This window comes from Chaetodon auriga, chromosome 8 (assembly GCF_051107435.1).
Source record: "Chaetodon auriga isolate fChaAug3 chromosome 8, fChaAug3.hap1, whole genome shotgun sequence".
NCBI classification, from domain to species: domain Eukaryota; kingdom Metazoa; phylum Chordata; class Actinopteri; order Chaetodontiformes; family Chaetodontidae; genus Chaetodon; species Chaetodon auriga.
Genome location: NC_135081.1, coordinates 24842738 through 24914826, shown reverse-complemented (window position 1 = coordinate 24914826; position 72089 = coordinate 24842738). Strand labels below are relative to the sequence as shown.

General features: G+C 44.9%; 2 protein-coding genes across 9 annotated transcripts in view; one reads left to right on the top strand and one right to left on the bottom strand.

Moving 5' to 3' along the window:
- LOC143324380 (trypsinogen-like protein 3) overlaps positions 1-2845 on the top strand; it is a 3412-nt gene extending 567 nt beyond the window's left edge. The window contains exons 3-5 of the mRNA XM_076736771.1: positions 469-722; positions 2407-2543; positions 2678-2845. Coding sequence (XP_076592886.1) covers positions 469-722; positions 2407-2543; positions 2678-2845 — 559 coding nt within the window. The remainder of the gene's footprint in view (positions 1-468; positions 723-2406; positions 2544-2677) is intronic.
- A 14582-nt stretch (positions 2846-17427) lies between these two features.
- bcam (basal cell adhesion molecule (Lutheran blood group)) lies at positions 17428-66917 on the bottom strand. 8 transcript variants are annotated; one of them, XM_076736821.1, is made up of 17 exons: positions 66610-66807; positions 34268-34401; positions 33950-34166; positions 32028-32101; positions 31805-31901; positions 31499-31681; positions 30026-30147; positions 29773-29914; positions 29110-29225; positions 27711-27852; positions 26616-26740; positions 25743-25884; positions 24648-24668; positions 24005-24037; positions 22357-22498; positions 21422-21521; positions 17428-19590 (listed from the first exon to the last, which is right to left on the bottom strand). In XM_076736821.1, exons 1-17 carry the CDS (start codon positions 66671-66673, stop codon positions 19588-19590), a joined length of 1857 nt encoding a protein of 618 aa, XP_076592936.1. In that variant the 5' UTR covers positions 66674-66807; the 3' UTR covers positions 17428-19587. The 8 variants fall into 8 exon arrangements, with proteins under 8 accessions (XP_076592936.1, XP_076592941.1, XP_076592937.1 ...); XM_076736826.1 differs by having other exon boundaries at positions 34268-34398; XM_076736822.1 differs by lacking the exon at positions 24648-24668 and having other exon boundaries at positions 24005-24057; positions 25739-25884; positions 34268-34398; positions 66610-66915.
- Between the last annotated feature and the right edge of the window lie 5172 nt (positions 66918-72089).

Below are 72089 nucleotides of genomic sequence, written 5' to 3'. Positions count from 1 at the left end.
AGCCTCTTCAGCTTGACCTTCAATCTTCAGCTCCTCCACTGTCATTTTGCCTGACAAAATTAAAAGCAGAAAGTTTTGTAATTATATTTATTGAACCCCACACGAGTGATTCATGAATAGGTCAGACATTTTTGTCAGCTGTTTTTTCACCATTTAAACGTCTTAGATAAATTATGTCACGAGAATATGTCAGAATTGGACGAGCCGATCAGCGAAGCATGTAGAGATGTGTCTGAGTATTTAACTTGGTAATAATGCTGTTCCTGGGTGTAAGGAAGGCCTGGCATTGTTGCCAGAACTGCTGCAAATTGAACTTGTGTTCCTCCTTAATTAAACCACATTCATTAACCCGCTGTGCACGTCTGATTAAGGCTTACTGTTCCTCGGTCATGGGCCTCTTTCTGCCTAAGGCCTGAAAGGTCTGCCTGAGATTAATATATTACCGTCCCTCTTCCCCTGTCCTTGCAGATCTGACAGCACCATTGCATCTCTTGGGGAACATGACGTTACTGTGGAGGAGGGCACAGAGCAGCACATCCATGTTGCTGATGTAATCCATCACAGTCCGTACCGCTCACCCCTCCACAGCCTCTCGATGGTCCGCCTGGCCTCACCCGCCCGCTTCACCGAGTACGTGCAGCCCATCCCTCTGCCCAATCGCTGCCCGCAGCCCGGAGAGACCTGCTATGTCAGCGGCTGGGGATCCACCATCCCAAATCAATGTAAGTGGATTTAAAGGTGCTACTCTGGCTTTTGCACCTCATTAACTTGTCACCACAGTAGAGTTTAGTATAATTGCCGCAAAGCCAGTCTTCCATAATCCAGTCCACAAGTATTCCCTGTCCGACAAGACTTTGACTCCAGTTTTTCCACGAATATCTGTTCTAACTAGAGCTTTTATTAAATTTTCTTAGATTTCGTGATTCATAATCGAAATGCGTTATGTGTAAGAATATTGCAGCAGGCAAAGTTGGTGGACTACTGGGTAGTTTATGGTACTTTATGATATTACATCAAAATTTATTAGATAATTCTATTAATAATAATCAATAATCTAAATCTGCAATGGAACTAATACAATAAGCAAAAAAGTACAATATTTCCCTCTAATATGTAGTCGAGTAAAGTATAAAGTAGCATACAATGGAAATAAAGTACAAGTACCTCAAAATTGTATTTAAGAACAGTATTTGAATAAATGTACTTACGTTACTTTCTACCGCTGGTGGGGTCTCATTTCTCCCAGTGCAACAGAAATGCAAATGTCACCGGTTCAGCAAGGACAGTTCCCTCAGTGGAAAATGTTCCCATGAAAATTGTACACGGTTAATTATGTGGGTCATCTATTCAGCTCCACTGTATCAGGCACTGATTCTGAAAAGAGGTGTTAAATGCTTTATTTTTTTAAATGTTGTGAGCAATAAATTAAATGCCATTAATCTAATTTGGGTGAAATGACCCTTTAAATAGCCGGGAGGAGAGAGGCACCCGTGTATTTGAGGGAAAAATTGTTCATCACTGCGAAGCATGAAGTCCCACAACACAATAATCACACACAACCACATCATGTCTAACCTTAGCTGCTAACAGGACAGGCTACGATGATGTGGGTACCTGCACTGCTGCGCTTATTCATGGGAGCTGTAGCTTACTTTACTGCTAACTCATGCTAACGTATAGCACAAAATACTGCCATGAACAGACAGGATTACAAAACTGGAAAACTCAAATCAGCTACCAGTGTGTCACATTATAAGAAAACCCAAATCTTTTGATTTAGAACACAAACAAATGCAATTTCTTTTCAAGTACTACACAACTTTATTCCTGTTCAAGTGAAATAATGCAGGGTTCAAGTAGCACCAGCCACTTTACAGCAGGGAACATTTATCGGACATTTATGGCTGGGTAAAGATAAAGAAATACAGAATGTGCTGCTATTATTTAACATTTTCACCAGGACTCAAGGGAATGCTGGATTCTGATCAGCAGATGGATATAACCCTGCTAAAATGCTCATTAATATTCTGGTCATTGCAGCTCTAACAAGGCATGAGCGCTCTGTTTTATTAATGGCTAAAAATGGCTTTCTTTAATCAGAGCAGCTTCTAATTGGCTGTCAAAATGCCAGGTCAGTGATCAACATGAATTAAAAGAGGTAGACCTTGAAAACAGTACTTACCCAAGGTTTAGACTTCATGCTCCGCTGCAAGAAGTGGTAATGCACAGAAAAGGGATGCAATCCATAGACCAGCTGTGGGGAAGGAAGGAAGGAAGCATTTGGTCAAAAAATGAGTGGCAGATTGATGAGCGATGGTACAGAATATATCAAAAAAGACTAAATTGTACTTATGTTACACGTGCTTAGATTGAATGTATCAGAGTAACCCACCTCCTTTGACACAGATGCGCCTCCTCATTATCTGAAGTGCATAACGGTGCCTGTTGTGGATGACCAGACTTGTCTGAATACGTCCCCTGACACTGTGATCTGGAGCCCGGGCATGGTCTGCGCAGGTCAAGCAAACACGGATAACTGCTTGGTGAGCGTGGTCACAACCCAAAGACGCTGTGAATCAGACCTCTGGATTCGTCATGTCTGCATCTGTTCTGGTGCTTAATCTGACCTGTCATCTGTCTCTCTGTCCTCATCCTCCCTTCCTGTCTCCCACTGTAGGATGACATTGGGAGTGTGATGGTGTGTGATGGCAGGCTGCAGGGCCTGGATTGGTTCGCAAATGGCTGCATGAACCCGGCCTATCCCACCGTCTACACCAAGCTGTGCGAGTACAATGACTGGATCAGCAACGTGATGGCCGAATACAGACCCACTGCGTTGCCATAGGTGACTACATGAGGCAGCAGAGAGACATTCATTCACATTGCAAACGCTGCCTCTGGCCACTTTACTGGGAAGTAAAACTCACAGTTTAAGGGTCTGCCCTTTCAGCCAGTTAAGTAAGACAAAGTACTGTTGCATTTCATAGGTGAGATTCAATGAGTTATGGACATTATGCAGCAGACTCAGCTGCATTTCTATCTGCATCAAAGCTCAAAAATGTAGATTTCTACAACAACAAAAAATAAAATGTCACGTGTTTCCAGAAATCATGTTTTCTTAATGAATTTTCGTACACCTTTCCCTCATTTGCCTCAGAAAGCCATTTCCACAGCTGGCTAATAGCTGCTGCTAATTAGCACAGATTTTTTTTTTTTTTCCACAGTAGATGATTATTTCACACACGCTGCTGTGTATGTGACTACGATGATGAATTAGATATGACAGCAACTGTTTGTTTTGCTCTCCATGTTGACATTAAAAGCGTTTAATCTGCCTCAAAGGAGAGTGAATGTCAGACTTGCATTCATCAGGTGGCCAGAAACTGCAGTCCAAATAAATTATGATGTTGCTCCATTTACTGGATAGGCAACCGTCTAAGTCCACCATATCAATTTGTTAGGATAATACTAATGTCAAGGTTGTGCTTACAGCTTGTTCTGCTGCCTTTAAGTGGCCAAAAAAAATCAGGTTCGATCGTTTGAAATGTCATTTTTAAGTAACATGGTCCAGATTTGTCAGTAACAGCAAACTAGCCTTTTTGATTAGAGGGGTAGCTGGCATTTTGCAAATAATGGACGGGTCACTTTTGAATAAAACACTTCATTTCTGTTCATGTCTCACAGTGAAATCAAATGATTCTGCAGCCAGCAAATGCTCCCACGACAAAGGGTGAGCAGCATTAATGTGAAGCACCACTAGATGGGAGTAAAGCCCAATAATAAGGAAACACCTTTCACCAAAGTCCCACACAGAGAGGACAGAAAGAGAAGACAGACATCAGGACAATGTGGAATCTTGCATTCTATATTTGTGTGAACTCTGATCTGAGATCTGAGCGCTGCCATGACACCAGCGTGTTCGCAAGAATATGTTATAGCAATAAACGCATGGATCTAATATAACCAGGACACACTGAGTACAAAGGAACAGGAGAACACACGGGGGAGAGTTACAGGCAGGCACACACACAAAGCACAGACACACACACACACACACACACACACACACACACACACACACACACACACACACACACACACACACACACACACACACGAAAAGTGACTGACAGCTGTGTCCATAATCACCCAGGCAGCTGAACATAGGGGCCACTCCGCCATCTGTTCTCAGCGTTTCTCTCCCGCTCCTCACCCCATCTCCTCCCACCTCAGCGGGAGAGAGAAGGCAAACTGAGGGGCTGACTTTGGTAGCTGGGATGTCACTTTAGAAAGCAGTGTGATATTAATTGTTGTGGGTTTTAAGAGCCGCTGTTTGTGTTGTGTTTTTCTCTCATTTTGGATGGCCATTGTTTATAATTCTGGGGCATTTAACTGACAGCAATTTAATGTAATTGCTGCTGTGTCGGTAATTACTAGCTTATTGTAATAGATATGATACTTATTCCCTCAGACAGGATACCAGAACAACACGCCTGAAATCTTGTGGGATTTCCCCTCAGATACCTTCTTGGTCTCTTTGTATACTGAATCCCAAATGATCTGCAGTTTGTTGTGGCTTGTTGTATGTGGTCTACCTCCCTCCAAAGAGGGCGTGGCTCCTGGTTTTACCAGGCTGCTTTGGAGATCCAAAGCATCTCCATAATAAATCCCACCTGAACTCCCTGGTAATTGAAACAGGTTATCTCATGTGCTTCTGCAAACAGCACAGCCCATTTCTTCCCTGTAATTTCTAGCTGGAATTCAACCTTTCATTTCCTCTGCAAATAAAGTGAGTCAGAGCCATTCGCTAAGGTTAAACAGAGATATATGATGTTAACAGTCTACAGTCAGGCTAGTGGCTCTGTGGGACACTTGTGCTTTGTGCTCAATGCTAATGCTCACAGCGACTTTAGCAGATAATGTTTAGGTCGTAGTTCAGCATGCTAACAATTGCTAATTAGCCACAAAGTACAAATCTAAGTAGAAAATTGGAACTAGAAGAAAAGTTAAGGGATCATCAAAGTTATTAAAATTCATCCTGAGCAGAACATGATTGGCCCACTGCACCAGGCTCCAGTGGTTGCTGAAACAGTTCAATCAAAATCACAATTGTCAATGTGATGGTGCTGGAGGAAAAGTCAGGGGATCATTAGATTGTTTAAAAATTGTGAATCACTGCATAAACGTGTTCAAAAACCTTCAATCTGATGGGTCCAGCAGCATGTGAGATTAGCTGGGGACAGATACACTCATGGATAAACAGCATAGGTGTGTGTTTTCTGCAGCAAGACAGATGAAATCAAAATGACACCTTGTTTTTTGGGGGCCTGTAGAGGTCAGAAGCACCTTCCTAAGCTCCCACTCAGAATTTAATGGACCGGCACAATCAGGAGTTGTAAAGATAAGATGACCTTGGTAGTCAGAGGGATGTTTATGCCCTGGAATAACTTCGAGACACAAGTCTGACTCCCACCGATCTACTTTTCTTCTCATCCAGATTGCAGGTCGACTGTGGAAATCCTGTCAGCCCAATTAAATACAATACGTTTACCTTTATTAATGGTTAACCTTCGCTCCTTTCCTTCCTACCTCACTCCCTGCTTCCAACGTACTGTAAATTATTTCCCAATTTCTAAACGTCCTCCCTTCCTCCTCCCCCCTCTTCTGGCTTTCATAACTAAGGCATGCACGCACGGCCCAAACTGAAAACAAATATCATCCTAAATTGCCCAAACACTGTGGCATAAACTGATTAATGAGGGAATTAAAATGAACGATGATCCATAGGGGGAAATCTTTTTCCTGGGGTGTGACAGTGCTTATCAGCGGTTGGTACAATATCTGTGGAGTAAACGCGAGGCATCGCCCTCCTTTCTCCCTGCTCCCTCCATTGCTGTGTTTCTCTGGCAAACTGTCGCCATCACTCATCGCCGGCTTACATTCCCAGCATTCCCCTGTGGCACCTGGCTCATGAGAGAGGAAAAGTGACGAACACGCACTCAAACGCACAAACAAAGAAAAAAGTGCACACCGCACACACACACTGTCACGCTCATCCCTCCATCATACACTTTTTCTTCCTAAAAACTGACAGGTCTGTTCACAAAGATGTAAATTAATGTGGAAAACTGGCTTACATTAGCACAAGTCTGCGCACGTATGTGTGTCTGTGTGTGTGTGTGTGTGTGTGTGTGTGTGTGTGTGTGTGTTTCTGTTCACTGGGCTAATGGCTCACTGAGAATAGCACAGGCCAAGTCAATCATGCCGGATCTCTCCCCGTCGTCCCATTGAGACCTGTGGCTCATCAGGGGAGATAATTAGCCTGAAGAGCTTTAATGATACTAGCCTAATAGCTACAAGAGCTCACTGAGAGGTGGCAACGTGTGCGTGTGTGCATTTGTTCATGTATGTGGGATGTGGTGTGTGGGGCTGCAGGGCGAGTGAGTGAGTGATTAAATCATGTTTTGTTGAGATATGTGTTTATCAGTGTGTGTGTGTGTGTGTGTGGATGGTGATAATGTAAAAACTGATGGAATAATGATTCCCCCCACCCCAACAGACACACACACACACACACACACACACACACACACACACACACACACACACACACACACACACACTCCCTCATTTAGTTTTACCCTACTTTTCTCCCCCTCTCTCCATCATAGTTAGTGCTACAGTAGATCAGCGAGTTCGCTCACACCCGCAGCACAATCCAACCCTGACACACGCACACACACACCCACACACACATGCATGCCACAACCTCTGAGACTAGGTGTGCATTTGAGAGACAGGAAGAGATGGAGGTGGAGGATGCATTATGCATTCATATTGGAAATTGCTGTGCATTTAAATGAGAATGCGCACTTTTGTGGACACAAGCTGTTCAGTAAATGCAGTTATAGAGTGCATTGCAGTGCCATGACTGTATACATATAGGGGGGTGGACACAATAATGGGAACACTGAACGCTTCACTCAGTGCGGTAACACAAAAATGACCATAAAGCCACATCGACCCTTCTGTGACACAGTTTGAACGTAAAAAAGAACATTATGAAGTTCATTCAATCCACAGATGGTGTTTTTCATATATATGTAAATATGAGTTTTGTGTTTATCAAAATCATGCATACCTTTATTGAGTGTCTGCATATTCACGGAGCTACACCTGAATAACTTCAATTGCCTATAAAGTAAAGGCAGTACAACAGAACACAAACATATTATGGGAGAATTAAGAGAGTGCTGTACAAAGCCACAGCCCAGACAGACAGACAAACAAACAAACAATCAAACTCTAGAACGTGCCGTGAAGATCTGACTGACAGAGAGTGAGAGCTAGGATTTATATTGATACAGATTTCTCTTCGAAAAACAGTAAGGGGAGATGCAATTTTCCTAAAATAATCAAAGTTATCCTGCAGGGAAAATGTGAGCTGGACTGTACCTGATACGTCATTTAGCCGATGCTGCACTGAAGGTGTTTCAGACACTTTGGAGTTAGAAGGCAATAAGCATGAGACAAGCTGTCTGTAAGGCATCAGGTGGCACGATTGCACCACCAGTTTAGAGACAAAATAAAAACTTTCCTTTAAAACTTGCAAAGTTTATTTTTGTCAGTTCACACCTTGATTTTTTTTTGCAATCAATCAGCGAATGAAGTCTTGGAAGTGAAGGTGTGTTTGAGCCACAAAAACTCCTCCACAGAGAGGGGAGAGGGAACACACACACACACACACACACACACACACACAGACACACACACACACACACACACACACACACACACACACACTCAAAATCAAAATCAAGCCCTCCTCATCCACAGACACACACACACACACGTACATTTCACTAATGGTTTTCTGAAAAAGCAGCCATAGCTACAAAGAGGTAGACCCCACAGGGAATCCATTTGCCTTCCCAGCAATCATCATACACTCCTCTAAAAACACCACGGGCCAGCACTGTTGCCATGGATACATGCCGCTTCATCCCTCCGTCTTTACTCTTTCATTTTTCCAGTGTATCTTTCTCTGGAAGGCCTGTAATCCCAACGGGTTGCTTAACACTCCTGCTACATACCGTAACATGTTGTTTCCTGCGTGCGGGCATGTCTTTAACTGTTTGAGAAGATGTGTACGTTTGTGTGCGAGGCATGCAGTGAGAAAGCTTCACCTGGGGGCACACTTTAGTTCAGGGAGGCAGACAAATAGCAGCCAATGATCCTACACAAATAGATACACAGTGCGTAATGCGGCTAACAGCTGCTCATCGCAGTGAGCAGGCGGTATGGAATGTACGATGTATGCATTCTCAATACACACACACACACACAGACGTTAAGTCTGTAACACACATACACACATTCCCGAGCAGCAAGAGATGTCCCATTGCTAACACCAGGTAAGCCTGACAAACCCCCCTGAGATAAGCCGGGACTCTGTGATAGGTGTGTCACACAGGGGGAGAGCAGTCGCCTCATGTATCAGCGCAGACCTGGAAACTCCCCGCCTGCAGGAAAATGTCATCCACAGAATACTGAAAATGCCACAGACAGTGTTACTTTTAACAAAAGCGATGTTGGGTGAACGGCTGGCTGATCATAGTTTATTTCATCTCAGTGGTCCTCTTGTAGCAAGAGTTTTCCTGCTTCACGCCTGAGAAACGCACAATAAATCATGTGGCAAGATTCCCTCTGTGCACTGAGCGATTGATTTTATAACCAAAAAAAAAAAAAAAAAAACCTGATAAACCCTGATGACATACAGGTATCCACCTTTAAAAGTGCCAGAGGTTTTTGAGGGTTTGAATGTCAGCATTAATGCCAGTTTTTATTCCTGAGACTTATAATTAAATGTGAAGAACCAACACAACTTGTCAGTGCAGTAATAGTCTGGGAATTTGGAGGTTTTTGGTGAGTAAATAACTTATAATAACATGCAATTACAGAAGCTGAGGAGGAGGAGAGCAGTTTTCACTTATTTAAACTGGGGAAGTATCTGATTTTGGATTGAAGTTTTCTTAAATGTAATTCCTCCAAGACAAAATTCAGACTTGTTTTTTATTATACTCAAAAGATGTACATTACGGTTAACAAACATGGACATCCTTAACAGAGTGATGGGGATTTTGCTGCTTCTTGTTGTCAAAAATACAATAAAAAAAAAAAAAGCTGCTCGTTAAAAAACTTAGAATGAAGTGGAAAAAGAGCACATCGCGTCTAAGAACTAAAATCATGATTCTAGTTGATAATCAGGACTTTATAAGCTGATAATTTGCGTACAGTAGCACATCTACACTGCTTAAGATGCCTTTTTCTGTGGATTTTCTTTTTTTTAGTAACAACCAGACCTGTGCAGCAGTGATGGCCGTCACTGCTATCAGCCAACTTTTTCTATGTATATTAAACAAACTGCTGCCACGAGGGTCAATGCATCATTTCCTGCGCAGCAAAGGATTTCTACTTGGAAAACGGGTCCTTGCCCCCTGCGGGCTGAACCAGCAAATGTAAAATCTTTTATGAGCTCAGCATAGATTGAATCAATATTGCGCTACGTCTTTCACCAATAGAGCAAATGAAGCAAAACTAACAGCGACTTACAAGGGCAGTGTCACGGATTATTATTTCGAAATATATATTTTTTTACATTTCGAGACACAGACAGCACATCCAAGTCGAATCACAGTTGGACAAATGTCCCGTGATATGACCCCTGACCTCCCTCTTACTGTAGCATAACAGCTAACCTTTGAAACATGAGACCTAACCCCGGCTCTGACCCTGTGTGGCAAAGGTCGACTTCACAAATGCAATTTTCCAAACTATTCTGCACCACGAAGCACAAACACAGACATAACACACACACACACACACACACACACACACACACATAATGCAGGAAGGGAGGGAGAGAGAACACATGCAATTAGTAAGGAATGTTAGCCCCTCTTACTCCACCCATGCCGCCCCTTACCCTGCAGCATGTGGCTCAGAGACGAAGCACGCCCTCACACAGCTTTTCATACAGTACAGGTCGTGACCGGGGGACCAGAAATCTTTCTTATGATTCTCTGAATGTATTTAAGGCGGCTTTGTACAGCGGGACAGAGGTCAAGGTTGCAGCAAGTGAGCACAGAGAGGAAATGTATGTGTATGTATGGACCTAACCGGGTGGTAAGAGACAAACGTGGCCTGGCAGTGCAAAGAAGAGCAAGATAGTAAATAATTTACTCTAACACACACACACACACACACACACACACACACACACACACACACACACAGTAGTTGAGCATCTGCAAAACATCTTGTACAAATTCTCTCTCTTGCACACACATACCTTTTTTCTTCCTCTGTGTGTGTGTGCGAGAGGTGATGCAGAGCTATGTGCTCTGATCCGGCATCAAATAAAGTGGACAGGTCGGATAAGCTGATAAGGACGCAGCTGAGAGAAATGCTCCCTCCTCGCACGCAGAAAGAGGCGACGCAGGAGGAAAACCTTGACACAGGTAGACCCACTGGCGCAGCAGCTGTCAGCGACTAAACGCTGTGTCGTGTTTTCTATTAGCGCGCAGAGCAGCTTGATAAGACCCCTCTGGCTCCATAATAAGTGGAGCTCTCTCATCACTAGATAGCTTGTAGTTTTCTTTTTCCATTAAGGTAAAGGAAGTAGCAGAGGTCACAAGAGTGAATGAGGGCTATAGAATAGAAGCCGAGGTCAAAAGGGGAGATTGGAAATGGAACAGGAGTAAAAATGAGGAATAGAAGGCGGCCTACGGGTGCATCACCCTTGTTTAGCAAAACAAGCGATACACATGAGATCCTGTTTGTCCCAACAGCAGGAGGGCTGAGGGTGAGCGAAAGCAGAAAAGGAGGACGGGATATAATAGCGAAGGCTCCATTTGTAAGTCAGTGGAGCATATGATAGTAATTATCAGGTGTACTCTTGGGAAGTTGCTCTCACTGTCACTGCCATTACTGCTACAACACACAAGGGAAGCAAACACACTTCACAGTGTGTGCGAGCATATGCGATGGAAGTCAAAAGCAGAGACAGACGAGAGTGAAGAGGCGCCGTAAGACAGCGTACTGCTGGATGACGTTAACGCAGTCTTGGCTCTGTTTGTGTGTTTCGCCTCGGGCAGGTGTGTATGTGTTTTATAGTGTTTTCTACAGTGAGAGTTGGGCAACAAGGTCAAGTGCAAAGGAATGCGCTACCCTTTCATTACGCTACACAAACCCAACATGCTGCTAGGGATGCATGCCATTTCAAGAGCCTTGGTTTAACACACACACACACACAAGTGCACACTCGACATAGAAGGGATGTGTGTGTGTGTGTGTGTGTGTGTGTGTGTGTGTGTGTGTGTGCGCGTTAAGTCTCTGTGTGTGGTGATACTGCGTGTCTGAGTGTGCATCATCACGAGAAACATAAGCGTTTGCGTGTGTGTGTGTTTTATCCTCCGGGCAGCTGCTGTGCTGTAATGCTAGCCAATGGGAGGAGCCTGTTGCATGTACAGAAGTTCTCCAAGGAGCAGCACTCACCAGCTGCTCTTCAGCTCCTCCGGGCTCTTCTCCCTCTTTCCTCTGCTTTTAACGCTGACTTTCTTCTCAGATCCTCTCTCTCTCTCTCTCTCTCTCTCTCTCTCTCTCTCTCTCTCTCTTTTGGGCCCCAGGAGATTCTTTTGCCTTCAGCTGTAAAACCAGCATTCATGGCGTGTGACTGCGAACAAACACAAATACATCCACAGCATGCAGTATTCGATCACCATCCAGAAGGCAGACGAAGGAGCCCTTGTAGCAGTTCAGCAGAGGATTTTCCAGTATGGTTAATCTGATTGATGGTCGTCTGCGTCACAAGTATGACCAATCCCATGAGTCTTTAACATCACTTTGGGATGTGCTTTTAATGTAAAGAGACACCATATTTTTAAGGGTTTTGTTGCATGACTACAGTTACTGAAACTTCAGTATATTGCATGTTTGTATTCATGCAGCTTTTCAAGATAAGAGCGGTTCTTGAAACTTGTGAAACTACATGTTCCAGCATTTTTGTGTCAATTAAATGTGATCAAAACACACAGATGAACTTACAGCTAAAGTTTTTAGAACAGAAGAAGTTTGCAGCCACTTAAATGCTATTAACTCTAAAAGGTGTCACTTTTTATAGTGTTTTTTTTTTTTTTTTCAACTAACTGGTAAGTTAACAAAGACCCAATAGATTTCCTTTACTTATCCTTTATACACTCGGCCTTCTGCTACTTTAACTGCTGTTTGTGATGAAGTCTCAGAAAGCCATTACAAAAGGAGAGTGATTCTTTGTTTGAGTAAGTTGTATTGTAATCTGGTACTTTGCTGCTATTGTGCGTGGAGGAGCTGGAATCTTATCTTCTTCTTCTGTGGTGGATTTCCTGCTGTGTGATTGTTGAACGTTGGAAGCAGCAGCTGATGGATTTTACCAGTCTTTACTCAAACCTGATTATCCCTGATGTTTGGTGTCAGTATGTTTTTTGTTCTGTCACCCATCCTCCACTGAAACTGCCCAGAAGATTTGATCTACATGTGAATGTAAGTTAATGACGGATTTAATTTCTAAATAATGACATGGTTCACAAAGCGAAAGGACATCACCGGGACTTGTTTCGTTAGAGCATTTTTGAGTAGGTCTGTGAAAGGTTGTGGTTAAAAATAGTGTTTTTAAGGGTTTAACTGGAACTTGGAGTTGGCCTCAGCCTGTCATGGAAAATTTAAGTGACCTTTGACCCCTCTGGATTGACCACATCATTCCAATGATGAACTCAGAGGGAGTGATGCACATAAACAAAGCTCTCAATCTCCCACGCCATTTATGCTTCTACACACCAATGCTACATACTTATTGTTTTTCACACTCTTTAGCTTATAAACTCTGCTGGAAATCTGATCTCCCTCTGTTCTGTTTGCCTCTCATTCCCTCAGACACAACACAAAGAGAGCCGAACCAATTAAAATTATAGCGCACCAAGCTGTGCCTTAATAAACAAACATCCCACAGGTAGTCTGGCTATGAGTGACACACGCTCACACACTCGCGGAAGCTCGGGCGGCGGGGGATCGGCCGCCACCCGGCTTAATAGCACACTCGCAGATACAATCAATGAAACAAATCTTTCATGCCGTGAGATAGATTTCAGAAATACAGCAAATAAATGCAGGCTCACACACAGGCGTAACACACACACGCACACGCACACACACACACACACACACACGCACAGGTACCATCTCTCTGTTCTGTCTCTCATAATCGCGCCCAAACAGTAAACACATTCAGGCCACACAGGATATTAAACCTTAGGACTGAGGGAGATAAACACATTTATCACACAAGGGCTCTTTCATTCTTTATCTCAGCTACACACCTTCACTCTTACCTCCCTTCCTTCATCCTCCTTTTCTTGCTCCCTCTGTTTTATCACCTGTTTTATATCTTCAGAGCACGTTTGCTTAAAGCCAGGGGCCAATGCAGATTTATGACATGTTAACAAGGCATCTTCTGTTTTCGTCCTTCGTCACCAATCACCGCTTTCATTTCCTCTCATCCTGACGGTAAGCCCTCCTGTAGTATATCTTCTCCTTCTATTTGCTCCCCTCCCCATCCCTTTTTCTTCTGTCTGTTTAAGTCTCTCTATCAATTATCTTCCTTCCCTTCCTCCCCTGACGCAGCCAGTCCTCCATTCATCTCCACATCCTTGCTGATCTTCTTCTAGCCTCATTGCTCTTGTGGTCTCATGTGCAAACTGCATGTGTGTGCTGGTTATGTGGGATGATGGAGCACATGTTGTCAGCGAGGCCATCACGAGAGCCTCGCTCAACCTGGATCCACCTCAGCAGCACTGCATAACGAATAGTGTCTATTTCTGTGTGCGTCTACGCCGAGCTGAAGCCGAGCCAAGTGCCACTGAGTAGCCATCAGATCCGGGTTGAGCAGGCAGAGGGGACAGACAGTAGCTGTCATCCCTCAATAGGCTGACACTAAATGGCTAAATCAGTTTAAAGCTACTGTAACTAAACCCAGTGGAGGCAGCGGGAAAACTCACAGGGGGTTGAGGGGAGAGGAGGGAGGAATGGAAGGACACTGTGAGGAATGACAGTAATCCCCCTCATTGTTAGCAAGACTGAAGAGCACTGATCCTCTCATTCTTTGTAAAACAAAAAATGGGAGGATCACACACACAAAAACCTGCAAGATACACAAACACGCACTTACCATATTTAGTCTTGATCTGCACACTTAAAGCCTGGTTTTAAAGCACGTATGATAACATTTCATACATGTACTTGTTACCAACATCACCCTTAAAGCAAGAGGAAACAACGCAATCTTCCACTGAATTCATGAGCAGTAAAAGACACCTGTTCTCACTTCCATACACTCTGTAGTTTAAGGCTACGACCTTACTTTATCCTGTACGAACAGTAGCTTATGGTGGCTAATAAGAGCGACACAGTCACTAATCTCAGTAACTCTCCATAACGTTGACATTTTGCAGGCCTGGCTGGTTTGCTGTCTTAGCAGGAGTTTTATGGTTATTAGTTTGGCCTCTGTGCACTCAGTGCACTGACTGACTGACTGACTGGAGGTTCGGAGCCTCAAACAACAGAAGAGAAATGAATCTCCTGATTACTCAAAAACCGTCATTTTTCGTTGTTTCCTTAGCAAGCTTCCTAATGTTATCCACTGGCCTGTAATCATGAATCACCTGGTTTTGCTCAGGATGGGGCTGTCGTGTGCGGCCACTGCAGCTAAGCTAAAGGTTGAAGGTCATTTTTTTACCTCCAAAACAACTGTTTGTGCAGCAATATCTTCTACGCTGAAAGTGAGCAATGGAAATAAAACGTGATGTCACAAATTACTTATTTCAAGGATTTTGCACAACACAGAATTAACACGCCTTACCGTGATTGTTGTTCAGGTCATCGGGTGGTTTTATATTGTCTTTATGGAAACAGACTTGGGAAAATGTTGGGAAATTGAATTAAAATGGTAACACTTTATCATCAGTTAAGGACAGTTAGGTCACAGATATGTAATATATTAATATAGTTGGCTGGATTTCAGTTAAATGATAGTTTTCTGTGAGAACAGGTGGTTGCTGTTCTGCTGACGCTGAGCATGACTCTGGAAGTGTTATCTACCGGGAGTTCAGCGAATGACATGCATGAAGTAACTCAAGTGACTTAACTACTGATCTACTAACCTATTCACAGAGAGTCATACAGTGACTTGGTCATTTGTTAACAGTGAGCAACAGGAATTCAAGATACAGCCTGCATTAATTCATGAGTCATTAGTTAAGTGTTACTTAATGATTGGTACCCTTATTACAGTGTCACTTATAAATGAAATGAGTATTTTCCTGTTATTTTCCTCGTGGCCATAATGGCAGCTGTTCAAATGATGTAGTCTCTCTTTAAATGAGGTACTTTCAACCAAAATAATTCACACATTTGATACTTTGACATATTTGTGTTTCATACTTGGATTACTAGATTATTTTAGAGGTGGCAAAATACAGACTGAGCAGCACAGACGGCGCTGATAGAGGATATTTTGTGTTGAGATTCAGCCTATTATTAGCAATATTTGTCTTTTTATCATTAATGTTGGATACATTGAATTCTTATATCAGGAATGATCAGGACAGTTTGGGGTAGTGCAGCATCTTGACCTCAGCTGAAGCTTTTAAACACAGTAAATGTGTCTTTGTATGTGTCTCCTCCGTATTGGAAAACCTGAGAAAAGCATCTGAAACAGCGAATGTTTGTTCGGTTTGACTGGAGGTTTTATAGTCTGAAACCCCTGAAGATGCTGAAATGTATCCTCACCTCAATCGCATCAGCAGGACACGACACTGACACTGTTATTTACCATAAATTCCTTCTGCCAATAAGCTCTTAGTGCTTCCTTTTGTCGTTGCTGCTTTGTATTCGAGGCACAGATCGATTTCTCTGGGTCACATTGATGGGGGACTTTTAATTTCCTAATGGAGAGCGAGCAGAGCACGGGGGGTGTGTGTCGGGACAACAGCTCTGATAGGCCCACAGCACTACAGAGCCTGTGTAAAGGCAAAAAAAAAAGTGTTGCAAGGTTAGAGCACGCCGTTATGTAAGCTTAATGTTCGGGCGAAGGGAGGTTGTTAATGTGGACAGTAAAACCACCAGTTTAGAGATTTAGAAGAATCTTTTCATCTGGCCTCTTGATTAACATTTGGTTTTCAAATAGCCAATTATGACTATACTGTAGCTGCTGCTGATTCGTGTCCTACTAACTGTTAGTGATCAATGCACAAAGCCGTGCATCACTTTCCCGATGATTGATGGCTTAATTTCAGCTCATTTCTAAAAAAAAAAAAAATGAAAGCCCAGTGCAGAGAACGCTGCATCATGAAGTTGGCAGTGAGCCGATCCGTTAAGCAGTTATCCATGCAAAACATGAGCTTCCTTGATTTTTCTGTTCTGTCACAACAAATCATGGGATCAATCAATGTGAGGGGAAATTTACATAATGCTGGTTATATCAAAGAGATTAAACTTTGGTGCAAGCGAGGAATCAATTTGGATGTCATCTTCTAGGAAGTGTAAGAAAAAACATACTCGGATGAATCGCATCAAAAGCAATTTGATTTCTGATAGGTGTTTGCTTTTTTCTGCAGTGTAAAGATTTCAGAGATGATGTGCAATCGTGTGCAAGGGTTTCAGCTGCCTTGTCTGATGGCCAGACGCACATTATGGTTCCCAGTCAACTTTGTGCATCAAAAGGCATACACAGTGAATATCAAAACAAATTTAGTCCCATTTGGGACAATGATAAAAAAAAATTACAGTGATTTTGTGAAATAAATCCCCAAAAGCTTTTGTAAATTACCTGTTACAGAGGTGGGAATAAAAACACAGAGAAAATAGGGTCGTGATTGGTTTTCTTGAGTTTTTTTTTTTTCATTATAAATTCTACACAGCTGGAACAAAATAAAAAGATACATCAACACACCACAGAGGTCACAACAGCGTACCACAAAATATACAGTATACAGTACAGAGAGAAGTAAAGCACTGAGAATATCTCATAAAAAGAGTCTTAAATCAAAAAAAAACAAAACATCTCTCTGTTCTCTCAGAGCAAGCGGAAAGTGTGGGAAAAATGAAAACTCAGTAGTTCCGAAATGAAGAATCCCCTTTCTACAAAAAAACAACTTTTATACCACAATATTTTTATATAAAACATTAAAAATGTTGCTCCAAGTTCACAAATCTATCTTCCCCCGCCATCACAGGTTTGCTAACAGTCAATATGGCAAGATCAGTAGACAGACATTAAAAAACAGAGTGAGCCTCGTGGGCACAGATAGTGGTTTGAGGTGACCTTTTTTTTTAAAAAAAACAATCAAGGCCATTGGTTCCAGTGTACAACAAAGTAAAAGGGCACGTCAACCCGCTATCAAACCCCTCTGGCCTGCCGACAGTGTAGGGGAGAAACACAAACGCCTGCATTGCGTACCTAAACAGAAACATTCCCGCTGTGACACTCAAAACATTTCATTTGGTAAAAACATAAAGGTACATCGCATACTCCAGCAACAACCCCGCCCCCTCCCACACCTCCCCTCCCTGCTCCTATCAAACTAGAGTGAACCTGTGCCAGTGATTTCTCCTAACGGGTGAACGTGTGACTACCGCGGCCCCTGACAGTCCCATTTTGTTGTCATGTGAAATGGACAACACAGCATTTCACAGTTTGACAGTCGACCATTTCGCCAAATTTGACCAATTTTACAGTGAAAGCTGATGATAATTGGGCTTTCTAAGCGGAACCGCTGCGTGCTGTTCTTGTGAGAATGGTTTCATCCCAGAGACGGGGACTAAAAGGCTGTGAAAGACTGGAAGAAAAGGTGGCGACTGCGGTCCGAGGCCAGCAGCTCAGACTACACCCACTGATAGATTTTCATTTTAAAACGAACCATCTGTCCACACGAGTGTTTTAACACCGTTTCACAAAAGGTCTCTGTCCACACTAAGACGCCTGAAAATGCATGTCACATGACCACTCACGTACGCCGGGCATGCGTGTCGGTGTAAACAAGCAGATTGTCCGCTCTGCAGTCGGCTGCTTGGCTGCAGAAAATCCTACTAAAGAAGAATAACAATGGCGGAAAGTTAAGACCAGAGAGTTCTTTGCTTGGACTGACGGCGAGGTGGAACATGAGTATAAGGCGGTCAACGTGGAGGAAAACACAAACTGGGAGTCATTACATGATGTGAATAATCCCAGAGGGACACAACATGACTGAAAAGAGCCAATCAGGAAGCCCAAAAGTCTACCTTAAATGGCGATCGTGGAGTCTTCAAACTAAAACTGGTCTCCATTTTAAGTTTTTTGAAAACGCCTGTGTGGATGCGAGGTGTAAACGCAGCAAAAGGTCTACACTTTAAAATGAAAATGTATCAGTGTGCATGAAGCTTTACGGACCCCAGACTCTCTGAGCTCCACTGCTCACCTCCTGCTTGACGGACAGGGTAATCAGTGTTTGATTTAACAGAGAAAACAGGAGAACAAAGGAAACCAAGTGAACAATTGATGTACTAACATAATATACAAGTATCCTGGAAATGGCAAAAACAAATTTGTACAACCTAATAGCTTGCTTGTCTGGTGCCTTTTGAGCTAGATTTAAAAAGGCAAGTCATTTTAGAGAAAGGATTGGCGTTATTAAATGCCTGGGCTGTTTCCACTGAAAGCTCATTAGAGATATTGGAAAAAAAAACAAGACATAAACATTCACAGGTGGCAAAAATGCAATTAAACCGACAGCACTAAAACAAACACAGAGCTCCTTTGAGCGGAAATGTTACGGTAATGTGTGCCAAACAGTGTGCTGAGGGATTAAATGTTGTGAGCGTAAATCATCACTTGTTATTGAGGTGCATAAATCAGAACGGCAGCCTGTACATACCCAGTGGAGAGCACGGCGCTTAAGTGCAAGACTCCGACACAGAATAAACGGTCAGCGTTACACTGAGACACACAAACCCAGCGGCTGAATGGCGTTTCGTGTTGCATTTGGGGTAGATAAGAAAGATTGTGCCACTGTGTTTGGAGCGTGTCCGCCACGCGTCACTGCGCGGCTCTATTCTGCAGAGGAGTCAACCAAAGATGTGATTGGTGAGTAAGCAGTTAGAATCGAAAGAAGCCAAGATAATAATGTCGTCCAGTGTGATTCGGCACGTGTGTGGTTTTCAACCCGCGGTAGCGTCGATGGATGGAGTTTAACTTTAAAGGGCAATTCTATTTTTCAATTAATAAAAAAAAAAAAAAGGAGAAACTCCATCCACAAGGGCTACTGCAGGTCGTAAAACAAGCCCAATCAATGTCAACCACGTGAGCCTCCCAAGATCCCCAAAATAAACCAGTTCCCATGTTTCACCTCCTGTTGCCCCCCTCAGTCTACTGTGGTAAATAAAAAGGAGCCCTGTCATCTTCAGAGCTGTATTCCTCCGTCCTTTCATCCGTCTGTCGGTTCCTTCCATCGCCTTGTTTCATCACTGTCACAGAGAAAGAGAGAAAAACACACAAAGAACAACACAAATATGATCAACGCGCCATCACTGAGGATGAATACACGAGTGCAGTGATAAGACTTTTCTTTCAAACAACAGAAATCAGATATTCATCAGTCAAAGGCAAAACGGATGCAGCGCATTCTTTAACTGCATCAATTACGGTTCCCTCTACATATTCACTCACGGCTTATTCAACAGTTTATCACGCAATAATTAACTGGAGCTAACCTCTTTTAGAGAGCAAAAGCATTAAAGAGGGCACATTATAATAAATAAAACTGACTGCACGTTATGCAGCGCTGCACACAGCGGTCAGGGTTTCCCTCCTGTAGCACACTGTGGGTGTGAGGTGCAGTGTTTTCAGTCGCTGTGCACTTTATTTGTGAACTCTCTATGGTTAAGACATTCTCCTGCCTAATTCTGTTGTAAAATGTAAAAGTCACGACTTAATTTCACAATAAAACGAAATGCGCTCGTGGCTGAGCTGCCGCCTTTCAGAGGACAGCTTACACGATTTTTTAATGACATCTCAGGAAAGAAAGATCACTTGATAGCATATGGAGAGAGCGACTTTTACATCTTCTCCTTATATCCATTTCAAAAGCAAAGCAGAAATGTGTCTGCAATCTCCCTGCAATTCTGAAATGTCACGCAGTCTGCTGTCAGCAGCTCCAGAAATCACATGAAACAAGACTCGCTTAAAATGGCTTTTACGTCCACGTCAAATGTGCCACTACCGCGAATTTCATGATGAAATGTTTCACGTTTGTGATGGCATTTTCAGATGACTCTGAACAGCTGTCACGCTCCGTCACCGGGGCTGAAGGGACAGCGCTCTCAAACCTGCTCTCTCTGAGCTCGACCGGCGTGTGTGAAGACGCTCCGGCTGTCTGCAGACCTCGTGTTTGTGTCACACTGATGGCGTTTGTTATGTTTGGATCCGCGTTCGCAAGCTGATCTCCACACGACCACGCTCAGCCCTGTGGTGTTCGCCACCTTGGAATTAGACAGACGCCCTAAATGTACAATGAAGTGAACGATATCAACATCTTGTCACAGCTGTGAATGAGCTGACGTTCTGCTTGGAATTAGAAGGTCTGCCTGTGTGAGAAAGTTTAACTTAATGCTTTCCAGGACACTTTTGTGACATTTATTTCTAGCTTCAGGATGAATCATCTGTTTCTTATGCATTGCAGGTAAAGTGTAAAGGTCAATGCTAAATATTTTGTCCGGCGCAGAGGTCAACGTTAGGTAGCAATGTGTTTCCTTTGGGTCAGGCGGCGAGCAGCTACTGCAATAAATCTAACCAGGACAAGTATTAGGATTTTTTTTTTTTTATACTGTCTCTTCAGATCAGCTTGGCGGGTAAATAAAAGCTGAGTTATTATAGGAACTGTCCCAGCAAGTAAGTGTAGAAGGTCAGTACAAGGTTTCGTTTTATATCAGAAATGTTGACTCATGCACCAAAATGTGTCGTATCTGAGGGAAAGGAACGAAGAAACACGGATGAATTAATGTTTATGCTGTAATTAAGACCAAATGTAGATTATTTAATAACATTTAAGGCTGAGTATTTATAAAATGTTAAGACGTTAAGTCTTTTTTGAAGAAGTGCAAGACGAAAACAATGCTTAAGCAACATGTTTTCATGTTTCACAAAGTTTTAGAAGTTTTGACGTTGTCACAAGTCGCTGCGATACATGGTGAGGATTTTACTGATGGCCTCGTGATGGACAGCGGCACAAATGCCACTGATGACCAAAACCCAGATCCATGACCGTTAACCCTCCAGGGCTGCGTCCTCCGGGCTCACCTGCTCTGTAGACGGCCTCTTGTTGAGGAGGCCCGCCTCTTCGTTGGCCTTGTCCGTCTTCATCTCCACCACGATGTCGTTGTTCACCTCTCCACTGGCCCTGCAGAGAGAGCAGGAGGGAAAAACAAAGAACACTGGACATGAGAGGCCGTTCCAGCCTTTTGTTTACAGTTCTCTCAGTTTATCTGCAACGAACGGGCTATAAACATTTCTTTATGATGTACAAATCTGAGATTAGATAAAACTGCTTTTCCAGCTAATTAAGATAAGGCTTCCACATTTTCAGAGCATAATCTGCATGCTGATATGAAATGAAGTTTGAGCTTATCATCATAAACAAATCAAGCTGGAGTCTGAGGAAGTTTCTTCTTCACGCTGCATAAACTGAAGAGCAAAGCGGCAGCAGTGAAGCATTATTAACAGCACACAAACATATTGAGCTTTAGATTTTACACACATTGTGTTTGTAAGCCAGAAGCACGAGCGCAGTAACGCTGGCATAACTGTTGCACAAAAAAAATGGCTTCTATGGAAGACGGGGAAACCCAGCATGTTAACTTGGCAAAATGTAACGCAGTGGAGCAATCAGGACTATTGGCAGAAAGCTAAAGAAAACAGATCTGTTATCGTTCTTCCTCTGATAGTGGCAGAAAACCTTTTCCTCATCCAACAGCGTCTTAATTTCTTGGACGGCGCACATCTCTAATTTTTCATTTCTGTTGGATTTATTCATCCATTTCTTCACTGAAAGCTGGAACATGCTTCTTTCTTTTCTCATCACTGTTTTCCCAGTAGAGCACAAACAACACGCTAGCAAAAAGCACCGCGGCGTAGATCAGCTGCAGTCGTCATCGAGCCACATAAAGTAATCACTGACAGCATTAATCCCCTCCGTCCCCACCGCTCCTTCCCTCCCTCCCCTCCTGTCTACTCACACTTCCTTCTTGTCCTTCTTGCCGCAGGGCAGCTTGCTTTTCTTGTTCAGGAAGTAGATGAGGGCCACCAGCAGCAGGAGCAGCAGAACACACACCACCACAGCTATCACCACCCCGCTGGAGCCTCCCTGCTGCTTGTCAGCTACAGCGCCGCAATGGAGGGACACATGGAGGGAGGGATGGAGGGATGGACGGTTGGGTGGAGGAGGGTTGGTGGGATGGAGGTGGGGGGAAGGTGTGGGGAGGGAGTGAGGGATTGATCACAGTGGAGGAGGTGGAAGGAGTGTGGAGTTTTTGATTTGGGAGGCGCGGCGGTAAGCAGAGGGGCATCATGAGGGGTGCAGGGGGGTGGAGGTGTTTGATTTGTGGGGTGAAAGAGGGGGAGGCGGTGGGGATGAAGGTAATTTCATTTAGGGTACCACAGGCGGGAAAGGTGACAGGATGGGGAGGGGAGGATGGAGACAGGGAGAGGATGGGGATTTGGGGGGGGGGGGGGGGGGGATCCAGATGAGGACATGGATGGGTGGAGAGGAGAAGGAGCAGGGGGTGGGATGTGGGGTTAGCCTAACTTTTGAATGCAATGACTGAAAAGTGACGGGACCCAGAAACGGGGCCTGTATACTCACAGGTAACACTGGACAGCTGACCAGAGCCAGAGGACAACACTGAACATAATCACCCATCCACCTACACTTGTATTACCATACTTGTGAGGACATGACGCCACAGTTATCACATTTGATGTTGGTCTACATAAACTACAACATTATTACCACACTAATTTATTTATACAATGGCCATTAAGAAGACTAGTTTCTGGCTGGTTGCTGTGCCTGAAAGGAACAGTCCAACATTTTGGGAAATACTTTGTTTGGTATGAGAGGGTTGATAGCACTGTTACATACATTTGTCCCTTAATGTACGGCTGGGGCCAGGAGATGGTTAGCTTAGCTTAGCATAAAGACTGGGAACAGGGTGAAACAGCTAGCCAAAGGTAAAAAAAATGGTTTTAGAGGGGATGATGGGATGGACTATTTCTTGGCGAGGTGTAGTGACTTCCTGGAGTCAAACCATTCTCTTAAATTGTACCTCAGGCATCATTCCCAGTTCACGTCTGTTACCATCTGATGGTAACGACAGTGACGGCTCTTGTGCTTCTCTCTGGGGCTACACTGACAGTGACATCCGTTAAATTAATGGCAAACAAACTTTAAAAACAGATGCAAATTTGTACTTTTCTCTCTTTTTGACTGTGATAAATGGCTGTGGTATAAACTTCCAGTATGTTCTAGGTGTCCTGATACACAATAAAGGACCAGGTGGACAAAACGTTTTTTGAAATACAATTCAGGTCGACCATTGTGGGACGCATGAGCTTCTCTCTGAAACCCAAAATAATAAAATAATTCATAGATTCATAGATTAAATGAGGAAAATAATCAGCTGATTAATTGAAAACTTCCAGTTGTCCAAATTTGAAGTCTGTCCTCTCAACTACAATAATACAAAGAACAGATACACAAACACGATAACTCTTGTAAACACAAATACATCGACCTGTGTGTGCACACAGACATCAATACACACACAGTGACTTACAGTTCTAGACGAACGCTATACACACGTCAAGAGGGTTAGCGATACAGACCTGACTTAAGCACAGGGTTTCCAGAGAGCAGCACTTTGAGAGAAAGAGAGTTTCTCAGTCCCATAGCACAGCAAAGCAACAACCACAGCACAAACACCAAGAGCACACGCACACAAAAGCTACGGTTACAAGATCCTACGCACACACAGCACCCCGAGCCGACGAGTGGAAACGACGAAAAGGAAAAACGAGAAACAAGAAGGCAGTCGGAAAAGAGAGGCGAGCAAAAAGGAGACACAGTGAAGAAACAAAGAGAGGAAAGGAAGGAATAGAATAGAATAGAATCCTTTATTGTCCCCAAGGGGCCACAAAAAGTCGTAGTAGCATCCACAAAATATAGGACAGACATCATACAAAGGTGACAAGAGAAGAAGAATAACAATATACAATATCCACAGTGTTCGGTAGCAAGAGGGCAAATATACAAGATTACAGTACAGCAGAGGGAGTTATGTGTGTGTGTGTGTGTGTGTGTGTGTGTGTGTGTGTGTGTGTGTGTGTGTGTGTGTGTGAGATGGAGGAGCTGGGGCAAGAGGAGATGGGTGGTGGGTTGGGGTGGGGGTTCTAAATTACAGGGTCTGTACAACAAAGAGTCCTGAGAGAAGGAGGGAGGAGAGGAGGAGGAGAAGGGAGAAGGCTCTACCTCTGTCGGCCGAGTTGTCAACTGTTGCGAGAGGAGGAGAGAAAGAAGAGAGGGTTTAGTTCGCAGGCGGTGGCGCAGCTAAAAGAGCAAAAGAAACCTGGGCTCAGCTGCAGCAGCTGGGTGTAGATGCAGTATGAAGACGGAGCATGAAGTGCCTCCTGAATCCTGTTAGTTTCAAACTGGTGAATGACTAAATGTGACGACATCATTGAGTCTTAAAGTCCGGATGGGACGGGATCAGGGACGTAATGTTAGCGGGAGGCCTTCGTTCAATCGCAGAGGACCACTCGCCTCCTCCAACACCTGCAGCAGGCGGACGTACGCCTCGACCGTCCGAAGGAGCAACGCTTGAGGTGGCAAACGTACCGCGCTGCTGCTAGCTGACTAACGAATCTTAGCCTGTGCTGCTAAAAGCTGAAGCCTGATTGATGCCTGGATGTCGTGATATCATGTTTGGTTCGAGGCTACATGAACACAGGTCAGACTTTGTTTTACAGGTAAAAAAAAAAAACAACTAAATAACAGATTGATTTTGACATCTGAACACAATATATTGAGCATATATTGTTAAATAAGTGCAATGTTATTGACTGCTGGAAACATCTGCAGCACAGTCCAGTCAAAAGCTGATCACTGTAGCATCCCGTGTTTCAGCGTCAGCAGTATTCGTTTTGTAATTTCAGATGTGAGTATTGTCTTAAATCGTTCACATTATTATCAAAGAGCGTTTCATCAAGTGTCAGATGTGTCGACAGTATTCCATAAATCCTTTACTCTTCACTATATTTTAGTAACAACTGATCTCTGTGAAAGAGCTAGTTTGTTGACACCTTGTTGACACTTTACTTCATGTTATAATCAGGGTTTGAGCTGAGACAGCTGGTGCAGCTGGCTCCAGTTTTTTGTCTGTTAAAAGACTGAGAAAAAAAAAAAAACAGTTTCTAATAGGACTTGCTCCACTGAATCAAAAGTTTAGGCTCACTGCATAAACACATCTCTGCATCGCGGCTAAACATCAAAAGCCTGCAGCACAGAGAACATGAAGAGGATGGAGATGAAGAAGCATCATGGCTGCCGTCCTCTGCTGACACTGACCTCTTTTGAGAGATACGGGGATGGGCTCACTGGCCGTTCCGTGCTCGTTGGAGACCTCGCAGATCACGCCGTCCTTCATGATCTCGGCCGTGGCTTGAAGAGTCAAGGTGCTCACCACTTTGTTACCCTCCATTGCTACAGACTGGGAGGAGCGACAGAGGAAGGGTGATGAAGACGAACATCATTTCTCGCCTGTATTTTAAACTTCTTGCACATTTTCCTGTTTAAATATGTTGCACTTGCTCTTCTTAATAAGTCTGGTTCCTATCACTTTTCACTCACACATTCTCGTTTATACATCAAGACCTGCTCTTTAAAAGTTTCAATCTTTGATCTGGCGAACATGCCGATTTGTAGGTCACCTCGTCCTTCATTTTTAACAGGTTTCATGAAAGTTTTAACTCATTTTATCACTTTATATTATGTAATGTTTCAATTGTGAAGCCGTACTCCCCCTGTAAGCTTCTTTAAAGCTGCTGCAGATGGGATTTTCTTTTCAACTACATCAGATTGATAAGAAATATTAGAATAAAATATTACGTTCCATTGCCCCGCGAGCTATTTCTCTCCCCCGTCTTTCTATTGCTTTTGAAGTTCAACATACCCGCCGACCAGGATGAAGATCTGAAGATGTTATGAAAAATGATGCCTCAAACTTCACATATTGACCCAAATGAAAACACTGATGGCGATAACGCTGTTTATTTGGAACACATCTCCCTCTGTTTTTCTAGTTTTACTTGTGCAGTTCCCTCCAGGAAAGCAACAATTACATCTGTTTACATCTTGATTCCTGTAAATTGCACACTAGGCCAGGAAACACGTCAGGTAATAGCACGTTGTATTTCCATCTCCGCGTCTCTGCATTCGTACCTCTTTTCCTGAGGGCTTCCAGGTGAACTGAGGGGCGGGCAGGCCATAAGCCGAGCACTTCAGAGTCACCATGTCTCCTTCCTTCCCGACCTCGCCAGCAGTGGGAGACTCAATCATCGGCTTTCCTGGAAAGGGAGCGAGAACGCCAGCGAACAGGGACGCTTTGTTATAAACAAAAGCAGCACAAGTTCAAACGCGCGCACACACACACTGCAAATCATTTCAGGCCGGTCCAAAATATGAGTTCACTGAAGTAAAGTTGAATCGTCGCCTTGGGTTATAAAATATGAAACACGCTGGGTTAAGTTCACCGAAACTGAGAAAACAAATTCAATGAAGTCAGCATACGGTTGAATGAACGACGCTTCAGTCTGACATGCAGACATATTTGCTTTGTAGTTGCAGTTTCACAGTTTTCAGAATCAGCCAAGAGCACCAACGTGAGCACAAAGACGCTCAAGGCTGCTCCCAGTAATCCTGCAAGGACTGCATTTGATACCGACCTTCACCATGTCTACATTATTTTCATCATTGTGAACAGATGATCTCTGTAAAGCTTAAACATGGTGGGAAGTCTGCTCATATGCTGATCACTGAAGTCAAAAGACTTCGAGTCAGAAGAACTCATGCTCACATATGTTAGTTTATAACAAAAGAGCAGCTGATTCGACTGAATGCCTGTGTGATGTTTTGCAGTGCACTCATACTTTCATCCCATATGGAACCTAAATTATCAGAGTAGGAAGCCACACCTTCTTTCAGATGCATCCATGGACTAAACTTCCTCTGAGTGAAACAATACTCTGCACACACCCAACATCGACCATTGTTTACTGTTCTGTGTGTGTGCGTGCGTGTGTGTGTGTGTGTAGTGGTGGTCTTGGGTAGGTAATTTAGAAAAAAAAAAGATTACTCTGCTTACAAAAGAGTAAAAAGCACCATTTATTTTGCAGCTCCTAAGCAGTAATTCTCATCCTCACACAAAATTATGTAGAAAAAACACGTGTAGGCTGTGCATGTAGATCTGTGTGTGTGTGTGTGTGTGTGTGTGTGTGTGTGTGTGTGTGTGTGTGTGTGTGTGTGTGTGTGTGTTACCTTTGACGGTGAGGCTGACACTAGTCTCGGCGGTCAGTCCCGGCACAGATGGCACAGCTGCAACACACATGAACTCGCCGGCTTTATCGTAGGAAACCTCTTGTATTGACAGCGTGCCGTCCTGAGAGAGCACCTCAGAGCCCTGGAGGAACACACACACACACACACACACACACACACACACAGACACACACACACAGACACACACACACACACACACACAGAAATAAACCCAACTGGACAGACCTCACTTCTTTCTTTTTATTCTCTGCGTGATTGCGCGAGCAGAACAGCATCGTGAATATCGAGTCTGAAGGCGCGTCGCTACGCTGGGAAAGCAGAGGAATTGCCTTCGCACACGTTGTTCCAAAGCGCAGTGATAACAGATCAAAGTCAGTCCTCCATGATGAACCTGTCTCTTGCAATTCCTCTCAACTCCTTCTCATAGGAATCCTTCTTACAAAGAACAAACACATTCTCTACCCAGAAAACCAGCAGTCAGTGAGTTTCTATCGCACCCAGGAGACACAACAATAGATACACAGAATACAACCACGGGCCCGACACTGGAGGAACAGTCTGCACATCACAAGTGGAGGAGAACAGATGAATACCAAAAAACACCACTGCTACGGCACCAGCATCAAAAAGCACTGAGTCTCTTCAAATAGACTGTAAGAGTTCTTTTCTGTGGGTATTTTACTACATTTTTTACAGCATATATTTTGTTTGCCATAGAAAAGAGACACCAGAGGGAGGGATTTTTGTTGCTATTAACTATTAGCTTTAACCTGCCACACTCAGAGTGCAGCAAACTCCAAAGTGTTTTAATTATTTATTACTCTAATCATCTGTTATCCTGCTGCAGGAAGAATGAGAGTACGCATAGCATGAACAGAACTGGCATTTTGGCTAACGAAACAAGCATTTATAATAAATTGTATCATTATGATACAGTACTATAGTTTAGAATAATGTAAAATATGCATCAGTGTTGCTTTTCCTCATTCACGAAATGGAACAAACACCAGCGTCTCTGCTGCAGTTGCTGCAATTGGACACAACACAATGCAGCTTGTGTTGCAGGACCACAACTGTCTTTAAAGGGGGCGCTGCCTCCGATCCAAAGGCTCGAGTGTTGTGTAGCAGCTGCACGCACATCATGTGACGCTGTATGTGTCGCATTAGGGCATTTTGTCTTATCTAAAGAAGAAAGGTACTGCTGTTAAAAAGCTGAACCGGGATCACAAAATGACCAAATATGGAGTCCCGGGAAAGACTGAGCGACTGACCGAGCCGGCGCTGTTTATATGTAAGACTGATAGGTTTACATTTTAAAAACTGTTATCTAAGAATACTCAAGAAATCTGTGGACAAATGGGAAAGCAATGGAGCCCACCTTTTTCCAGTGAACAGTGTGCGGAGCGGAGGCCTTGGTCTTACACTGCCACTCCACCTTGTCACCGAGCATGACGACTTGAGGCTCGACGGGGGTCACGGTCACTGGGTCAATGTCTGACAGAGAGAAAATGGACAGCAGCTCAGAGAGAGGGAGGAAGACACACCAAACCAGAGGCCCTCTGTGCACTCTAAGGAGTTAGAGAAGAGCCACTTACAATTAAAGGCTTCTCATCGCTTAAAGAACCATGTAATAAGGTGGTTAAAACAGCCGTATGAAGAAGAATATAATATTTTTTTGTAAGTACAAAGCTAATTGCACATACTCTGAAGTTAAGCCCATTTCGAAGTCCAAGTGAAGTCTATTTGATGCTTTTTCTGAGCTATCTCCACTTAATGTGTGCGATAAGATCAAATTAGGGAGTGTAGTTGGGATAACATTAAAGTTAGAGATGAACTGTGAAAAATTGGATATCGGCCTCCTGAAAGGATTCCATTAGCGCTCATTCAGTTCTAACCCTTTTAATTCTATGATTTACAGACGAAAAGAACGGCTTACTGCGAAGGCACAAAATACACAAACAGGAGGTAAATCATTCCTCCTGTGCGCTTACTGAATTCGCTCGTGAGTGTGAGTGTGAGTGTGTGTTTTCAGCTCACTCACAGTGGACAGTGAGGTCGATAGTTCCACTCAGGTCAGCCTCTATGTTATCGAAATCTATGGCCGTGCACTTGTACATGCCACTGTCTGTGCGCTTGACAGATTTCAGAGTCAGGAGACCACCCTGGCCCTTGGTGGGTTCATCCTAAAGGTGGAAGGACGTGAAGGTTGTGAGGTTTGAATCAAACAAAAGCAGAAAAAGAACAAAATTTCTCTCCTTCAAACACACGTATATGTACAGGAAGTGCGCACGTACATCTTTAGTGAAGTCAAACTCAGGCTGAGGGTTTCCATCAGTCTCACACATCATGGTGACGTTGTCGCCCTCTTTGATGGGGTCAGTGTTGAGCAGGGAAAAGGTCGCTTTCTCAGAGGGATCTGGATGGACAAGAACAGACGTGGAACAGGTGAAAGCTCCTCCTTTGGGTACATTTTCTGTTACACTGCCTATCATCAATCAGGGATGTGTAATGCATTCCAGGAGGGGTGTTTTACTTAACTCCTCTTTCCTTGTCTCATCATTCTTCTTCAGCTCAATATTCAATTCCACTCTGGTTGCATTAAAGTATGTTTTGCAGGAGGAAAGATATGCAACCAATGAAATGGGTCCAGGAAGATAACACTAATAGCTGTTTGTTGACAATATCCATTTTTAAAGGGCGCGTATTTTTCTTAAAAGAAAAAGTAACTTGAGGATGGATGACAGGGAGAGGCTTACAGGACTATAACTAATCAGATTTATTCTCAAAGATAAATAAAGCTTTTTTCGCCAGGCTGGCGTCTCTACTGCTCTGGTCCAGACTAAAATATCTCGACAACTGTTGGATGGATTGCCATGAAATTTTATACAGACTTTCATAGTCAACAGAAGATAAAACCTAATGGCTTTGGTGATCCTCTGACTTTTCCTTCAGGGCCACCAGCAGGTTGACATTTGTGGCTTTCAGTGAAATGAACTATCCAATACTTTGGTTTATTACTAAATCCCTGCAAAATCCTATTAGGCTCAAATGCACTTATGTTTTTAATGCTAATTCACAAGATTTAGAACACTTAAAACTAAGACGCGGACATGGTTACACTGCTAAACATTAGCATGTTAGCATTATCACTGTGAGCACATGTGCATGCTCATGTTCGCATTCATTCAGCTCAAAGGTCCGCTGAGCCGAAGCACGGCCTCACGCTAGTTTGCAACAAAGGCGAAACTGGAGGCATGAACTAATAAACAATATTATGCAGCTGCACAATCCTAAAAACGTGAAGTAAAATAGCAGAGCAAATAACACACAATAGAAAAAAAGATTTTGAAAGTAAAGCTGCACATCAGAGATCATTAGTTTTTCTCTTCAATCCCACGTCTGCCTGGTCTTCATCGTCTCTGCCTGGTGCAGCAGGGGAGCAGCAAACTGGTCTGATAAGAAACCGTCCCTTGATAATCAAACAGATAGCTCACAATGCTAAAAAAAAAAAAAGTGCTGCTGTCTAATCGCTGTCATTTTAAGCAACAGTTTGACATTTTGGGAAATCTGCTTATTTAGTTTCTTGCCGAGACTTAGATAAGATCGATACCACTCATGTCTGTCCAGCACAAATAAAGCTCCAGCCACCATCCAGGGAGTTTAGCTTAGCATAAAGACTGGAAACAGGCAGAATGAGCTAGCTTGGTTCACTGTCCAGCACCAGTGCTCCCCACTAATCAGAACTGTTGTCCCTGGCCTCCACTCACAGTTGAGGTTGATGGTGATGGTGTTGGACTTCTTCTGTTTGATCTGGTCTCCGGGCATGCTGTACTCCACGGTGCACTGGAACACAGAGTCCTTGTCTGCCTTGGTGGGCTGCATGTACAGGGTGCTCTTGATGGTGTAGAGACCGGAGGCCTCCTTCACCACCGAGGGAATCATGTAGGTCTCTGACAGAGAGGCGGGAGGGCAGAGGGAGGAAAGTAAAGCACAGATTATCCTTTGCTTTGTACAGCACATGGTATTAGACTACATCTTTGTTCATGAAATTCGAACAGCCGGAGGACACATACTCTCTTTCCTGTCCTTGACCTCAGGTAGGGGCTGTTCATCTTTGAACCAAATAATTCTTGGCTGGGGATGTCCGTTCATTGTCACACAGGTACCAATCTGTCACACAGAGGCAAATGCGGGGGGGGGGGCAGAAAATGTGCGTTTTAAGTGTTTGTGCGAAATCAGAAAATATGCACTCACGCAGGACGCACACACATTTCTAGACATTACACACACACACACCTCAGAGCTGGTGGTCTCTCCTGCAGAAATGGCCTGGCTGGACGGCCTTGTGAGCTCTGGCTTCTCGGGAGCGACTGAGACAGGAAACGGGAGGGGAGAAATCATTATTATATCATTATGATTCAGTGCAAGGAAAACCTTTAACGTAGACGCAAGCACAAACACAAGCCAATTCCAGATATGCAGTCCAGCCCACATGCCTGCTGACCTTCTTAATGAAGCCGAGCAGTAAATATCCTGCTGCACATTATTCCACTGCGTCCTGGTTCACATGAGCTGATAAGGGTAAAATAACAACAAAAAAAAAAAGCTCACACACAACCACAGGTGTGAGCGTTCCCTCGTTTCTCTGCTTTATTCCCGAGCTCACTTGTTCACATGCAAGGTCATCTTATCGCCGCCTGCAGCTGTCGACTGCTTATAAAAATAAACAGTAGATGGGTATTCCTCTCTCTGTCTCGCTCACTTGACTCTTTGTTTTTAGCCCTTTTTGTTATGCCTCTCTCAAAACTGAAGCATTTTTAAAGTCATTCTCTTTCCACTTAGTGTGCTACGCAGGCAGCTTTAAGTGCGCACTGCAATTTCCATGCACGATGAGGACTTGTTAGCATTCAAAAGCTGGTTTCTTCACGCTAAACGCTCTGAACACGACTAAAACTCTCTTTTACAGCCTCTTCCTTTCAGCCGAATAAAGGTTTTTTTTTTCGGCTGAAATAAGTAATTTAAATAATATGAGTGAGTTAAGACAGCAAGACGTACAGGCAGGATCATTTTGATTCTCTTTTAGAGCATTTCTGCTCAGCAGACACTGTTTACTCTCTACTGTACGCTCCCCCGAGAGAGAGAAACCAGGCTATCACTGGTGCATCTCAACCCTCAGGAGACCTCATAACTCAGCCCTATTGAGTTAAGGCAGGACAGACAGACTATAATTCATCCCCAATGAGTCAAGTTGTCAAATGTGGACAAAGAATAATTGTTGGTTTTTGAGACAGGCTGTTTTCTTACAACTGTGTGCATTAAGTGCATCTAAAAAGGCCTTTGTCAGGCAGCACTGAATTGAGGTATTGTCCACCGCTGCCTGGCCCATTCACAATTAATAGCTTATTTTATGAGATTGCTTTGAACTGCAGTGCCTCTGAGTGCATAAATGTTAATGGTTAACTTGCGAGTTATTTTTCAAGTGGAAGCTTGACTAAAGAAAAGGGTCGTTTCGCTACGCTCCCAAGGCAAACTTTCCCCCTTTACAGTGATTGATCAGTCCAATCCGAAATGCAAATGAATCATATTCATTTTGGTTAGGCCACTGAATGCTAAAAGTATGATTGATGTTGCTGTGGGGGATGCCGTGGGAGGGACAAGGACACAGCAGCCAGCATCAAGGGTCAGCCCCCGGCGCCTCGGTGATAAATCTGGACCGTTATTAAGGTGAGATATATGAGACATGACAGGTGTGATTGAACTATTCATCAATTGTGTCAAGAGTGATTAGATTGTGGTTAATTGACCTCTGGGGAACTTATCAAAGGGAACTTGTAACCTCAGGCACTGGCAGAGGCTCCACACGTGGTGGAAAAATATTAGCTCGAGGTTGCTCAAATCTTGACAGATGTAGACAATTGTGACGAATTATGATACTATATGTTTATGAAGAGGTTTTGAATGGAGTTACTTTGAGCAAATGCGATCAGTAAAATGAATGTCATGCATTAGGCCTGAATTAAGCTACTTCTAAATGAAAGCATGCATGAACACACACGCAGATCTGATTAAAGCCATAAACCTTTAGCGGCAGCGACAGTAACAAAACAAGTCATTAATTCCTCACATCACCGACTGGTGGGAGAGTGTGGGAGGGGAGGGGGCTCTGAAAAGGTCACGCTAACGCCATATGAAAAGCCGAAGGGCCCTGGCCGACTCACAGAAGACTTTGAGCATGGTGGAGGCGTCTCCAACCCCGGCGGGGCCAGCGGTGACTTGGCAGTAGAAGACGAGCTCGTCGGTGGGCTGAACTGAGGAGATGGTCAAGGTGAAGTCCTCTCCGATGGTGACCCGCCCAGTCAGGATGGTGCCGTCGTCGCTTTTTCCCTCGCCGCCCTGAGAGCGGAAAGCCACGCGCTTCCTGGTTCCATGCTCCTCCTGAATAGATGGAGAGATAGAAGGAGGTTCAGAAAGTAAGTAATGGAAGTCCTCTCTAAAAATATTTGAATAAAGAACATTAAAACCTGGAAACTACTTACAATGTAGTACCACTCAACGACAGCGCTGCTCGACGGTGGAGAGACACTGTATGTGCAGGGCAGTTTGGCAGTCTCTCCTTTTAACACCTCCACTTTAGGAGACACCTTCACGACCACAGCCCCATTACACACTGCTGAGAAAAACACGCAAAGACAGAAAGGTATGAAGAAGATGATGAAACACTCAAGCACAGGAAGCCAGAGGGACTGAGGGCAATGTGTGTTGCAGGAGTGGCCTAAGAGCTGCTTTAGGGATGCAGTTACACGTCTTTTGCCTTGACTTTGGGTCTCCATTGGAATTTATTGCAACTGCTATAAATCCAAACAGACTACAGGAGCTACAAGTATCAGCACTCCCTTAAAGGTGTATGAACTGCAGTAAAAACTGTTAAGGGACCCTGAGGAATCTAGAAAGCTCTCGTCACTGTCAGCGTTCTCTATTCAACAGGGACATTAGGATGCACACAGTGCCCCAGATATCAATGGGAGAGCTGCAGCTAGGGCACAGGGTGGACCCAAAGTGGTTCCTGTGGGGATGGGGAACAGTATAGCTCTCGAACTCTCCACACATCCAACCATGGAGAAACGCATGGAGCGACAAAGAGATTGCATTACAGAGAGGAGGGGCGGGAAACGAGGGAAGGGGAGCTGGAGGAATGGAAGGAGCTCCATTTCTGCTAATGAAGTCACTGCAGCACATGCAGTGTCATAAATCCTGTGGTACAGTAACACAGAAAAACATCTGCAAAGAAAGACATATGGACGGCGTATTTCATATGTGCACTTTGGCAGGCGTACGTGAAATATAGAGCTCGGCAGGCATGAGATGAATTTAACTGATATGCCAGGAAGAAAATACGCAGAGTAATGAGACCAAGTACTTTCACAGAAATGATATACAATTAAAAAACTGAGTAAATAATGGATGCCAGCAGTAAACAACCACTAAACAACATTCCCCAAAATCTCCCCATGCTGCAAACACTGCAAAGATTAAGGTATGATTAAAAAAATCAGAGAGCTGCACTCAATTCAACAAGCATGTTGGACATATATGTTGCTAATGAACAACCCAGCCCCAAACTATGTATGATAACATAAATTAATCATGGCATCAATATCTGGACTACAAAATCGACATTTAAATAATTTATTTGTTGTGAAACCGCCGAGAGTCGGGCGGACGGACTTGTGGGAATCATATTTGTTTGACAGGCTGGTTTTAATAACGGGGCAGAGAAATGCAGACGGGGAAGATGAAAGAGTGTTTGCTCAAAAAATGTCCAAAGAGAGATGAGAGGAGCTGAGGGACGACCGCCTTGTTATCACTCCACCGCGAGGAGGAGAGAGAGCGAAGGACGGAAGGCAGAGAGAGCATACAGAGGAGATAATGGGCAGAGATGTCAAATACACACTTTTTGCTCAGTGTTGTGTGAGACGCCTTCCACCAGGGTCAGACGCTGTGGTTCACCATGACCCACAAAACGCACGGAGGTCAAAGGTCGCTCAGGCGTTGACATTTGATGAAAAGATCTCGTGTCTCTCTCCACGTAATCTTTCACTTCCTCTTCATTTACTTTTTCACTTCCCTTGTCTCTATTTTTATCCCGCGTCTCGTTTTCCTTGTGTTCTTCTTTTTTTGTCCCCCATGTCCAGTTTTCCCCTCTCTCTAAATATTTCCTTCTATTAGCTCAGTAGCTCTCATGAGTAACAACATTAGTTTGACAAACCGAGTCTCATGTTTCGAGTTTGAGAGAGGGATGTAGCCCAAAAGAAAATCCCCCTCTGTTTCTGCGCCAACACAAACAGCAAAGCCAGACGAGCAAACCAACAAGAATGTGCTAGTAAACGAAGCGCTGCGCTTACAGGCAGCACTCAGGATTTAAGAGTCCCGTTAAGTGGTGCATGGGAAAAATACACACTCACACACACACCACATTAAATCAAGTGACTTATTGGCACATCCATAGAGAACCTACATCTTAACCCAGCCACTCGAGATACTTTGAAAACACATGCAAACATGAATCCCCAGCTGAAGGCTTGAAAATGTTTGTGAGAAATCAAGTTTCTTCACAAGTACTGGTTACTATCGCAATACTGACCTCTGAGTCTGTAGCAACAAACTTGTGTGTGGGTGCACTTAGCTGGTATAAATCACTCAACCTACAACATTAGAGGAGATACTCTGAGTTTACTCGGAGGAAATGAATAAATTAGATTATCAGTGTGCATGTTTTTGGGGAGATTGGTAGTTGCTCAACTTCCTTGCACACAGACATCAAAATCTGTGAAATATTAATGTAAACCACACTTGGAGTGCCACTTCTGCCACAACATGGATTTTGCAATGCCGTCATAACCTCGATAAATGTTTTAGCATATTAAAAATAATGTCTTCCATAACATGCAGGTGGAGTGTTATGTGTATATACTCATAGAACTGGAGTTACATCCAGTAACTACCACTTTCCTTATTATGAGGCAGACTCTGGTAACGTGAGGATGTGAAGGTAACATTACAAATACCGCACGCTAATTTCTGACTGCAAGAACCAACATTAAAGTCCACCATCCGAGGCAGTGGACACACAGTGGGTTTACTTGATGGAAATGTCCACACAACAACTAGAAAACTCCTGCTACTTCAGACCGCTTTGACGGCGATACAAAACAGGATTCACCTCAAAACAAGTTCAGGCTGAGCCTCGTTTGAAGCCAATTAAATTAACAGAGTAGCAGCTTGGATGCTTCATACCTGTCTTTCAGCTTTTTGTGTAGTCTTACATCGTCAGAGCTAATGTTATCTCCAGCCTTCATACTGCAACACAAGCTCAGCTGCTTTTGTTGTATAAATTTAGCTGCTTTTGCTCTATAAGCATCAAAGCACAGCCTCACTGTGTCTGCAGACTTCTGGACTTGCTGTATTATATATATAAAAAAGAAATATTATTAACTCGATGTAGCTGATGAAGCAGCCATGGTATTTCAGGTGAGCAAGCATGCATTCATCTGCTGAGTGGGCTCCTCTGTGAAAGTCACACAAAACTGATCACATTCACTTCCTGTGGAAATGTTCTGCAGCACTAACAGCTGCGTATTCATGTGTCATAGTTTGTTCTCGCTTTACTATCTCTGACAAAGTCTTGCAAGACTGGAATATATAGCTGAGTCTTCACTTTTAGAGCAGCTAAAAGCCCTAATTTGTTCTTTCGTGGGATGAAAATAGTCATCTATTATGATCTACTGAGGATGTTTGGATGTTTTTTTTGTCTATTTATCACTTCTTACCTGACATCCATTTATTTTTGGTCAGTAGCTGCATGCATGCAAACAGAGCTGCTGAGGCAGTTGCCATCTGTACCACATCTTTCTCTCTTTGCAGACCCCTCTGCCTCTCACTTGATTTTAATGTGCGTGTCACTCTCACCCTCTTCCCCTCTTTCACACACATCTTGTGGCGTTCACAATATGTTTTGGTCCACAGTGATCAGTCAGGCTGCTGCTCTGTGTTTTACACAGGAGGCAGCTGGACAGACAGAGCTGGATAATTAAAGTATAATTAGGGAGTCCTCCGTCCAATCCGAGCCAAGAGCAACGTGTGTGTGTGTGTGTGTGTGTGTGTGTGTGTGTGCGCAAGAGTGTTTGTGTATTTAGACACACAGGCTGTTGGCTGTCACTGTGTGTGTGTGTGTGTGTGAGTGAGAGAGACAGAAAGAAAGAGAGTGGCTAGGGCTGTTGGGGGGTGGCGGGGGGAGGACTAGCTTCATGGGGGTCTCGTTAGCTGACGCAGGCCAGATAATCGGATTTAGCCAAACGAGAGGGAAAGTGTGTGTGAGGTGGTGTGTGATGGGGTGCATGACCGGGTAGAGAGACAGATGGGAACGAGACAGGCAGACTGTGACCTGTACTCACACACACAAACACACACTCGTACAGTATATCTATAATGCATGTGATATTTATGAGCAACAGAAGCACCTCAAAAAGCCCGAGTTAAGTACAGTGTGTGTAGAGAAAAGGAGATTCAAGTCTGCAGTCAAAGCAGCGTGGCAGAGTGGAAGAGACCCAGAGAGTCAGTCCCACATCTACTGAAAAGTTAATGTGAAACCATCTTTAATACTCGCTCTGTCTGTCTCTTTCTGCCTTTCTTCCACTCTCCCCTCTGCCTGCATCTCTTCCTCTTTCACCCTCTTTTCCCTTTCATACACAAACAGACAGACACACACAAGCGGGCGCCCCTCATTATGAAAAGAACCAGTTGGATCCTCTCCCTCTCCTGTGCTCTTTTTCCTCTCTTGTTCTCGCCCTCACCTACTGTTGTATTCTGGACATCAAACCAGGAGGCTCTTTCCCTCTCCGACTCGCCTCTTTTCATCCCTCATTCTCAAAGAGCATTCTTTAATACCCAGGGCACAAACTCGCTTGTGCGTCTCGTCTGCGCATGTGCGTGGGGAGAAGGAAAAAGAGAATGTGAGATAGCAAAAGAAAGGCACAAAGAAATAAGAAAAGGGGGAGAAAGGAGTGAGAGGACTGAAAGGAAACCGGGCCTTACCTACGTGAATGTCACTCAACTAGAACCTCCTTATGAAGCCACCATGACCCTTCTTTCACTGATAGTACCTGACTGTCTCCCTGCTAACCCAAACAGATGTTCTGGGTAACTTAGCTTTATTTAAGTCCACTGTATACACCTGGATGATGGTGCTAGGGGTGCGAGAGAAGTGTGTTAGATTACAGTCGGCATGTGTCGCAGAGATGGAGCGTTAAGATCTGCAGCAGTGCCAACGCTGTGGCGAGGAGTGCGAAGAAGACTTGATCTATGAAGTGAGCGTGAAGGCTGAAAAGGACAAGAGAAGGGCAACGCGGTACCTGATGGACGAGGATCTTCAGGTGGTGTGTGTGTACCTGTGCGCGTGTGTTTGTGTGTGGTCCAAAACATCCTTGGCCTCTAACAGGATTAGTGTGTTTGACTGTTGGCAAAGCAAACGGCGTCCTGCTGCGGACGACACAGCCTCAAGGTCACGAGGGCTGAGTCACCTACAGCACGCGGCCATTAAACAACAACATGGAACAACAGCTTCCACATTCTGAATTCAGCACTTTCCATTGATCCAGCATGCACAGAATCATTTCCCAATCTCTTTAGAGTTGTCTTCTCTGCTTTAATCCACATTGCTGACATCTGAAGATGTTTACACATCATCATTAAGGGATTATGGTAAAGCTTGTACATGCATAGCTTGTGTGGTAAGACCATTATGTGCAGCTCTTCAAAAAATCAGGGCTACAGCTTCAGATGCAACATGGAGACGGTAAGAAGAGCAGCTGGTCAAGGCTGCAACTTACGAGTTTTCTCATTACTGGATAACCTTCAAATGATTGTCACTGTCAATGAATTGTTTAGTCTAGAAAGTGACAGAAAAATGTAATGAACGGCCATCGCAGTTTCCTGAAGGCCAAGATGACATCACCAAATGTCTTATTTTCACCAACAATCGAAAACCTGGAGATAAGAAGAACGGCTCAGTAACCTTCACATGTTCAGTAACAGTAAACATGGTTTGGGATTGCGCTTCAAAGCTCGACAGGATTCTCTCTGTGTCACACACCAAATGAAAGAATGCGAACGCAGTTACGTCGAGGAACATGAAGGCACCACACAGCCTGAGAGTGTACAACACATCCATTCAGTGTTGCTGGGGTGGCGTCAGTTGCTGAGCTATAAATCATTGTCTATGCCAGAGACACTGACAGTGGGTCAGTGCTGGAACATGTGGCCCACAACTATAAATGTGGCTTCACTCTCACCACAAGTCATGATGGCTGCTATCACCACAGATACCATGTGACTGACCCGCAGGAGTCGTCATCATCAAGCGCCGGGGGCTCTGTGTGTGTGTGTGTGTGTGTGTGTGTGTGTGAGTTCAGCTATGGCAGCGGGGGCGTGGCAGACTGCCCTCAGACCTCTCAAACCGATAATAGCCTGTTAATGTTGCAGGCTGGATCTGACTCAAACCTCATGTTTACGGGCCTTTCACATTCGCTCATGGCTCACATTAGTCTGCCCGCCCCGCTAGATGGGAACAGTTTGCACTCTTCAGGAAATTCACTTCGCTCAGTGAGTTTCATTTTAGCGGACAAATTCGATCCATCTCAGAAATTTACCCAACAGGGCCAGCCGTAAGGCGGGAAAATGAACAGAAAGAGGCTCTTGAGTGGGTGCGCACTTGAACGAAGGTGGTGCTGGCTAATGTGGTGAAAACTACTGTTTGTTGTTGCCATTTGAAAATAATGCAGTTACTGCGAAGGCAGCAAGTTCTGTCGTTGAAGCAAGAGAAAATAAATAGACACACTCACAAGCGCACACACACAGGTTTTCGTGACTTTTGGGGACATTGCATAGACTTCCATTCATTTCCTGGAGACTTAACCCGACCATGAGCATAAGCACTACCTGCCTTAACTTAAACTTATCCTAAAATGTAATAATTTACATTATGGGGACATGCATTTTGTCCCCACAAGACGAGTCCCCACAATGTGAGTCAACAGATTTATGTGGCCACAACGTGGGGAATACATGGGCACACATACACACACACACACACACACACACACAGCATGATATATGTGTGTGTGTCTGTGTGGTGGGGGGTAGGCTGGGTTATAGAGCCAGTGTCGGGGTGGGTCCATGTAAGGCCTGGAGTCTGTCAACGCCTGACTGATGAGACAAGAACAGGTGCAGTGCAGGAAAAGCAGCTGCAGCAAAACACACACACACACACACACACACCAACAATGGATGCCACATGCAGAGGACCAGGGAGAGAGTGAGACAGACAGGAAGAGTGAGACGCACAGATGACAGACAGGGAGACAGAGGAAGTTTCCCAACTGGCACGAACACACAGAAGCCAACAGTTTGTAGAAGTAAGACTTTTAGCTACCAAGGAGACAAAAAGTGAAAACATACACATTCAGTGAAACCGGACAGAAATAGACACGGCAGACACTCGCTGTCTGTCTTCTAATGACAAGCGTATCCATACAAGAGCCGTGCTTGGCAGAATAAGAGCTGCGATGTCTGTTGGTGTCCTGCTAAATGTTGACCTTTGAGAGGGAAGCACTGATATGTATCTAACGCAAATGAGAAGGAAGGAAAGAACATTAAATAAGAAGACGGAAAAGGGGAGGGACAGAAAGACAACGTGAGGACGGACAGAGATGCAAAGAAGGGCCATAAAATACAGTTTGTACCTGATTTCAGTCTAACAAATAATGTAATATCCTGCTGCACTGAAGTTCTGATCCGGATCAGTTAATGTGGCGCTCGTACGCTCAGATATTAAAATACCTGCAATAAAATGTTTTAAATATCCTGAACAGTGCAAATAACACCAATCAGCACGCACTTGTTCAACACACAAGCTGATTTATTAAAGAGTTTATCCTTCACATAATGTTCAAAGCAGTGCCAATGATCATAATGGATTTCTGGTTGACCTTTCTGCAGACACGTGTGTCTGTGCATGCACAGTGACTGCTGTTTGCTCTTTGTACGCTCCTTTCATGCCTGCTACTGTGCCTTGATTTGCTTATGATGCTCCATGAGAAAAGAATATCCCCAAGTGGGACTGATAAACTACTTCAAGTGCCTTCATACTAGAGTCATAAGAGTCCCCGATGAGCTGTTCCCAAGACAAACTCAGGTTTTATTTGCCTAATAAACTGACTGCAATCCTGATTCAAGAGGGTTCAGCCTGTTATTGCATCTTCACCAGAGAGAGATGTGAAAGGAAGAGTTAAAAGAAACTCTTATAACTCCTAATGAACACAGTCAAAAAGCGAGAGTTTGACTGTAGTGTACTTAACAAGAATCCCCTGAAAACTTTTTCTTTCTTGTTGCTCAATAACACATGGATAGCAGCCTTCTAAAGTACCAATTACAGCAATCTGAGAACCAGCCTCACTCTTGTAAATCTCACCTGACCGTTCAGAAGCCAGTCAAAAACCTCTGCAGTCATAACTTCCCGAGCTGAAACGGGGGTCTGTTGTCCTTCAAAGACGATATCTGGGCCTCTAATTGGATTCAAACACAGTAATATCTTTCATTGCTTGGTGAAACAGGGCGATCTAATTTTTTTTTATAGATGGCCTGTGTGTTTTATGAGGGTTATGTGTGATTCCTGAATGTCTTGGGAAAGGGTGGCGGGGATGGAAGTCTTGATTAAAGGTGAGATAGGCCGATCCCGGATGCTCAGATGCCACATCTTAAGCCCTCGCACTGCAATTACAGGATACGGAGGGGACTGTCTGTCTTCCTGTCTGGGCTTGTGCCGATGTGCCACCTGAGTACAAGTAAAACTAACACCTGGGACCCTGCGGGAACACACACGCACTTGCTCACACACATTCAGGTTGCAGCTGGTTGGGGAGGTCAACTGAGTCTAACAGAGGAGACTGTCTTTTATCACTTTATTTATTGGCAACACAATCACCGGCTATGTGTGTCTGTTCGAGATGGAAGAGAGGAGATGGGGCCTAAAGGAGAGACTGTATGGGGAAAATAGATTTTATTATTTGTTAGACAAGAATCTTGTAACCTTTTATTGTTCTGTTCTGAGAGTTTTTGTATTACTGCCATTCGTCTATTCCGCCAGGCTGTAGCTTATGAATCTTATATCAACCTTGAAATCTGGTGCCTCTTGTGTCTGCAGCGTAAAGCACGCTTTGAAACAAGTTTTACGTGATTAGTGCTTAAAAGGCATCTAACTTCATTAGGATTCATAAGTTGAATTCCTTTGGAGAGACAGAGGACGGCGTCAGAGGACGGGAACAAGGACGGGAGTTTTAGAAGAGGTCTGATGTTCCCAGGGACTTGACGTTGACGTAATGCAGCTGAGTCAAACATAAGGCTATTAGCAATTAGCCCGGGTACGCATCAGTCTTCTGCACTGCCATAAACCCTGCAGTATGAGCATCTGTGCGTCCTGCTCAATGCAATAAAATGCATAGCCCAAAGTCATCGCAAAGTTCAATGACTCGGCAAATGAGGTCTGCGAGCCAAGCAGCGGGTGCGTGGATTTCTTTGTGTGTGTGTGTGGGTGCATTGAGAGCGGAGGGCAGAGAGGTAACATCACAGTGTGCGCAGTCGCGACAGATAAATCACAGCTTTACTGGTGTGTGTGTTGTGTCATCTCATGGCAGTTTAGGGGCTCAAGACAAACAGCGTGAAGTGGGCTACAAGGCCGGCCCCTCACGCACTCTTTGTCTATCTGGAGATTCCCCCTCGCTGGTCCTGTTGTCCGGGCAATGGGGGGAGAAGTCGACCCCATTCAAACAGGAGATTTTAGAGCCGTGTGGTCAATGAGTGTGTTTGCGCGGGTGCTGGGGTGGGAGGGGGTGTGTTTGTCCTCTCTGAACATGAGCCAGCGAGTCAGGAGAAGAAAATGACGACAGGGATGGATGGCAGGAGCGAGGAGGAGGAAAAACAAAAAGGGAAAAACGGAGACAGGGTGCATGAGCAGAATATGAATCCGTGGAGCTGACGTTGCAGTCTTCCGGCCCGTTCTGCAGAAAAAAATTAGACAAAGCCGAGGCGTCTCGTAAAGAGATTATAAATAGAGCTATGAATACATGAGTCTTGTGAGTTTTAGTGCTGCGTAAGTGCTTCTGCAAAAGCAGCTCTGATATATTGTCTCGCTGATAAACCAAAGGATTCTCTGAGTGTCCTTCCCCATTAGAGCTGGCTGAGCAAAATTGAAATCATCTCTCACACAAAATATCTGGGCCATTCGTAAAGCTAATATCTTTTAGCTGGCATAATCTGTTGCCACTTTATGTGACTCCATTATCGGTGAGTTAGCGCGACAATAGCCAGTGTCTTGCTCCTATTAGAGCACACTTTTGGGTCTTAATACAATGGAGGCAGCAGCAAAAGCAAGGCCACGGCAGTGTGACGACGAGCAAGCATCGTGTAAAAATATCAAGAGGAATTTCATTACATTTCGAATCAAAGGGCACAAAACAGAGAGGGTCCGCCAATTACCCCGCTGTGTCCCCTCCTGGCTGCCTTTCATTTTCAGAGGGAACTCAATTTGGCGAAAGAGAGCGTGTGCGTGAGTGTGTGTGTCCTGATCGACTGAGAGGGAACCCAATCAGTAGATGTCACTTAAGGGGCAGAGATGAGAAAAGGTGTTAATATTTAATGTTTCAGGGCCCCTGAATCTGGGCCTCCTTTCCCTCCTCTCGCTCTTCCTTCCACCCCTCTCGCCCCAGGCGCTCCAATTAACACACCCTGTCCTTTTCTTCCCCCTCTCTCCCAGCCTCTCTCGCTGTTCCCTCCTTCCTTGAAACACAGCCCCTGGTGAAAAATAGAATTTAGAAACAGGAGGCGAGAGGAGGCAGGAATGGAGGGACAGGCAGACGAGGAGAGTTTGACTGGGATCGTGTTAAGCAGTGCGGTACAAAGTTTGGATGAGAACAAGCTGAGAAGGCTAGAGGGTCTCAGAGGAGAGAGCAGGCAGATAGAAGAGGACACTGATGCAAAGGCAGGCGTGAGCATCAAACCAGAGAAGGGGAATGAGGCACAGAGGCTCTCCTACTGCAGATGCAGGAGTTAAAATTGGAGCAGCAGGAGAAGGAGAAAGATGACGTGAGGGAAGGAGAGGGTCCCTTGTGTCTTTTCAATTCCCCTCAGCCTCTACCTATTTATCAAGGTAAATGACTTGCTTTAATGGGCCAGAATGATATGCAATGTTTGGCAGAGGCAATCTGGTTGCATATGTTTGCCGCTAATGTCGCTAGCGTCTATAATGGGGTATTGTAATGAGGTGCATTCAGTGATGAGAGAGCCATCATAAATTCCACTCAGGACCCCAGAAGGCCAGGGGCAGCCCTGGAGATGACAGATGGATGGATGGATGGATGACAAGGGACTGTCAATGGAGGCAGGGACAACTAGAGTATTCTAAATGCCAACTGCAGTTTTGGTACAATTAATGACGTTTGCACTGGACATTAATGTATTGTAATGTCATGAAATACCCTCATGATACTCTATTGAAAAAATGTGTAGACTGCACTGCTGGAGCTTTATCAAGTGTCTCTCAAAGGCCTGTGGACACTTCAACTATCTCCAATGAGGCTAATGTTGCCAATACTGAGTGTGTTTGGTTACCTACTTCAGTATTTAAATCCTCGTTGTCCATCAGTGTGCAAAGGGATATCATTGGTAGAAAGACAGAAAACAATAAGCATGTTTTCAAGGGAGGATGTCGACGGGATTCACCGTCCTTCGCCTGTGTTTTTAATCAAACTCACGTGGCTCCAGGTTGTTTAGTGGCAACAAAGCAGCGCATAGCAGAGCCACAGCTGTTAATGTCGGATACACTTTAACAGAGGTTACTTAGGACAAGGACTTCAGCTTTCTTGAGGAAATAAGAAATACTACCAAACCGACTGAGGCCAAATTGCGGACCTGAAACTTGAAGGCGTTGCAGGACAGACAGTTCTCTCATTTTACTGCTGTTTGTCACTGTAATGGTTTAAAAGTATTTTCCAAATGAAAACTTGGTGCCACCTCTGTCTTTTGCAGTCAGGAGAGACTGTCAGAGAGAGGGGGGAGCGAGAGAGAGAGAGGGTGAGGAGAAAGGCTGACTCAGAGTATAAATAAGGGGAGAGACGTTAAGACTACAGCTAATCTCGCTAAAAGGGTTAGGACAAAGTGCTGCCGCCCCTGCCGTCTCTCTCGCTTCCCCTCTCCCTCGATCCTTGAATCAATTCATTCTGCAAGTCATTTCCTAGCATACTGTACAGATAAATACTGAGCGTAAGGTAGCTCTTACGCCCATTTACTGTAATAAACAAACCACTGGAGCGGGTCCATTACAGTGTTTGTGTGTGTGTGTGTGTGTGTGTGTGTGTGTGTGTGTGTGTGTGTGTGCGTGTGTTAAACAATACAATGGCTCACATTGTGTTTGATGAAGACTTCAAAAAACAGACACTTTTGTTCCAAAGGGGAAATAAGATTTGAGATAAGGTGTAAGGCGAAAGCAGGCCAGCATGTGTCTCTGCGGGTCTCAGATTTCTGCTACCCTACCATCAAAAAACACACACACATGCAAAGAGTAAAGGCCGAAACAGGCTGTCCTGCCAACCCGTGTGTATTTTAATACTGATGAGTCCATGGATGAATGTCTCAGGTTCTATTTACAGTAGCCTATTTACAGTATGATCGCTGCTACGTTCACAAACGGAGCGAAGCACACGCACAAACACACCTGCCTGCCCTTCACATCTCAACAGCTCAATCCCTCAAACGCACAGCCCCCCCTCTGTCACCCTCTTTTCCCTCCCAGCAGTCATCTCACATCGAATTGTAGCACCGAGGTGTTTTGTTGGTCTGACAAAAGGGCCGTTTCCTGGGTAGACAGGTTATCCACACACTGCACAAGCTGAGGCAAACACAGAGCGGGAGCAGAGGGACTGTGGGTAAATAACGCCAACACGCCACTGTAGCGTCCCGATGGTGCTCCTTCTGAGTATGACATTATTATCTAGTGAGCTGTTTTTCACCACAAATCTGACAGCCAAAATCTGTCCAAACATGCTCTCCAGGGTGGATAATCGCTCATTGTAAAGGTAAACACAGGTTAAGCCGTATTCGTGTTTATTTTGTCAGTTTACTTTGTGATCACAAAATGGTGATTTGATGGATGTCTCAGCGCAGCAGCACAGGAATTGCTGCTCTACACCGAAATCACCGTTTGGTGCTTTTTCAGCAGTCTGAAAACAGAAACACAGAAGTGTGTTAACGAGAACTAAACTGTGAGTTCAGCTGCACTCAAACACAAAGTAAGAGGTGACGGAGCTGACCAGAACAGAGGCGGAGCGTCAGACTAAGAGTCCCGCTCTTTACTGGACGTTGGGGCTCCTCATAAAAAGAGCAGAAGATGCTCACATGGATGCTCATTTTCACAGGATTGTCAGTGTGGACACAGTCCAACTGTTCCACCTTCGCCTTAATCTCGTGCTCTGATTAAAATGGTGACGCTGCTCTTGCTTGTATATATTTTCACATCCCTCCGCTTAAGCCAAATCACTCCATCTGCATCCTCTCTCGCCCATGTGTCCTCTCTCGCTGCTGTTCTCCTGCTCTCTCTCGTCTCTCCTCCTCTCTCTGTGGGAGTGCTGAGTAGCACTCTGCCCGTCTCATTTAGAAACAGCCCTCCCTTCACATCTAATGAGCCTTCATTTTGGCAGAAGAGGGAGAAAAGCCAGAGAGAGGAACACCGCTTCCACTACTTCAGCTGACAGCAGTTCCCCTCTTGAAGCGCTCTTCTAATACCCACATGGGACTATACAAGAGGGCTGGAATAGAGAGAAAATGGTGGAACAAATGGATATCCACTCTCCCTATTAGCCTCCATTATCCGCAAGCATCATTTCATAACTAGCGACTAACAAGGCTTCTGCGTACGGGCCCATGCCCCTGTTATATGTTTGAATGTGCGCCTTGGCTGAGCTAGGATACACAAATCGGGTGTGGACAGCTCAGAAACCAGAGAGAATTGCCCTTCTTTGTGCCCGAGCTGAAATACGAGAGCGCTCGCTGAATAAAGGGGGTCTTATAAGGGGGCGAGGGCGCTCCTTAGGGGGCCAGTCAGCCGGGCGTGACAAGCCAGTACCGCTGTAATGAGATAACAGGCCACTGGAGTACGCTTTGATTTGTTCCTCCTTTCTTTCCTTTCTCTACATCCCTTATCCCTTTGCAGTTTTCTTATCCATCCATTGCTCTGTTTTTTTTTTTAAATAAAAAAAAACAGGCCATCGTGCTCAGCGGGCTGGTAAAGCCCGTGTGTGAGGGACAGATAGAGGGATAGAGAGGAAAGGGCAAACACATTGGCAGGGAGATAGGGCAAAGGAGAAAGAACAGGGCACAAGAGTGTGGAAATGAAAGCTCGAAAAGGAACGTGTCTCTTTGTGTGTGCGTGGGTGTGTGTGTTCCTGAAAACATATTCAAGTGCATGTTAGCAGGAGCCTGAATTCAAGGAAGGCCACAGTGAAAAAAGAAAGGGGGCTGAGAGTAATCAAGAGATAGAGAGGCAGGGTGCATACAGTACGGGTCAGTGCCTCCAGACAGGCTGGATAAAGCCCACCTCCACTCCTCCGCCATCACAAAATTACCCCTGCACCTGCCCTCTGGCCCTCCCACCCCCCCGCTTCTTTGCCTCCGGCCCCCCCCGCCATACCCCTCCTGGCTTGAACAAACAGTCTCATGCAGTGTTGACAGTGGAAACACTCAGCGTGAGGCTGAGAGATGCGGGAAACCCTTGCAACAGTGTGAGCTCCATCATTGTGCGCTCGCGATGGATGACTTTCAGCCTGGCAAACAACAAAAAGCCTCAAGGGTTTTTTGCTCTTCCCATAACCTGCGCTAATTCATCGCCACCATTGACCTCCGTGTGTCAGCTGAACCACAAGATTCCAACTTATCTTTCCCACCTCTTCATAGTCCACCAGTGATTCATTCGCAAAAAGGGAAAAAATAAACATTTGCACCTCCTTTCCTCCTTAAATCAGTGTTTTCTTATCGCGCTGGGGCAGATTTATAGCTGTGATAGTGCGGCGGCCAAAGTCATGAATTCATCTGAACGACATGAGCTGTCTGCCCGCCTGGGCTATCAACACTTGCTGTCCCAAAACAGCGTATAAGCCGGAGATTTAGAACGGTCTGTCTAGCCCTAAATCTGTAGTCTCCTGCCTGGCATACCTCACACACAGCAGACTGTTACGCGCACACACACACTCACAGAGAGACACTCTCACTACCTTTTGATGCCCCACCTCCCACCCCTGTTCCTTCTCCCCCTACCTACCGCTCTCCCCCACTTTCTGTCTTTTTGCCTATTATGGCGGATTAACTTATAATGCTTGGATGAACTTCAGTAAGTGGGGGGTACAAAGTCACACATCAATACACACACAATCGCTGGCTGGCTGGCTGGCAGGCAGATACGGTCACAAGCCCACTGGCACAGACACATGGAGCCTTCTGGAGTACAGTGAGACACATGCAAAACACACACACACACACACACACATACATGCATGCACACAGACAAACACACGTTTACATACAGGAACCAGACTCCCATGCTGAAACAGAGCGAAAGGTGCAGAATCCAAACCAAAGCCCCTATTAATCCCCCTGATCCCTCAGAGATAGAATAATTCAGAGTTAATTACTATTCCCCTGCATTCCTCCCTTTCTTCGTCTTGATTTCTAAATCCACTAAACTCCCTCTTCCCCGCCCATTTGAATATACTGTCTACTGCAGATCCTTCTTTGTCTCCTCTCCCACATTTTTATTTGTTTTCCCCCCGCTGCTCCTCTAGTGCCTTGGCAGACTCTTCCGCGTTACGTTTTGACAGAACGAAATGAGAAGCAAATACGGTTATGAGCACCCCCCTCAATTTCTCTGTCTGTGACACACACCAATGTACAGGTCTTGGCAGCAGCTGACAGAGTCTGGCACTGAGGTTGTGTCTTTCTGGTCGGAGTTTGGAACCACAGTGAGTTTAATTAGAGTGGAGAGAGACCACATGGCTGGCTGAGAGGCTGGTGTAAGAATGGTTGAGAGGCTGGTTACTGGAGAGGCCCATTAACAGGCACACTGTTCGATGCTAACTGTAAGGAGAGTTTACAGAAAAACACACACACACACACACACACCAGTGCGCACGCATTGCTAGCTGCAATGTATTTATAGATAAAGATACAGTAGCTCTACACTCATTTGTATGCAGACAGCTTCCTCAAATATCCTTCTGTCTCTAACTGATGCCAACAGTGTTTTCATGGAGACAACTCATTATAAAAAGATAAAACGCCCTTGTGGTATACAGTTAAAAGCATCCTACATCACTTCCCATGTCACACTGCATTATCTGTGGTCTCATGGTATTTTGTTGCATGCGCGGTGCATATTTTACACAAGGGAAAGAAAAAGAGAACGCATTCCCACAACGTAGCTTCTATTTTCTGCACCAACACTTCAAGACAGGCCAGCAGATAAGCTGGAGACGAGGAGATAGTGAGGGGCTCGCTCCTGCCCAAACATGGGTAGGGCGAGAAGACGGAAGAAAGCCGAGCACCAGCGCGCACACACACATATTTACACACCCAGTTAGCATATTTCAAATATCATTCAGCATATGGACAGAGCAGGCACACAAGTCACAAGCGGCATGCAGATCACGTATTATGCACACATATTTTAACGGAAGCCCAGAGGGAATTCGAGCTCGCACACAAATACGCAGCGGAGTTAGCCAACTCCCGCCTGTGTCAACCTTCCAGCATTCCTCGCTAATCTGCACCATAATGACACACCTGTCTTCTCCCATTCTCTATTACCTCCACTAAAATACAGCGGCAGTTTAAGGGGGGGCACTAAACGTATTCATGAACAAACAGCTGATCCATCCTCTCTTTTAATTCTCTCTTTCTTTATGCATCCCTCCATCTTAACTTCAGCCCTCCCTCTCTTGATCCGTTTCCATAGGGAGCACTCCATTTTCTTTTCTTTTTAAACAAGAGGAGTAGTGGTTTGTCTGTGCTTTGGGGGGGGGGGTGTGTTACCACAGTAACAGACATGGAGGTTATTGTCATAGCTAGACAGGCGTTATTGGTGAAGGTGGGAAGGACGGGAACGAGAGGGGTGTTTTCAGGGGCAGGGGCAGGTCAGAGATTGGAACAGTGCAGGCCGGGGGGTGAATAACTAAAGCAGTGGGCAGGCGGGGTAGATAGGTAGGTCACATTATTATTGATTGCTTGACATTATGTGGACAGCGGGGGAGTCCGCAGAGACAGACGAATAAATTGTGGTTTGACATCAAAGTCAGGCTGCTGACATTGAGCCTGCAGGGGACAGAAGCTGCCCAAGGCTGGATTAGAGGTGGGTAGATACACGAGAGCACGCACAGACAGAAATAAACAGACAATGAGCACGCTGTCCGCGAGTTACCTGATAAAATGAAGGCTGTGGAGAGAGAGCTTGAAAACGACAGGATGAAACTGGAGGAAATGTCAGCCATGAATAATTTCAATGCCAAGCTCGGGTTTTTTATGAAGCCACAGCCCATAAATTGGACATTTTTCTGACTAAGACACCAAAAATGCCTAACTCATTTACACATCAAGGCTCACCAGAGACTTCCAGAAGGTGCATTATTCCAGTCCTCATAAAATTGCAATCTCTTACAGAGTACATTTTTCATCCTTATTAATGCTTCATTAAATTATTATTCATAGGCTGGATGGTGATGTGATTAGAAAAGAAATGGGAGACAACAGACGAAATAATTAAGGAAATGAAGCTCAGATTTAAATATTCAACATTCATTCTCATTCTGACTGATTCTCGGGACACTCGTGTGGTTACTCTGCAAATCAAAGCGGAAAATATAAGTGACGGCAGAGCGAAGCCGTCTGACAAGATAACCTCACGACCGCTCAACATGACACATGCACTGTCCTGTTAAGGACACACCTGGTGCAGGCCTTTCATCTGTGGGCATCAGGCCCGCCACAGAGGGCACCATCAGTCATTGTCTGCTCAGAGATTGACCGCCCCGTCTAGATGGCTATCAGCTAAGCTAACCGGAGTCTGGTGATAATATCTGGAATGTGTGAAGCCTGAGAAAGACAAAACAACACGTGCCTCAACCTGCACAGACCTGCAGAGGAGATGGAAGATAGAGACAGTGCAAGGCTGAGGAAGCTGTGTTTGTGTTTGTGTGTGTGTGTGTGTGTGTGTGTGTGTGTGTGTGTGTGTGTTGAGGGGGGTGGTGCAGGTAAGGGCAGGAGGGTTTGCTGGAAGAGACAGAAAAGTCAAGAATAAACAGACAAAAACAGTGGGACGTCGTCATGGATGGAGAAAGAGACAAAGACGAGCAGTGGTGGGGTGAGAGGAAGAGGAAGAGGGAGGAGGGGGAGAGAGGGCGAGAAGTTAGACATCATAATACGACTGAAAAATGTCTCAGCCGCATAACAAACTTCTGAACCCTCAAACACTTGCAGTCTTTCTCTCTCTGACCCAGACGACCCGACAGGAGGCCAATTCGGTGCCACAACTTCCTCTGCTCGCGCAGTGCCCACGTCCTGCTTTTCAGGAAACAACACAGGAAAAAACGCCATCAATACTTCCTCTTCTTGTAAGTGTACATACCCAACGTCATGCGCTGGCGTGTGACGTTGCTGGCCTCCCATGAGAGCTCACACCACATGGGTGCGTGACATGTGACCCTGTGGGTTATGCTTCCTATTGCACCCACGCACACAATCATTAACCCTAATTTAAATACAGAAAATGTACACGTCTGGGGGTCTAAGTTTCCCACTGACATTTCATCAATAATAATGGCCCCTCCATGTTACTGGCTACTGGAAAAAGGACATGATTGTTAACAAGGTAACATGAGAGTTTGTCTATGAAGACAGACACCAGTTAAGGAAAGGTTAAAGTGGATTTAAACGCATTTTAACTTAAGTGATGACAGGACTGTTAGTCGATTGGGACAAAATTAATTGGAAACAGACTTGATAATGAACTCATCCTTCAAGCAAAATATCAAACATTGTCTGGTTCCAGCATTTCAAATGTGAGAATTTGCTGCTTTAATTGGTTTTAAATTATTCTAATCAAGCGCCTCCATGCTCATGCAAACAGACAAAGCACATGTCCAGCCAAGATACCATATCAAGAAAAACAGCACGTTCATGATGTCAGAACAACTCCGAAAAGAAAACAAGTGATGACAAGAAGATGGAGCCTGACAGACAGAGATTACAGGGATGACAGCTGCTGATAGGAATAAAGGAAGAAAAAAGCAAATGTGGCAAAACTGGCATGGAGACACTATGCTAATCGCAAGCATACCAAGATCAAAGGAGAAATGAAGCATGAGAAGGGAGTGCATCAGCGTGCCCCTGTATCACTTTAATCACGGCATACTGCATACCGCAGAGGCAGACAACATGGAGAGTGATTTGTTCCCCTTTTAATTAATAAAATGTGCATCCTGTAGAACCAGCCCCATGCTTAAACACAGAGCCAGTAACATCAATGAATTCTCAGTGGAAGATCTTTAAAATATGACTTTAGCACTTGGAATGTGCAAGATTTTATGTGCATTTCTATGAGCACCAGCCTTTAAAAACACAAGATCGAGGTTAGTGTAATCATGGAATAAGTAAAACGCAGTGAAGCATTGTTCATCAAGCTTTAGCCTGAGAGAAACCTTGGTTTCTGTCCAAGTAGATGAGTCTTTCTGTAGGTGTTTACAGGAGCAGATGGTCCAGGTAGGCGTTTCAAGTGCTGGTTGTTATCGGTAATGGAGGAAATAAAACATCATATGGTGGAAAGCAGGACAGAATGACTGTGTGAGCATGTGTGTGTGTGTACCTTTGTCCCTTTGCATGAAGAGGAGGCTTCTGTGAATTTGCAGGGTTGCTGAAGCTTAACTATCGACACCTCTACTATTCTGGCACCATCTCATCCACCTCCTCCATCTCCAAGCATGTGGTAATAATGTTAGAGGCGTTTGAGGATATGAAGGCAGAGCGGCGGGGAGAAAGCATGGATGGGTGAAGCGAGGCGAGGGGAGAAGGGTGGGGTTAGACTGAGGGTTGTGGGGCTGGAGGCCGTTCTTGTCTATCAGCGTCCTTCACATTTCAAGCCATTTTTCAAACGTTTGTGATCATGTGACTCCATTCATACCTGTCAGCCCGTGCTTTTCACTGGACGAGTGGGGGATGGAGAGATGAAGGAAACAAGACTGAGATAAAAGCAGACATGACGCCATTGAACTTGTTTCAATTAGATGAACTCAAAGGCTGCGGCGGCGGCGGTGGCGGCTGCTTAGCTGGACCTCCCATCAGCATCATTCATTCATTATTCATGACGCTGTGTTCAAAATCACAGGCCTGTTCTTTTTTTTTTTTTTTTTTTACCAAAGGAACAGATGACTTGGAGCATGAGTAAGCTCTTTAATTTACATGTCCAGATTTTTTTCACCGTTATGATGTGAGTGACCATTGTGAGTTTTTTCTCGGACACTGTCCTCTGACTGTGTTTGTCACCGAATGTCATTGGAGAACAGTGTGCTTTTGTAATAAGGTGGTCAGAATTACACATTCTGCGGCTGGTTTGGGGGCCCTGGGGCGAATTTTGACATTTATGGTGGGGGTGGTAAGAGGGTGTTTGAGAGGGGTTTGCAGAGGCAGGCGAAAGCATGTCCATACAGGTATGTGGCAGGAAGGAGTGAGGGGAGAAAAGAAAGCACAGGCAGGAGGAGGGAGGGGTGCGCCTGTCAAATCCAGGCAGAGGTGAGAAGAACTAAAGAACTGTGAGCTGAGGAATGTGGAAGAGGAGTAAACTAAGGTGACGGACAGGAGATGTGGAAGCTGTCTGTCATCAGCGGGGCTCCAGAATTTTCCATGACTTTAGCTCTCCATCTCCGAGCAGAAAGGTAGCTGGGGGGCAGAGCAGCCGACCCTGTATCTCCGTAATGAGCTGCAGAGCACCGGCTGAGGTGGCAGGCGAAAGCAGGGAGACACATGGAGGTAAGACTTGGAGGGAACACTCCGTCTTAAGTTTCAGCCGCCAACAAATGAAGGCAGATGGGAGTGGAGGACCCAGTAGATTGGAGACAATGTGTTCCTTAGATTAAAGAGGCATTACAGACATTTAGAACCCAGATGCTCACCACCCTCTGTTGTCATAAATCACACTACATTCATAACATTTTGCAAATAAGCGGCCACATGTGCACTAAGCAAGATATATAGTATATAAACGTGCAACCATCTTATTATGTGCACAAAGCTTAGGGCTCCTGCAGGGAACTGCCTCGACCGAGCTCCACGTTTGCACCATTTGCCCAAATTGCTGTCGTTTTTCTGTTGAGAACACATGCAGGAAGTCAGGAATAAAAACTTAAGCAAAAACAAAACTGGCTAAACTCACTGGTGGCTGAGCACGCCCTCACCAGCCACTGTGAAAAAAATCTGAACAGGAGGTCTAAGCAACACACAGTTACTGGCATTACTTAACGCGATTTCTGTAATCCAAACTCCTCTTCCCACCCACATGCATAATAACCATATGTGAAAACAACCGATAGCAGCTTTCTGTATTTTTCTGATAATTCATTCCATTTTGGATTGTACTACAAGCAAAGCAGCTGCTGCAAACAAACAGGGGCACTGCAGTGTGTCAGCGTTACCGGCTAATATGCTGTATGGGCAGACCTGTGGACCGAGCCTGGCTCAAGCTGATATGGAGGCTTGTTTCCACGGTCCAGAGCCAACCAGCCAATCATTTGGATATTGTCTCATGTTTGTACTGGAGGCTTTGGCTGCCCTCTGTGAGTCAACTGACTGATAATCCACTGCAGGGGCTCTGACCACATAGTCGAGTGGGAACAGACGGACACAAACAAGAAAAAAGAAACAGCAGCGTGAGAGAGAGGCAGGAGCAGCGGGATGTGGTGTAAGAAATCGAATGAGCGACAGCCAGAATTCGGGGAGAGAGGTGGAAATAATAGCGAGACGACAAACCAAGAACGCAGGAGGAAGTGGAAGAAGGTCAAAGTGTCAAAAGACACCAAGAAGGATGAGGAGACAGTGAAAGAAAGAAATGAGGACACTGAGAGAAAGGGGTGCAGGCGGTGTTACAAGTGAACAAATGCAACACGATCTCAAGTCCATGACCGTCCAGCTGTCTCTCCTCATCCTCAGTCACTGCCACCGTTTCCTTTGTCCAGCTCAAAATGATATCCCTGCCCAATGGGAGAAGGCAAAGAAAGAAGCACGGTGTGGGTGGGTGAAGGAGAAAGTGTCCGATAAAGGGCAGGAGCTCCTGTTCGGATGCTTGGATACAGCCGAAGCGAGGCAGGAGAGAACAGGTGGGTAGCCACGGGAAGACAAGTATGCCATTGTTTGGCTGGAACCAATGTAACCATACGGTCCACATGTCCTCGAACTGCTCCTAGCATGTAGCATCTCTCACTGATTTACCAAGGAAGTTAGCATTAGCTATAGCCGGGGGTTACTGCTGCATGGTGAGCTTTGACTTTGTTTGCTGTCATGCCGATGGTGGGCCCGGCTCGGGTGCTCTCCTGAACCGTTACACCAACTGCCCCCTAAACCAGCGCCAAACAACACACACACACACACACACACACACACACACAAACAGATGGGGCGAGGTGGGGAGTGTGTGTGGGTGAGGGGCTGCAAAAAGGGTGGAGGCAGTGGATGGTAGATTTTCTGGCTAGCTTTACCAAGCTGACTTCCTTGCCAAAGAGAGCAGGCTCTAATTCTGACAGCCTGGATCATATACCACCAGCTGGTGAACCAGGGGCCACAACCATGGCAGCACAATATGACAGAGTGCAAACAGGGAAAGACACGACGGCCGACAAGAAAGAAGGGAATGAGAACAATCAAGAACAATGAGAGTCAAGGTATTGTTAGAAGAAAATACAGGAGATAAAAGCTTGATTTTGCCCATTTCTGATCGAACATATTAACATTTTAATGTGATGTCCGTCTGATCGTCAAGAACAAAAGACCAACAAGAGGTGGTTTTTACCCATGTGAGGCCCCCTAAGTGCAGTGGTGGGCTCTCTGACAAATCTACACTCTCCCATCACCAGCTGGTACTGCCATCGATGTGGGATTGGACACACACACACACACACACACACACACACACACACACACACACACACACACACACACACCTATTTATAACCTCCGTTAAGTCCGGATTCCAGTTCACGTTGGGGTTGCAGTAATGTTCACATGCTCCTAACAGCCCTGACTGCTCCAACTGATGGGTGCCCACACACAGGGCCGGGTCCTGTCCCACACCCACAGCTAACACTCAGCTTTGGTCTCACATGCGCGCACACACACACACACACACACACACACACACACACACACACACACACACACACACACACACACTGCAGTGTTAGTTCAGTTAACTGGAGTATGCATTCCAGACACACACATACCCAGACACCCTTTCTCACAAGTATGTCCTGTATGCACACACACATCGACATAGTCAAGCACCTGCGTACTGTACATACACGTAGTCACCCATTCACGCACAATCACGCACATCCTGAAAACATCGACAAGCATCACCATTCGACACCCTCTCAGTGCGCCTCATCGTGCTGCCCTCCTCCACTCCCTTCACTCGACACCTCCTCTCCATTCCTCGCTCCTTCTTTTCCTTTCCTTCCCTCTCTCTCTCTCTCTCTCTCTTTCTCTCTCTCTCTCTTTGCTGTGTGTGTAATCAGCCCAGTATTAATACCTGCATTCCAACAGCCTACAGGAATGTCTTAACAATGTAGCCTTGTTCAGGTGCAGAGAGAGAAAGACCCCGGTGAAAAATACATTTAAGAAAGTGCTGCAGTGAGTCCTCCCGGGGCTACACCGACATATGTATGAGCTGCGGCATTTTGTGATCTGAGCTGAACACAGCTGAGCGGAGCATGCTTGGCTTTCGTGCTGCCTCTAAAAAAAATATACTCATACACACACAGAGTCCATCAGTGAAGCGTACCACCGGCGAACTGGTGTCTTTCATGCATACAGAGCATGTGGGTCCAGGAGCGTCCCACAGCTGAGCCACGCTGCTTTATCAGTGAGTGATAATTATTTGGATTTATGGCTGATTGATTTTCAATGATAACAGATTTTTTTCCTGTTTTACAAAGTGGTCCAAATTATAGATGCAACGATTTAAATATATATCACACGATCAACAGAAAATTAATCAGCTGCAGTTTCTATAATTAGGACATTTTCCACCCAGATACACATTTCCTGCTTCATGCCACTCAGTTCTGTTTAGTGTCACCGTTAAAGTGATGTTTTGAGGTTTGGGATAAATGGAGGGAGAACAAAAGGCATTTGAAAATGGTTTTAAAGACCTTTGATGAGTGTTTTTTTCAAATATTTTTTACACCAAACGATCATAATTGATAATGAAAATAACACGTAGTTGCAGCGCTAGTCAAAAATAATTATTCCAAGCAAACTGCAAGCAAAAAAATGAGTCACTGAATGTTTTGTTTTAATTGTTGCATTCCACAGAAACTTCATTACTTCCGACGTGACTGGCCTTTCTGAAATAGATTTCCATGTGGGAAAGTATTCGCATTAATATAATGATATTGATTTCCAGCCGTAAGTGGGAGCGAGACATAATGAAAAGCAGTGACACGCTGAACGCTCCATCATCCACCCCCCTCCCCTCCCTCCGCCTGTCCCCCTTTGTCAGGCCTTATTATTGAACATGTGTCCTTTCTGCCCCTGCCATTAACCAACCCCACCCTCACACAGTGCTTTCAATGTACAGGCTCACACACACACACACACACACAGAGTGCAGCACACACAACCCAAACAGCTAATTGACATGGGGAGTCGGTACATCTTTCATCATTCTCCACGGAGATGAATCTCGTGTGTGTGTGTGTGTGTGTGTGAGATGTGAGTGGGGAACGGGATCAAAGGGGGTCCTCCAAGCTGCCTGTCCGAGACCTCTCAGCCTCCCTCACCACTCCATGAGGCAGGCTGGAGAGGCCGTACAGTATGTTCAGCTGACTTCTGCTGGATAATCATTCAGTATGAATAGTCGTTAAGTAAATTCAGTCTTGCTTCTGAAACATGCCCACCAAGGCAGAATGTAAGAAGCTCTCGAGGCAAAACACTGGGGTTATAATTACTTTAGCCCTTAATAACAAGAGGCTAAACCAGTTAGGCACTCTGTAAGTCTAACATTATCCCCACAATAACTATCCATCACGTTTGTTGTTCTGCAGATTGCACAGACATGTAATTGAGAATCATTTAGCCTGATGGAGTCATAACCCAATTGAATGCTATTGATTTTGGATTAAATATTCACATGAATTGGAAGCAAGTTGTACTTTTTCCTGCTGGACTGGATCAAAATGAAGCTATGAAACTTGAGTATCGCTGTATTACCGGAACATGGACTCAACTGATGCACGACACAGGAGATCCCGCTTTGAGATTGCAGACAAAAACAAGTCTGAAAAAAAGGCACCAGCCTTAGTGGAACTGCAAAAAGAAAGTGAAAGTGCTTTCCACCGCCGTTACACCACACTGATGCAACTTCATAAATATTGTTACACCAGCAGGAAGCGACTGTAAGTCTTCTGCTTTGATTATTGTCATTAGCTGAACTGACAGTCAAAAAAAAAAGATTACCTTCCCCTACTGCTAAGAACCACCAGGGATTTCAGACACCCTGCTTCTTGTGGCCCCTTCTGCTCGGGCTGCTGTGAGGATTAGACAACACATGGTCAGGAGGATGCATGTATTTCGTGTCAGCACCACGGCAGGGATGAGAGACAGATGATGGATGCAGGGCGAGACAAAGTTAGGAGGAGAGAGACGGATGAGTGTGAGAGATACGGAGGAGAAAAACACTCCGATAAAAGTGATGATTCACAGAGCTGGGCATAAAGCAGGGTGTGGTAAAGAGACAAGCGAATCCCAGGGAGAAATGTAACTAACAGAGAAGAAGACATTGGCGCTGAAGTGAAGAACAGGATGCGACTTGAGGAGAATATTAACAGCCTGAGCGTGGTAACTTACTGCTCCACTCTTCTTTTTCAAAGTCAAGTTCACACAAGCAGAGAGGAGCAAAGGGAACTTTGCTGCTGCAGTAGTTGTTTCAGAGGGGCTCAGGTAAGCGAAACCTCAATTTAACAAAGACGAGTTATGTCCTTGGGCGAGCCGCCCGACTCGGAAGGCCTGAAAACTGACACTGGATCTGTTTGCCGATGACACTCCTGCCTGGCTCTCAGGTAACGCCGGGAACCCCCCTCTTCTCACACATGAAGTCATCGCTAACATCGAACACACCAGAGCACTTTTACTCCAAATACCACCAATGCATCTCACTCACACACACACACACACACACACACACACACACACACACACACACACACACACACACCTCCACGACCCCTCCTCCACCTCTTCCTTCCCAGCATGGAGGATTAATGTTCCCACTCCTGTCTCCCAGGTCCCCTCGGCCCAGTTAAAGCAATAAGATCTCATTGTCAAACAGTGACCAGCCTCACTGGAGAGGTTAACCACCGCTGCTTAACCATTAACTAGATTAAAGTCAGGACGGGGGGTGGGGGGGGTGGGGGGGGCACAGGAATGTCCTCTGACAGATGGGAAAAGGAGATTGGACATGAAAAGTGGTTTAAAAGAGAGAAAAGTAATCATTGTGGTTTTGGCCTACCATTGTGGCTGGTTTAAGCAAATTTGCTCACACACACGCGTGCGCTCATATGTAAACACGGTTCGTTCTGCAGCCTAGTGAACTTTAAGTCACCCTCATCTCACGGTTATCGTTATGCGATGCAGATAAGGGAGGAAAAGAATCCCTTGAGGCTCCACCGTCGTCTTTCTGAAAACACTCCTTGGGAAACAGGAGTTACTGGGTCAGAGGTGCATTCAGATATCTGCCCACAGGCTTATAATTGCGCCTCGGTAGCATGTGAAGCTTTCCAATCAGGGAGAGTAAGTTTGCATTTTCTGAGATGCAAAAAATAATAAAAATACTGAAAAAACGAAGGGACATACGAGTGAAATTACAGTTTTACTCTCCTTCCCCCACACCAGGCCGAGCCAGTGGTGTGGAAAGACATGAGGTGGTAATGGAACCCAAGTGTGTGTGTGTGTGTGTGTGTGTGTGTGTGTGTGTGTGTGTGAAGGAAGGGGGGGTTGACAGGGCTTTTTTGGAGGGGTGCATTCAACAACTGCTGCTGAGGCAACTGTTGATGTCTGAAAAGCAACAGCTTGCAGGGCTCCCAGAGGACGCTCTGCCAGCCAACAGTCAGATGGAGGGTTTAGGGTTGGAGGGGCGCAGGGGTTAGGATTTCTTCCCCACTGCCAGGAAAATGATCTCCTTGGCCACAGATCCAGGCTTTTCCATGACATTCCCCATTCCTAATTGGTATTCCTCAATCCTGACAAATTCCGCCTGTCTGATCCTCACCGCTGCTATCTCTGCCTTCATCGCTTTTGTTCGTTTTATCCCCCTTCACACGCTACTCGATTGATCGAAACAGCTGCACACAAGAGGAGTTTTATGAACGCTGTTTTTTGCAGAAGGCGCAAAACACGCAGGCCGTGATATTTCCTTGGCTGTTTTGTGACACAGATTTGCACAACGCGTGGCTTAAAAAGCTCAAGCCAACCCTGCTGCTTTGTATATTCCTACAACGAACACAGTGAGAAAATAGAGCCTCTTATCCACATCTTACTACAGCACTCTCCTGCTAAATGGATTGGCAGCACTTAACCTCATCTCCCGAAAGAGCTTTGTGAATTTTCAATTTTGCTCCAACCCCGAGTCCCCCACCGCTTCCACCACCGTCGCATGCACAGATGAGGAGACAAGGACACGCATACAGAGACATGGAGGCCTCTTTTCAAGGCTGCATTTGAAATTACCCATCGCCATCATCTTCCTCCCCTGAGAGAAGAGCAACAAGCCTGCACGGTGGCAACACAATAGTCAGCTGTAATCATCTCTCATCCCATCCCTTGATCTCTCTCTCTGTCCGTCCCGTCCTCTCGGCTTCCTTCCTCCCCGCAACTCCCACTAATGACAAGACAGCATCCTCAAAGCAACAGGCCAAACCAAAACACCTTCTAGTCAGCTTCTTTGTTCACATCTCTCTTCGTCTTTGTAATATTCATGACAATGTGCATTCTTCCCATCTATCAAACCACTTTCAATGGAGATTTAAACACAGACTGTGGCCGACATACTGGAACATATTCTCTGGAAAGTGAAATACAGAGAACATGCCAAGTGGAGGAGGAAGGTCTCTCTTATTTTAAAATCATCAACGGTGGCCATAAATCTGCTGGGGAACGGCTCTAGGGATGGGCGTAAAAAAGCAAACAGAGCCGTCTCCCACTAAAACACAGCGGGCAGTCTTCCTGATGCTACGCAGGGTTATTAAAAGCACAGTGGTCCACGCAGGCAAAGACAACATGGTAGGTAACAGCAAGCAAACACACAAGCAGACATGAAAAAACTGCTCTAAGTGTCACTATAAAGGACAGAAAAGAGAGAAGGAAAGAAGGATGTGGCAACAGACAAAGCTAAGCCAGTGAAATACGCCTTTTGTTTAAGCATGAGTACCTGCGGAAGTGTGTGTGCATGTGTGTGTAATCACAGCTTTGGCTGCAGCTCTTCTGAAGCTCTTGCGAGGATGAAAAGGAGAGGGGATAAACTTTTCCGTCTCCGCTGCGAACCCCATCATTCTCCCTAACTGACTTCAAACCAGGATTAAACACGTGCGCCCAGCCTACCATCTGCAGATGCCCAATTGCCAGTGCTGACTGCCAGCTCACCAGCCAACATCGGTGTGCTGTCAAACTGCTCTAATTGACTTTAATGCGTCATTCACTGCAAACAATAAACACTACTGGGGATGTGAGAGGCTGGTGAGCTCAAATGTCCTTCTCAGAGCTCAGTGTTTACTAAATGGACTTCCTAACACAAGTCAACCATTTATTTTAACTGACTAATGTTTAACTGGTGCCCCCTGGTTGTTCGGCTGAGTGAAACCCAATCAAACCACAAGAATGCTCCCTGGCAGTGAGCAGGCTGCAGCTTTGCACCAATAACACTGCCTCTCGATGGTGAGATGGGAGCCGTATTGTGGCCGCTTGTTTGTATGTGGATTACTGACTGTGACCTGTGGTGAGAGGAGGGTTTAAAAAGCAACAAAGGAAGCCCTTTCTATGCAGAATCTGAGGTGTGACGAACAAACATACACATTACGGTGCGAGTTCCGACGTGTCCGGAGGAATGCCACTCCATTCCAGTGCTACTCCGTCACTGTCGCACACGCTCACAAACACACAGAAAGGAATGAATCACCTCAATAGCTACTTCCCCACCATTCCAAGCCCCACTCCTCCAGAGGCCTGACTGACAAGAGGGCAAACATGGACTTGTTCTCCCAAAGAAGCCACTATCAATCTGCCACTCACTGCTAGACGAGCTAAGGTTTCCAGTGTTGCGTAACACCACAATCCTGCGGTCAGGGGCTTCTGTGCGCAGTACACATTATGTGTGCGTCTGTGTGTTAATTTGTGGCTGTGTGAGTGCACCTGCATTGGTCGGCGAGTGCGCCCTACCTGTGCATGCCTGTGAATATTTTTTTCACGAATGCAGACGCGTGTATGCTTGAAAAAGACTAACACGAAGTGCCCCAGGACAGCTGTAAAAGAGGTCCCCTGGCTTTTATCTCCTCCTGGCTAAATGGCTCTTTTTCTGGCCTAATACCATAATAATTACACACGGCCGCAGGGGGTGCACTTTTGATGCCGCGCTGGCAGGGGGGACAGAAATTAAAAGTGAGGAAATGACTGTGGGAATTAAGGCGGCGATAGACAAAGAGGCTGACGCTGCGTGTTAGACTTTAACACCTTGAACTCAGCTGATGCTTGTCACTACGATTCTTTCCACCTGTCTCTGACCACTTTGGAGTCTCTACAGTTTAGCTCAAACTCATCTGACCATTTGACTCTCCCTTTGTCTCTTTACCTTAATATCACTTTGTTCTTTTTATCCCAAAAAAACTTGCAAAAATCCAAGAGAGAAAGTAAGGCAGTGCTAGAGGTAGTGTGAAGTTACTGCTTCAATAAAATCCTCCCAAAAACTCTGCCTTTATTTCACCTCCCTCATGCAACCTTGTGACTACCTTATGAGGTTTGAAAGTTGTAATTCTTCAGCACACTAATTTTATAGAGATCAAACTTTGGACGCCTAAAATGAAGTTATATTTCAGCATGTTTCCGCTGTTGACGCCTGTGCTGCGATGGAAAAGGCAAAGGCATTCCAGGAGCGTAGAGCAGGAGCCATTTACCAATACGTCTGGGTGAGCGGGTCAAAGGGTCAGCTCGATCCTGGGCGCAGGCATGCCAAGCACTTTGGGGTGCCGTCATGCACCACATATCCATGTGTCACAACTCCGTCCATAAACGCAGTCATACATGGTTAGAAACATGTAGCCACAGCTAAAGGAGATGACACACATCTGGGTGTTATGTGTCCCCTGGTTCTATTTAGTGCACTTCCATGCTGAGGACTGTCATAGTTGGGAGTTGCAAGTGTGTGACCAGCAATTGTGAGAATGTGAGTCTGTGTGACAGAATCCCAGAGAGACCCAACAAAAGCTGCTATTATTAGACAAAAGTATGCCAGAGAGCGAGAAAGCAAGTGAGAGATTTCAGCAACAGAGGAATGTGGCAAACTTTTTCTTCAATCAACAGCAAATTCAAATAAAGTCTTTCCTGACTTCAGAGCAGCGTGGAGGGGGGAACGGGGTCGGCTCGGCACCTGGAGCTGAGCCTTTAAATCAATGCACCACAGCTGTACAGAGGGATGTGTGATCGACGCCGCATCCATCAATTACAGGGCATGTTTCAGTCGGCATCTGTTAAAAGGCTCCATGAAGAGCAGGCAGACAGCAAAGTGCAACAATTGTCTCTCAGGCCACAGAGGAGGGAGGAGGCAGTCGTAAAGGAGGATCTGGGGAATGAAGTGGTGTAAAGAGGAGAGAAAAGCTAAACCAGGTAAACTCTGAGGTGTGCGCTGATAGAAATAAAAAGCGACGTTTGTGTAAAGTGAAAAGAAATTGCTGCACATTGAAGGGCTGCAAGATCGATGAGAGAAGTACAGTACAATGATGCAGCGAGCACAGTGTGTGTGTGTGTGTGTGAGTGTGTGAGTGTGTGTGTTTGTGTGTGTGGGTGGGTGGGGGGGCAGAGAGAGGGGAGTGCCCGGCAGCCCAGCCCCGCCCTTCAGCTCATCCTGCTACAAACCACAACAGCTGGCACAGGCAAGGCATTACAGATAACTTCCCCAAAATGTTAACTAAGTATTCAAGCAAATTTGATTTTGACAAACACACACACACACACACACACACACACACACACACACACACACACACACACGAAAAACACAAATACCAACATCACAGAAGTAATCCATGGTACCTGAAATACTGCAGTGACACGAAAAGAGCTTTTTAAAGACCATGAAGTACAGCGGAGCCATAATCTCACAGGCGGTGCTAAATTCTTACAGGACAGTTTAGAGATGAAGTAAATCCTCATGCTAAACGTATGAGGCCAATAATACACTTGTGGAGCACCACCGCAACTCCTTAAGTGAACATATGCTTGGTTTTGGGCAGCCATCAGAAAACTTTTCTTTGGGAGAAGATCATATAAGGCCAGAGTCAAGTTGGATTTAAATTGGCTTAGTCTCTCTGGCAGCACCCAGGGGTGCTGAGGGTGAGGCGCACTGCCAGCAAAGGAGACGCAAATCCCGCAGATCAGACATCAAAGCGCTGGAAACTGTGCCCAGCAGCCAGACATAGCAGCATGAATGAGACTGAAGGAGACGGGCAACGTGCTCTTCAAAATAAAAGCCCCGCATTTCTCACTGATAGGGAAGGAAATATTTACGGCACTCGAAACATTGTTAAAAGCTTTTTTGTGCGTCTGGATTTACACAAAATTTACCCGTTTTCTACTCACGAATAAAACGATTTATCAATTTATGTTTTACTTTGACAGTTCGATATGTTTTCTTTAGGCTGGATCAATGAAGTGTTTGGTTAAGCTGGAGTAACACCGGCGTGCAGCAGTCCTGTGCGCCAAGAAGCGCACTAAAGTGCGGAGCTGAGACTTGCCGCAGAAGCACATGGAGCCACCGTAAATCTCTAAGTTTAAAACATCCCATCAGAAGGAGAAAACGCACATCGCTGTGCAACCTGTCGACCGCTGCAGGGGATGTTTCTTAACAGTTAGGTTACTGTTGAACAAATTGACTTGTTCGATACATGTCGGGATAAATCCGACTTCCACCTGCCATCGGCGTGTTCGGGCTTATCCGCACAGCCGGTAGCAGCTTGCTCGGCAATAAAAAGCAAACATGACCCAACTACGAAGTGTCTGATCAAGCAGAACAACTTAATGAGCCGCTTTGGACTGCGCCATGTAGCCCACGGACAGGTTTGTCCCGAGCGCAGCGGACCTGAGAAAAGTCTAAATCTGCAGCCCGAAGCCACGAAAAACTACGCAGCGCCGTGTCCAACGCGTTTTGAAGTTACGAAGAGGGGAAACAACTTAAACACGGCGGCGGAAAGTATCAGAGAAGACTTACCTTGAAATGCCCAGAGCAGCAAGGTGCACAGCAGCGACGCGCGTCCGAATGTTATCCCGTCCATGGCCGCTTCTCGAACTTTTTCAAAGGGAGAGTATTCACTTTGTTTGTGGTTGTGGAGTGGTGAGATCTGGCAGCAGCAAGTCTTCTTTCTTCTTCCAATGCTCCAAAGCTTTCTGGACTTCTCTCTCTCTCCCTCTCTCTCTCTCTCTCCCTGCAAAAGGACTGCCTCTCTCTCTCACAGACACACACACACACACACAGAAATCTGATGCTGGTGGTAGTCTTCTTGGTTGATATATTTGCACAAAAGGTGACCCCCCCTTCTCTTCCTAATATACACCCCTCCTCTCTCTCTCTCTCTCTCTCTCTCTCTCTCTCTCTCTCTCTCTCTCAGAAAAGACCTGCTTGACTAATCGCGGAGGTCTACTGGGGCCCGCAGGATTTCTTTTAAGGGAGTTAAAAGTGATTTTATCATGAGGCTCTCTGACTCATAGCAAATCCAAAAACGCGAAGTTTTCTAAGGCTGAAAAACAGAGCACAGAATTGTACAAGCTCACATTAAACTACATTATATTTTATCCCAGAATACTGCAGTTATTTTCGGAGTATTATCAGCATGACATCCTCAACAGTTTTTAAATTTCATTTCTTCTATTACTTGGAAATTATAGTATTATTACAGCACTGGAAAAAAAAACCTCATATGAGTCTTAATGAAATAGCTGCAGAATAGTTGAGAGTTGATTAAGTAGGACATTAGAGGAGATGCAATTTTGCAATTGTAGACATGGGAATTAATCCACTAGCTAAAGGCGAGTAAATTAATCTGGCAGGTTACTAATCATCCTTCAGAGGGCTCGTTCTCACCCCCAAACTAATTGGTTGGAAAAACCATCTTTCTTTTGCCACTTTGTTCCATAAACAAATTTCCTGCCCCGGTTAGACCTTTAACATTGGACAATCCCCAACCTGCAAATAAGGATTTTCATTTACGTAGTACCCAGAGGCCATTTCTTGGGAGGAGGCTAAACTGTCTGTCACTGACAGACATACCATTCATTCCTAGACATGTAATCCCTTCAGAATCAGTTTGGGTATTTAGAGGGTATGGTACAGGCTATTTGAGTATTTACAGTTCAGATATAGAGTTATCATGAGTGGCTAAGTGGCTTACTCACAATGCTATAATACCAGTCTGAGTGCATGGAGTGGGTATTGTGTGACCTATGGAGTTGATTTAGGCCAAATCCTTTAAGCTTAGGAGTTGGAAAGCATAAACAGATGTCAGTCCCCTATATGATGGCTTAATGGCACCATCTAAGCGCACAAAACGAACATCTATCTCCTTGTCGTTTCTTGCTGTTGGAGGCTTGTTGACAGTGGAGCAACACTAAATAATCAGCACACCCTGCAGGTAATGACAGTTCCTCGCAGAGCAGTTGCATTCAAAGACACACATTCCAAACATAGTTCGTCCAGAAACAGCTGGTTAATATTTTTCAAGCCCTGTCTGAAGAGGAGAGGTGATACTTGCAACCTTCTCCAATGCAGCATATGCACAACAGTCACTCCATTGGATGGGATCTGATAGTGGAGCTGCCTGGAATAAATGCACAGCTGTTCTAGACATAAAGAAGACACTGACGAGAGTTTAGGCCACTGAGAGTTTGACAGGACTTCGGCAGCTAGTTTACCGTCTGAATCTCTCTTGCTCTCTGTCTATTCCTGTCTATGACAGCAGGAGGGGAAAAAGTCATCCCACTGACTATCACACATCAATACAGCCACTCATCCCTCATATCGATCCAGTCATAATCATCTGTGCATGCTGAAGAGACATGAGATCCACTAACAAGTTATCTGTCCTGTGGTGAAGGACTTAGCACAGAGGTAACCCTCGCACTGCCTTACATAAGACCTTCAGTATATCATGCCGCATAGCTGTGGCTAATGCTGATTTAGCCCAGCACAGGGTATTCTTACGTAAGGCCTTTAGTCATACAGTAACTGTGGCTGTGATTTACAGTATTGGCTCATTACCTAATGGAGCCGCAGGAGGAGAGAGGAGAGGGGAGGGAAGTGAGGATGGAAGAGGACAGAAGAGGAAGAACAGGACAGGATAGTAAAAGTAACAGCAAAGGAGAGGCGGTCAAGGGAATATCTGAAGAGATGGGAAGGAAAGGGATTGATATAGTGAGGCAGAAAGGGGTGAAGAATAATTTCTCGACATTCACTCCAATGTCAGATTTACTGACAAATGGATGTTTACTGTCTCAGAGCAGCCACAGGTGGAGTAAAGGTGCAGCAAAGGTAAGCTCGAGCAGCACGAGGAGGTAGCCCTGCGCATGATGTGCAGAAGTGGTGTCAGACAAGAGTAGTTGTAAAATGATAGGGCTGTCATCCATCCTCAGACAGACTGATCAGAGCACTGTTCAAATGCTATTATTTTAGAACCATGTTCCCCATACTTGGCATAAAGATTATATGTCTTCAACTGTATGGTCAGTCTGTGCAAACAACATAATCATACTTATCATACTATGGTACATGATGTGCAGATTGCCAAATAACACCAGCAAGCTACACTTTCTTTATGAACAAGCCATTGCTGAATTTCCAGTCTTTTCTGAGCACACGCCTACAGCTGAGATCAATGTGCCGTTCTGTTCCTAAATACCCGATGAAAGACTTTGAATTCACTCTTCCATCAACTCATTTTAAGCAGCTCATTGCAGTCCAGGTCACAACTGGAGCAGGCTAAGCAAGGTAGCCCACATGCCAGTCTCCCCAGCCATATCCTTCAGCTCCCCACAAGGAACTTGGTATATTCCCAGGGCAGGTGGGTTTTAATCCCTCCAATGTGTTCTGGGCCTGGCCCTGGATCTCTTCCCAAACAGATGTGCCCAGAATACCTCCACAGGAAGACATCCAGATGCCTGAGCCACTGCAACTAGCTCCTTTGATCGCAAAACAGCATCAGTCCTACTCCAAATTCCTAGCCCTGCAGAGAAAATGCGTTTCAGCCCCTTGAATCAGCTCGCTCATTCTTTGACTATCCAGAGTTCAAGGGTTGGGATGTCGATTGATAAATCTGGAGCATCGCCTCCAGGTTGATCTTTATCTTTATTACCGCAGCTGTCTGGAAGAATGCCTGCATCACTGCAGACACCACACCAATCTGCCTGGTTATCTCTGCATCTTACCATCACAACTCTACATCACACTGAGACACTTAAAGTCTCTCGCTTAGGACAGCAACTGGCTCCCAACTAAAAAAAGGGTAATCCACCACTTTCCAGCAGAGTACCATGAGCCTCAAAGGTGCTTATGCTCCCCATAACTGCTTCTCATTAGACTGCATGCAACTTGTTGGCATCCATAAGGTCACTGTTGGATATAAACCATCAGAGCTGCATCACCAGCAAATGCCAGAGAAGCAATGCTGAGATCATCAAACAACCCCCCCCCGAAGCTTCTTCCTTAACACTGGCATTCAAATTCTAAATCAATCAATTCCAAAGCAGTTTTTTTTCTTGCACATCAATTCAAAAGAGTCCCAAAAGATTGGGCTACACTAATATTATTAGTATTATAGTATTTGTACAATTAGATTCCAGTGGTGTCTGCGTAGGATTGTTTTCAACTTGCGTGATCCAATTACCAATAACTCCAGAGCATTGTGAAGTCCAAAAGTCAAAATTTAGTGAATGCCTACATGTATGTATGTTTACAAAAGCTGATTTTCATTAGAGAAAGTTGATTTAATAAAAAAAGACTAACTCATTTAATGCGATGAATTACTTTTCAAATTGTTCTTAGTGTCATGACATGAAATATGGCGAGTAAAATTTGAAACTTCATTCAAAAAGATCAATAAATACAACAAAATGACGTTCAGTCCAGCCCATATGGACACAGCTCTTACTCTGCTTGTATCAATGATAGTGACAGATAGTCCATATTCCCACAGTCCACCACACACACACACACACACACACACACACACACACACACACACACACACACACACACACACACACACACACACACACACACACACACACACACACACACAACCCAGGGGGACACAGTCTTAAGCTTTCTCCAAATCCACAAAGTACATGTGAGCTGGATGGTTGAACTCCCATGAACCTGCAGTATCCTTACAAGAATACAAAGCTGGGCCACTCTTCCATAACCAGGATGGAATCTCTATTGTTCCATCTCCATCTGAAGTTTGACAATCAGCTGGAGGCACTTCTCCAGCACCATAAAACAAGCTTTGCTGGGCAAAGTGAATAGTGTGACAGCCCAGTAACTGATGCCTGACTTCTGGTCCGCATCTGTCGGTCCATTGGCATATTTCAGAGCTTTTTGACTCTGGTATTTTGGTTGAAGATAAGTCTGTTGTCCCACCTGCCTCCCAATACAATGTCTGCTGCTTCAAGAATCACCGACAACAACCAAACCTGATACATAATGTATTAGAAGCAAAGGAAAGTATACAACACTTTTAGCAAGGCATTCAGTCTTAGTTTAGGGTGTCTGCATGTTAACAATCACTAATTTACAAGACGCAAAATACAGCTGAAGCTGTTGAGAATGTGATTACTTGGTGATCAACTGGTCATAAGTTAAAGTATTGGACAGATTTAAAGTTTTGAATTGGTGATGACACTACATTAAAAGTTAAGAGTAACAATTTAGCATTCACTTGAATAACACTGTCTGACTCATGAAACTTAGTTCCTTGTCAAAACTTGACTCCTACATCACTCACAATACAATCGGACCGCTAGCAGTTTGACCAGAGATTTGCACGTGTTATGCTAGCAGCAGCTACAGGAACCTCGAGCTGCTAACCTCAAGCAGGGATGAGGAGTGGGCTACAGAGGTCTGATAAGCTCGTTTCTAACTCCACACCCCCGGTTTGTTTTTCATTTCCAAACTTACACAATGACTTCCTCTGGAGCAGCAAAAGGCAGTAAACAGACTTTGATGTGTAAGATCGCTGGATTTCTACTTTGGGGGATCACCAAAGTTATTGCAGTTCATCCCGAGGGAGGCATTACTGTCGACCAAATTTCATGGCAATCCATTTTATAGCTGTTGAGATACTTCACTCAAAACCACCAAACCTGCCAGTGGTGTGGGAGGAAAAGTCAGGGGATCACTGAAGTCATTACAATAGCTTACATTGTCTGGGAATTATTATTCACAATTCATTGTATATATTTTTTAATACCACATCATATTCCTTGTATGTGTGAAAATACTTGGCCAATAAAGCTGATTCTGATCTGATTCTGAAAAAGACAAAAACAATCAAAACTCAAAATGCTTGCACCAATCCATTACGCAGATGTTGAGATAATTCACTGGATAAGTAAAAACTTTGATCCACTACTAAGTCAGCGGATCACTAAAGTCAGTAGGGTTCATCCTCTGGAGGCCATGAAAATCTGTACAAAATTTCT

What these genes read in the sequence shown, in the direction of transcription:
- bcam (XM_076736820.1), bottom strand. Translation starts at nt 66,673, where the DNA reads ATGGACGGGATAACATTCGGACGCGCGTCGCTGCTGTGCACCTTGCTG. An exon ending in GCTGCTCTGGGCATTTCAAG is followed by an intron (nt 34,402 to 66,609) that starts GTAAGTCTTCTC and finishes TGTTTTTCTCAG; the next exon opens with CAGTGTGTAATGGGGCTGTG. An exon ending in GTATCTCTCAAAAGAGGTCA is followed by an intron (nt 24,058 to 25,738) that starts GTGTCAGCAGAG and finishes TATGGGACTGAG; the next exon opens with AAACTCTCTTTCTCTCAAAG.